At 33.7% G+C, this 71,593-nt stretch overlaps 5 protein-coding genes across 9 annotated transcripts in view; 3 read left to right on the forward strand and 2 right to left on the reverse strand.

Annotated features, from left to right (window-relative positions):
• The first annotated feature begins 1,799 nt into the window (after nt 1-1,799).
• Nucleotides 1,800-4,278, forward strand: LOC107906304 (phenylalanine N-monooxygenase CYP79D16). Its single transcript, XM_016833267.2, has 2 exons — nt 1,800-2,856; nt 3,453-4,278. Exons 1-2 carry the CDS (start codon nt 1,849-1,851, stop codon nt 4,095-4,097), a joined length of 1,653 nt encoding a protein of 550 aa, XP_016688756.1. The 5' UTR covers nt 1,800-1,848; the 3' UTR covers nt 4,098-4,278.
• Nucleotides 4,279-11,638: 7,360 nt separating this feature from the next.
• Nucleotides 11,639-23,197, forward strand: LOC107906306 (methionine S-methyltransferase). 2 transcript variants are annotated; one of them, XM_016833268.2, is made up of 12 exons: nt 11,639-12,251; nt 14,604-14,797; nt 14,928-15,134; nt 15,234-15,329; nt 15,857-16,045; nt 16,116-16,304; nt 16,401-16,637; nt 17,976-18,110; nt 18,936-19,253; nt 19,419-19,598; nt 21,131-22,090; nt 22,459-23,197. In XM_016833268.2, exons 1-12 carry the CDS (start codon nt 12,038-12,040, stop codon nt 22,780-22,782), a joined length of 3,243 nt encoding a protein of 1,080 aa, XP_016688757.1. In that variant the 5' UTR covers nt 11,639-12,037; the 3' UTR covers nt 22,783-23,197. The 2 variants fall into 2 exon arrangements, with proteins under 2 accessions (XP_016688757.1, XP_016688758.1); XM_016833269.2 differs by lacking the exon at nt 11,639-12,251 and adding an exon at nt 13,859-14,208.
• A 910-nt stretch (nt 23,198-24,107) lies between these two features.
• Nucleotides 24,108-33,737, forward strand: LOC107906307 (squamous cell carcinoma antigen recognized by T-cells 3). Of its 2 annotated transcripts, XM_016833270.2 has the most exons (14): nt 24,108-24,487; nt 24,589-24,993; nt 25,090-25,365; nt 25,581-25,715; nt 25,829-25,954; nt 26,575-26,619; nt 26,714-26,818; nt 27,035-27,177; nt 27,269-27,392; nt 28,998-29,072; nt 30,156-30,521; nt 30,645-30,737; nt 31,714-31,864; nt 33,104-33,737. In XM_016833270.2, the coding sequence occupies exons 1-14, from the start codon at nt 24,278-24,280 to the stop codon at nt 33,343-33,345; spliced, it is 2,496 nt and encodes an 831-aa protein (XP_016688759.2). In that variant the 5' UTR covers nt 24,108-24,277; the 3' UTR covers nt 33,346-33,737. The 2 variants fall into 2 exon arrangements, with proteins under 2 accessions (XP_016688759.2, XP_016688760.2); XM_016833271.2 differs by lacking the exons at nt 30,156-30,521; nt 30,645-30,737.
• A 1,226-nt stretch (nt 33,738-34,963) lies between these two features.
• On the reverse strand, nt 34,964-47,703 carry LOC107906308 (potassium channel SKOR). Of its 2 annotated transcripts, XM_041093576.1 has the most exons (15): nt 47,543-47,692; nt 47,389-47,435; nt 46,948-47,239; nt 43,828-44,052; nt 43,243-43,306; nt 42,234-42,573; nt 41,196-41,491; nt 40,293-40,373; nt 39,888-39,986; nt 39,271-39,492; nt 38,901-39,089; nt 37,275-37,350; nt 36,876-37,170; nt 36,116-36,237; nt 34,964-35,510 (listed from the first exon to the last, which is right to left on the reverse strand). In XM_041093576.1, the coding sequence occupies exons 3-15, from the start codon at nt 47,187-47,189 to the stop codon at nt 35,269-35,271; spliced, it is 2,493 nt and encodes an 830-aa protein (XP_040949510.1). In that variant the 5' UTR covers nt 47,190-47,239; nt 47,389-47,435; nt 47,543-47,692; the 3' UTR covers nt 34,964-35,268. The 2 variants fall into 2 exon arrangements, 1 of the variants encoding a protein (XP_040949510.1); XR_005913860.1 differs by lacking the exons at nt 34,964-35,510; nt 36,116-36,237; nt 36,876-37,170 and adding an exon at nt 37,435-37,624 and having other exon boundaries at nt 37,283-37,350; nt 47,389-47,703.
• A 23,868-nt stretch (nt 47,704-71,571) lies between these two features.
• The window catches only part of LOC107906309 (CLP protease regulatory subunit CLPX2, mitochondrial), a 7,940-nt gene continuing 7,918 nt past the window's right edge, over nt 71,572-71,593 (reverse strand). For both annotated transcript variants that reach the window (XM_016833274.2, XM_016833273.2), the window contains one exon: nt 71,572-71,593. This exon is cut by the window's right edge and continues 258 nt beyond it. The gene's annotated coding sequence lies outside the window, so the exon portion shown is untranslated.

Below are 71,593 nucleotides of genomic sequence, written 5' to 3' on the forward strand. Positions count from 1 at the left end.
GCTAAATTGCGCGACAAAGTCTTCATTACAAGCATATTCCTTAAGATGCCAAAAACAGCAATTGAACGTTACGTTACTCCAGTTCTTTTTGTTGTCTCAAAAATGCCCCAGACCAAATATACAAAAAAAAAAAAAGGAAAGAAAGAAAGAAAGTTTATGCGCAGGAAACTAGGAAACAGAAGAGAGAAGAAAAGTCGAGTTGGTAAAATCAATAAGAAAATTCTAGAGAAAAATAAATAAGATTTTTATTTGCTGCATTGTTAATGAATAAATGTATCTACTAATAATGAATTATATTAGAATAATTAAGCAAATTATTTCCCAATATTACTAAAAGTAAATGTAATAATTTTTAAGTAAATACGATTCATTCATATACATTGATAATCTCAAAAACGTATATTTACTTGCTGTCAACTAAAACTATTTTAAGTTATAAAAAAAAGGATATTAATACATTTTAACTCACTCAGAAGTATACAAATTAAAGGCAGGTAAGGTGATAATATGAAAATTAATTTCTACAGCTTGGCTTGACAGAAGTTAGTAAGGAATTAATTATGATTTTTTTCTTCGTCCAAGAATTAGTTATGAATATCTGAATAGGTAATAATTAATAAATAGAGTAGTATGAACGCAAGGAAACACAAAAACTGATGAGGCTGTATTACCTGTATATATTTATGTATTTATAGCATTACCATATATATTTCTACATTCAATTTATCAATTAGATTTCAACTCAACTATGAAATTACTAAATACGTATTTCTTTAGAAAATAAAAAATATATTACAATGGAGATTATTTTTGTTTTTTCATATGTTTATATTAATTATATAAAATCTAGCTAGACATAATGAGATTTTAATCTAAGATAATACGATTTTTAATATCTCAATTCCACCATTTTAACTAAAGCTTAAAGCTTTGTTTTTTTTAATAAATATATTTATTACATAGATTTTTTAACTCACATCTAAGTTGATATTACTAGTCAATTTCACACACATTCAATTAGTAAAATTATTTGAATTTTTTTTAAGAAAATAATAAAATGTTTAAATCAAACAACTAAAAATCAAATATTTAAGAATTAAAACTTAGGATTGGTGAGAGTTTAATCATTTGTATCTTACCATTCTACCTATAATTTAATTGTAATATTCAAATTTCTTTTAACCATAATATATATATTATAAAGGTAATAAATAGAAAGTGTGAAAACATGGAAACACTACCTTTCCAAAAAGAAAAAGAAAGAAAACAAGGAAACACACAAAAATAAACATATATATTTGAAGGACTACCATATATATATATGTATACAAACCATATATATATATGTATACAATGCATCTTTAAAAAAATACAACGCAAGGTTTTTTTGTTTTTTTACGTTTTAAAAATAAAATATTAATTGAGTTTTATTTTAATTGGTATTATGATAATTGTAACTATTAAAAGAATATGAACTCAAATATGTATTTTTTTTAATTTTAAATTGTGATGTATTAGTTAAGTGTTTGTTTTCTCAAAAAATAATTTTAGTGAATTTTTGCTATACAAAAAAAATATTTTCTTTTACTAAAAATCTTAGAAAAATTTATGGTTGGTAATAAAATACATAAAATATGTTTCAAATTTTCGAGTAAAGAACCTGCAAGAGTTTGTATGGGGCGTTACTAATGGCATCCAGTAATGTATTTTGTTCTGGAGTGACAAAACGCTTTTCATCACTCCAACTCTTGATTCCTTTTATGCCAATATTTCCCTATAAATATCGACACTCACCATCTCAATTCACCACAAGAAAAACAATAGAGAAATTCCCTTCTTAAGTTAGCCATGGATAACGCAGCTAGTGCATTCTTCACCTCTTCCTTGAGTCGTTTCATCACTGTGTCCTCAATTTCTTTCGCCACTTTTCTGAGCATCTGCTCCACCTTTGCTGTCATGGCATTCGCTTTCTATTTCCTCTTCAAGTTCCTGTCTGGAGGTAACGGGAAAACAAAGCAAGCCCCTCTCCCACCCCTCCTCCTGAAACCTTGGCCTATTGTGGGAAATCTCCCTGAGATGCTTATAAACAAGCCCACATTTAGGTGGATACATGAACTGATGAAGGGTATTACTACGGGCATTGCATGCATCCGCTTTGGAAATGTGCATGTAATTGTCATCACTTGTCCTGAAATCAGTTGTCAATTCCTGAAAAACCAGGACGCTGTTTTTGCATCGAGGCCAGTTAGCATGTCCACTGATGTCACCACTAAAGGCTACTTAACAACAGCTCTGGTGCCCTTTGGAGACCAATGGAAAAAGATGAAGAAAGTGCTGATGGGCGAATTGCTTTCCACAACCCGCCACCGGTGGCTGCATGAAAAAAGGGTTGAAGAAGCTGATAACCTTGTGCGTTACGTGTATAACCTGTGCACGTCTGCAGGCGGCCTGGTAAACGTGAGGGTGGCATCACAACAGTATTGCGGCAATGTACCAAGAAAAATGCTGTTCAACAGGAGGTACTTTGGGGAGGGTAAGGAGGATGGAGGACCTGGGTTTGAAGAAGAAGAGCATATCAGTGCTGTTTTCACCATCCTTGCGTATCTTTACTCGTTTTGCGTATCTGATTATCTTCCACGCTTGAGAGGCCTTGATCTGGATGGCCATGAGAAAGTTATGGCTGGCGCTCTTGCAGTTATGCAAAAATATCACGATCCAATAATCGATGAGAGGATTCAACAGTGGCGAAATGGTGAGAAGGAGGACGTCGACGACTTGCTTGATGTCATGATTAGTATGAAAGATGCACATGATGACCCCATTCTTACCCCGGATGAGATCAAGGCTCAAATAACTGTAAGCTAGCTTATCCCTCCTTCACATGCACCTAATTTTTTTCATTTTTAAACTTTTTATTATTATTTTAAGCTTAGTGAGTCAAATAAAACTTTATTTCATAATAAGTTCAAACTGGGCTGCACCACTCTGAACAAGTATGCAAATTGAAACAAGAACCCAACTGATATTACAAGACCTTAGTTATTATTACCACAAACAAAAATAAAAACACCTTAAAACCAGGCATGCACCAGAATTTCAGGTAGTATAAGCCACACTAAGCAAGAACGCAAGCTAGAAACAGGAACCCAGCTGATGTCACAAAAGCACAAAGACAGAAAGAAAAAAGAACCCTTGCAACTAAGCATAGATAAGTTGGACGTTTCACTCCCATCTTTTCTAGGGTGTTGACAAAAATGAAACTTTTCTTGGTCGGTGGGGTTTGCAGTTTCGATACCTTTTCGTTTTTCGATGTATGTTTTGCTTTCTGTTGTTTCGTTTTGTACTGACCTGGAAATAAATTAGGATGCATGCAAGTGGAGTAAGTAGTAGAGAAGAGATGATATATTTTTCACGCAAAATGAATTTAAGGTTGATTTGGATTACTTTTGAAGGAAATTATGATCGCAACGGTAGACAATCCGTCGAATGCGGTAGAATGGGCACTAGCTGAGATGCTGAACCAGCCGGAGATAATGGAGAAAGCTGCGGAGGAAATAGATAGGGTTGTTGGAAGGGAGAGGCTGGTCCAAGAGACTGATTTCACCAACCTCAACTATGTCAAGGCATGCGCCAGAGAAGCCTTCAGGCTCCATCCAATTGCACCCTTCAATGTCCCGCATGTCTCTGTGGCTGATACAACTGTTGCCAATTACTTCATCCCGAAAGGGAGTCATGTGCTTCTTAGCCGCACTGGTCTGGGTCGCAACCCTAAATTCTGGGATGATCCACTCAAGTTCAAGCCAGAGCGGCACCTCAAGGGGGATGGGGTCTCACTGGCTCTAACTGAGTCAGAACTGCGCTTCATCTCCTTCAGCACCGGAATGCGTGGGTGCAAGGGCGTCCTGCTGGGGACTTCCATGACTGTCATGCTATTTGCAAGGCTGCTGCAGTGTTTCACTTGGACCATCCCACCAACTAGTCAGAAACCCGTCGATCTGAGTGAGGCCAAGTACAATCTGTTTCTTGCCAATCCGCTCGTTGCTGTTGCCAAGCCCAGGCTTCCCTCCCATGTTTATGCGTTGCTCTCCCTCAACTAGTTATAGCTATAATAATAAACACCAACGCATGCCTGTTGCAATGCCTTAGCATTGCATTGCATGCTACTAGTACTATGTTTTCTCTTTTCTTTTGTGTGTGTGTTTGAAAGCAAGCTATGTTGCCTTGCATTGCAGTATATTGCATGCAACTATGTATTAGGAAGCAAGTATGTTTTAGGAAACTACTAAGTTCAGGCTCTCCCCTTTCTCCTTAATGGTTAGGTGCTTCTCATCTAAACTTTAACAAGGTTAAGGTTAGAGAGAGCTGGTAAGCAGGAGAAACTAAGGAAACAACTATGTTTTCTCTTTGCTAATATATATCAATAAATATATATATTAAGAAAAAAAGTTTGAATTGGTGCCTTACTAAATGTATTAAGAATCCCGAAAAAAATTAAAATGAAATACAATTAAATATGAATATTTGATGCTTCACCAATAGCTACACATTATCCAAAAAAATTAAAATAAAATTCACTTTTAATTTTATTTCTAATTATTTGAAATTAGCAGAGTGTATCAAATATTACCTTTTTTTATTTAAAAAAATTATTACACATGAAATTATTATATAATATCATTGAAAAAAAAACTACTCATATATTACATTATTGAATAAAATTATTTAAACATATACTAGTTCTAAGGCACATTGATGAAAAATTTTATGTAAAAGACATTTTTAAAAGTGTTAAATTAAAATTAAGTGAAGTCTTAGTTGAAACAATTGAGGTAAATGCTTAAAATTCATATGCCTCAAGTTTAAATCTTATTATTAAAAACTTTAAAATAGTTCAAGAAAATCTAAAAATGTTTGACGAAAAATAAAAAAAATAGTAAATTATTAAAAACCTCACAATATTACAAGATAGTCAAAGAGATCGTAAATTATTTAAAAACCTCAAAATGCTTTAGACAACCAAAAAGATGGTAAATTATTAAAAACTTTAAAATAAATTATTAAAAACCTCATATTATTCCAAAACAACCAAAGAGATAATAAATTATTAAAAACCTCACAATATTCTAAGAAAACCTTAAAATGTTTCAAGACAAACAAAGAGATAGTAAATTATTAAAAACCTCAAAATGTTTCAAGACAGATAAAGAGATAATAAATTATTTAAAACCTGAAAATATTTCAAGAAAACCTTAAAATGTTTCAAGACAGACAAAGATATAGTAAATTATTTAAAACCTCAAAATATTTCAAAACAAACAAAGAGATAGTAAAATATTATTCCAAGACAACCAAAGATATAGTAAATTATTAAAAACCTCAAAATGTTTCAAGAGAGACAAAGACATAGTAAATTATTAAAAAAAACCCTCAAAATATTTCAAGAAAACCTTAAAATGTTTCGAACCTAACAAAGAGATAGTAAATTATTTAAAATCTTAAAATGTTTCAAGACAAACAAATTAGAGAGAGTAAATTATTAAAAACCTTAAAATGTCTCAAGACAATCAAAGAGATAGAGATAGTAAATTATTAAAAATCTTAGAATGTTTTAAGACAATAAAGAGATAATAATTTATTCTAGAATAACTAAAACCTCAAAATGCTTTTGAAAAGGACAGCGTCGTCGTCTTCTATATATACTTACGATAGTCGCTGCCTATATAATTTCTATTTCAAATGCGTTTCCATAGATGGTCAAAATTACCACCAAGCTGATTGGCCTTTTTAAGAAACCACAGCAATTAATTACAAGGTTAAAGCATCAACCATTTCAAAAACAATTAGAGAAAAAATTATAAAAGCAAAAGCCAATGCCACAACCGAATCATCACAATGTTATTTTTAAGACAACAGCCAAAAAAACCTATTCCCGCTTGACCTTTCTTCCTTGCAAATATTCCAATGCACTTGTAGTACTATAATTTCTTTTAAAGCATCGCAAACAGATACTGCGATTTGGAAAATTTTGTAATTATTTAAGTTTAATAAATCAAAAAACTTTTGTATATAATTTAATAATCAATTTAACCCCTTAATCCAAAACAGCACCTAATTGAGCTTTTAATAGAATAATTTTTATTACTTTTTTTAAATATTTTTATAATTTTTGAAATTTTTATTTTTTTATAAATTTTATAAAATTATAAAATTCTATTTTTTATTAAATAATTTCTAGTATTTTTATTATTTTATTATATTTATAATTTTTTTTAAAAACCCTATGTTTTTTAAATTCTAAAAAGATTATGATTTTAATTTCTTTTAGAATGCTTATGTTTTTTCGGGAAATAATTTTGTCACTTGGCACAACATAAAGTTAACAACTGAAATTAATTTTTGGAGAGCTTAATTAATTACTTATATTCAATTAATAACTCAATTAAGTGTGTTGTTTTCGACTGAGGATTCAATTAATTATTAAAATATTTTACAATATTTTATATATTTAGCTAATTACTTCTTTAGACCGACTCTAATAACTTTTTTGTTTTGGGTACTGGATCAAGCTTTCATTAGTAAGGGAATACAAATGTAGCCAACCTCGCCCATCTTAATACTTGTTTGGAGATATATTGTACCAACTCCCTCTCTTCATTGACAATCTTAAAATTACCAAGTCTCCCAATATCATTTATTAGTGGTGTGAACTTCCAGTTGATATCAGTATTCTAGTGTTGAAAGATTTAGGTGAAAAACTTTACATCATTCTTGAAAATGCTTAGAGTAAGAATTGAGGTTGCTCGGATCAGAAATATAAATGCTTGTTGCAGATCTTCAAGATCAAATTGTCCTGGCGAAGGAAAACAGCACTTCCTTATTATTATTTTTTTTGGTAACAACTTCCTTATTTTGATCATCAATACACAGTCTATACCTATTCCCGCTTTACCTTGCTTCCTTGCAAATATTCCAATGCACTTGTAGTCTATGCTATCATTGACAACTAATCTTGTTTCATTCCACACAATAAGATTATTCATTGTGCCCATTTTTTGAGCATCTGGATTGAAAGCTTCTTGCCAATTGTTGCTTAGGACTCTAGCTCTTCCTTTGAAAACAACATTCATTTCTTTGTATCCCATATGCTCCAAAGAATGCTAATAAAATCATATTTATCAGTACTAGTGTTGTGTTCAGTTGGAAGAGGTTCCAATCTCCTTTCTGTTAAGTTCATGCTAAGAATAAAATGTCTAACATCATGATTACCAAGCTCATGTGTTCTTATGCTAAAAATATGAATATTGATATATTATCATAATTTTTTTATGAAAAATATTAGTTTGAAGATCCTTAACGAAAACATGTAAACACGTGTAGCGTGAAGATGAAATTAATTTTCCACAGCCAGGAAGGAGGAAAATAAAGTAACTCAGACACAGTAGTGTTGGATGCTCATAAGACAAAAATGGTCAAGTGAAATGACGTGGATTACAATTAGGGATTGGGAATGGGCCTGTGGGCTTATGTTATAAGCTGCATGCATTAAGTAAATGAAGTAGAGACTAGTGTCACGGGCCGCAGTTCAAAGCCCGTGACCATCGCACCAAATGCATCCAATGGAGGTCTATTGCTTAAATAGGGATCATTTGGCCTACGAGAACTGGCCCGATTAAAGAGCTATTGGACAAGCCTGTCAGATTGAAGCCTGGTTGGCCCGATAATAAAGAGATGGCAACTTAGGCTAATATGGTAACTAATATTAGAAGATAGAGGGAATCATATCTTGTAAAGATTAGATTAGATTTGATAATGCTTATCTTGTAAATCCCTAAAATTAAGGGATATGGTTAAATCTCATCCGTCGATGTAAATGTATCTTGACCGTCGGTTTTGGGGGAGCTCAACTATAAATAGAGAGCCTCCCCTCATTTGTACTCACTCCATTCACTGTTTTATTATTCTTTGTGAATAAGAGAAATAGAGAGCATTTACTCAAACACTTTGCGAGCGTTCTTTCTGTTGTTCTTTGTTGTTCTTCTTTTGGCATAAATCGCTTCCGCTCTTCATTTGAAGCCTTTGAGGAGTTCTAAAAGAATCCCCACTTGAGTTAAGGCTGACTTGGGCGAGTTTGGATGAACGGATCGCCTAAGGCTGCACGGATTGCGAGACGAAAGGTCTAGCCCCGTGACAAGTGGTATCCGAGCAAGGTTTGAACCAAGTAATATCCAAGTTGTTGGTTCAAAGGCACTGTTGGGATGTCGAGAGAAGAATTCAAACAAAGGTTGGCGAGAAAGTCTTTAAGAGAGATGTTGTCGGCTGTTGAGAAACGCGTGGGTAAACTTGAGGAGCCCATGGAGGATACAAAAGAGTCGGGCAATGCGCTTGGGGAAAGTATTGATGACTTGAGGGAGCAGTCCAGGGACTTTGTGACCATGTGTCTCACTTCCCAAAGGGATAGCGTGCAAGAGTTGCTAGATTTCCAAATGAAGAAGTTGACAGAGAGAAACGATGCTCTCGTGGCCATGATGATGGCTTTGAAGGAGGAAACAATGGCCACGACGAGGGCTTTGAGCACAAGGATAGAGAAGCTCGATGGAGAGTTAACCTTGTGTCGAGCAGCCGTGGGGAATGGAGTAGCAAATGCAGCACTCAGTAACGAGGATGTCCCGAAGCCGAAAGAGTTTGTGGGGACAAGGTCTGCATGCGACGTGGACAATTTCTTGTGGATGATGGAAAACTACTTCCCTGCCAAAGGCATCATGGATGATGCGGTTAAGGTAAACACTGCTTCAATGTTTCTTACTGACATTGCGCTTTTATGGTGGCGAGGCAGGACCACAGATAAAAGGCAATGTGAGATTGAGATGTGGCAAGAGTTCCAATGCGAATTGAAGGGATAGTTTTACCTAGAATTTGCCGAGGAAAAAGCTCAGACAAAGTTGCAAGGGATAACGCAACGGGGCACAGTGAGGGAGTATGTTCGAGAGTTCAAGGAACTCATGCTCCAAGTTTCAGAGGTGATCGAAAGAGAGGCATTGCTTGCTTTTCAGAACGGATTGAAGCCGTAGGTTAGACAGGAGGTGGAACAAAGAGGTGTCCAAAAGTTGTCGGAAGCCATGACGGTAGTTGAGTCCGTGGTCAAGCTTGGTCTAGGGAAAGACAAGCTTGGGTCTTCCAAGTCCGAGGAAAGGGGTGTATGTGAAATGGATCACAAGGAAGATTTTGTTGATGGCAATGGTAACGACGACAATGGTGGTAATGGAAAACCACGAGTTGGGAAGAAGAAACCCAAGAGGAAGAGGGACAAGCTGAAATGCTTTCTTTGCGACGGTCCACACATGTTAAAGAAATGTTCGAAGAAATCTGCGCTTAAGGAGAAGCCGGTGGGTAAGGCCTTGGTACTTGGTTCGAGCGCAAGGGGTGTCGAAGCTAAGAAGGCCAAAAGTGAGAAAAAGCCAGTGGAGTACTTCTTGTGTCATGATCCGCATAGGTTGCGGAAGTGTCCGAAGAAGTCTGTCATCGAGGGGAACAATGGAGTAGACAAGGAGCCCAAAAAGCTTGGTTTGAGCAAGGGAAAAGCCGAAGCCAAGAGGGCAAAGAAGAGCAAAAAGAAGCGAGTAAAGTGTTTCTTGTGCCGTGGTTTGCATGAGTTGCAGAACTGTCCAAAGCAAACCGGAGTCAAAAGAAAGGCAACGTCTGAGCTTGGTGAGTCATCGGAGGGGCTTCTACCCAAGGAAGATGTGAGTTTGTTACCAAACTTAGAGGAAAGAGTTGCGATGAAAACAGTAAAGCTGGAACTAATGAGACTCAAGTTGAGTGAAGCGTCGGAGTTGGCCGAGTCATCGACAAGGCTTCCACCTATGGGAGAGGTGAGTGGTGCATCGGACTTTAAGGAAAGAGAAGTGATGCATGTGAGACAGTTGACCAGAGTAAATGTGAAGGTACATTCTGAACACTGTGATAGTGTTTTGCATTCTAACTTGTTGACTTGGCGAGAACGTAGGGGCCCTTTCGAAGTTCTTGAGCAAAGAGGTCGAGAGACTGTGGGCAAAGCGAAGCCAAATATGGTGAATCAAGAGGATTCTGTTCGAGAAAAGTTAGAATATGGACAAGAGAGTGACATAACTTCTTGTCATCGAGATGTACAAACGAGTAGGACGGTTCGAGTGAAGAAGCGACATAAGCCGAAGCAAAAGTCTCGAAGGAAGGGAAAGGCTAAGGCATCGAGACGAGACCGAGGCGAATCAAGTCAGTGCCATTCGGAAGTCGCAACGAGGACGTTGCGAGAATGGGTGGAGGAGAATGTCACGGGCCGCAGTTCAAAGCTCGTGACCATCGCACCAATTACATCCAATAGAGGTCTATTGCTTAGATGGGGATCATTTGGCCTACGAGAACTGGCCCAATTAAAGAGCTATTGGACAAGCCTGTCAGATTGAAGCCTGGTTGGCCCGATAATAAAGAGATGGCAACTTAGGCTAATATGGTAACTAATATTAGAAGATAGAGGGAATCATATCTTGTAAAGATTAGATTAGATTTGATAATGCTTATCTTGTAAATCCCTAAAATTAAGGGATATGGTTAAATCTCATCCGTCGATGTAAATGTATCTTGACCGTCGGTTTTGGGGGAGCTCAACTATAAATAGAGAGCCTCCCCCTCATTTGTACTCACTCCATTCACTGTTTCATTATTCTTTGTGAATAAGAGAAATAGAGAGCATTTACTCAAACACTTTGCGAGCGTTCTTTCTGTTGTTCTTTGTTGTTCTTCTTTTGGCATAAATCGCTTCCGCTCTTCATTTGGTGCCTTGGAGGAGTTCTAAAAGAATCCTCACTTAAGTTAAGGCTGACTTGGGCGAGTTTGGACGAACGGATCGCCTAAGGCTGCACGGATTGCGAGACAAAAGGTCTAGCCCCGTGACACTAGTAGCAGAATTAAATTGGATTAGATATTTTTCTTTTCCACGAGTAATTAGATTAGATTATAAATAAGTTGAAATACGGTAAAAATATCATGAATATTTTTGTATTAAGAGTTGGATTGTATTTTGTCTCATTCTTCTGTTATAAATTTTATCCATTTTTATCGTTCAATGTTGGTGTAGTTGACGGAGTAATTAAATAGTGACACAGGCATGCTGTGATAATATTTTAAAAGAATATAAAAAAACCTAAAAATAAATAATTTTTATAATTATTTAAAAACCATATCTAGGATGAACTTAAACAACCATTTGTGAAAATTGAGGTCTAGATTTATTCTTTATCAATCAAAATCATATAAAATTGATGAAAAACATTAATGTTGTGATTAATTGTACTTGAATACTCACTTAAAAATTGATACGAATTAAAATTATTCTATTTTTTTAGAGAGATCAATTTACTTACGAGTTATTATTCAGTATACTGATAGTGTATTTTTTTATTTCACAAATAACCTTAAACAATTGTTACGCGTCTTTTTTTAAATATTTATTTTTTAATATTTTACTATATACTCCTAAAACCCTTGTCAAGTCTAATAACCCAAACAAATATTAATGTTTTAATTATTAAGATTGAGATCCCCGCACCAATCCCTTTAAACTTCATTAGAAAAATTAAGAGCAATAGTGGGGATAAAATTGCAAACTGAAATGCATTGCCCAAACAAGAAAATAGTACAACAAAAAAGTTCCATCTTGCATACATTTTTGCATCCAAAGCTGAAGGCCCAAATTGGAACTCTTAGAAAACATAATTATTGCTTTGACCAAAAAAGAAAACAAATTATTGCCGCATGGAAATAAAATAAAAATAAATTAATAGCCAATAGTCAAAAAAATAATTTAATAAAAACATAAAAAAAACGTTGAAGTGTAGACGGGTGAAGGATCAAAAGTTGGAGACCTCGACCAAAATAGTAAAGTCCAACCTGTAGCGAAGTAAAATCGGGAAAACTAAACAGCAAAAAAGTATATATTTGCTCTCTTAAACTGGTAAAAAAAGAAAAGAAAAGAGAAGAGAAGAACCAGAAAGTGTGCGTGAACATGGCGGTGGAGGAGTTTTTGAAGCAGTGCCAGCAATCGGGTGATGCTGCATACGCTGCCTTCCGATCGCTTCTGGAGAGGCTTGAGGATCCGAAGACGCGCGTCGACTCCCGGGTCTTCCTTTCGGATCTTTATTCCAAGGTCGGATCATCAGATGATTGCTTCAGCAAGTACCATTTCCGGATCCAGGACATTCAGTTGGACCAATATGAAGGTAGGTGTTCAATGCCACTGTGCCTTTGCCCTTAAATTTCATTTTTTATTCCTTAGGAATTATTCCTGCTTTGTTTTCGATTTCAAAGTGTTTAGTTCAAAGAAAGTGGAAGAATACGAAAAGAAAAAATATATTTTTTGGGGATTATTCTTTTTCTTGGTTTTACAAACATGTTTTATTTTTCTCATACTCAAGGTAATATTTTATTTTGGTGCATTAACGATAGATATGCAACTTAACAGTATAATTACTTAAAAAATTAAATATAAATTAAGAGGATGCGATAAGCACAGCTATCAAAAGCCAAAAGAACCCGTACTTTTTGGTTCTAAAATATTTATGCTTTTTCAGTCTTTCTTTTGAATGGTTTTTACTTTATCGTCTATCCAGAGAACCAATCAAGATCGCTTGAATTTTCAGATTAAGAAAACTGATAACTAATTTTGGTTTTTGTCGTTTAATTCGGATCACAATTGCTTCTTCCTGTTTGGTCCTTTACTTTTAGTTCGGCCCTCAGCCTTATCCCTAGACTCTCTTGGTCCACAAGCTGAATTTGATTAGTTTTGGGCTCTTGACTTAGGTAAAATTAGAGGTCAGTTTTTTATATGGGTCATTGGATAAGATTTTTTAGCATAAACTCGATTAAAATATTATATTATAAAATAATATTATATTAATTATATATATTAAATAATATATTTTTATGAATTTGAAATAATTTAAATTAAATTCGAAATGACTTTGAAGTATAATTTATTTTTTAAAATCAACTTAATAAACACATAACTGAAACATAAATAACTTATTTGAATGTTAAGACTTTTAATTACTATTTTTGAAAATGATTAAATGGTATGTTTTATGTAGGTGGCAAGTGTCCGAAAACTTGAAAATAAAAAAGAAGCATGATGTAATTATAATAGTGTTTTTAAATGGAGTTATTGTAATAGTGATAAAATTTAATTAATCGGTTGTAAGTTAAATCTCATATCTTTATTTTTAATCAAACTGTTGGATTTGACAAATTAATAAACTTGTTGTATTTTTTCGTTAATAAGTTTGTTATATTTTTACAATAGTAATCTTTTAAATAAATAATAAAATGCTTTAATAATGATAATCTTATATTAATATTTAAAATAAATTATATATTTTAATTACTATGGGTATACTTATAATTATTTTACAATATACTTTTATCGTTATGCATATTTATTTAATAAACAATAACTTTAAAAGCATTATTTTTAATTAAAAAGTATAATTCATTTTCATGAAATTTAGAATAAAGTATATAACATACACCTGTTCATAATGATTCATGTATTTTGTCATAATAATTGGTATGTAATGTTATAATAATATATTATCATGTAATTTAGGCCAAATTATAGGGTAACTGGGTTTTTTTCCCTGTTCGAATCAGTTCAGGTTTGGTTTAGTTCGGGTTTAGGCTCAATCATTTTGAGCACAAATTGTTTATTAGTTTAGATTGTTAATGTTTTATGAAGTTAAATTCAAGTAAATTAGGTAGAGGTTTTAGATTTGAGTCAAAATTAATAAGTCCCACTATAATAACATAGAAGCATTCTTTGAGATGAAAGCCTCGTTTCAGAAAGATTTTCTGCTAAATCACATGAAATATACTTTGCAAAATACAGATGAGATTGTAATGCTAGCCCACCAAAGGGTTCCTTAACCAGTATAGTGTTTTCAAGCCGTCAATGTCCAATACCAAACACATAATTGTGGCATAATTCTTTTGTCCCTTATATTGGCATATAGCATTGAAGCCAAAGCAATAGATTTTGAATTATTCCAATGTCTATCACAATCTTCAAGATCGATTTGTAGATGCTTGCTTCACGAACCTTAAAGTATCTTCATCTCGCTTCTTTTTTTTCTTTTCCTTTAACTAGAGTATCCCAATTATCCTGTAGGGTCGAAAGTATTGAAGGTAAAGTTCTTTCAACAAGTATACTTCTCCAAATTCGAACTTGTGTTCTCATCCTTTTCTAATTACATATAAATATATGGCCATAGGATGCGTTAATGAGTTTGGATTGCTTGTCCTGAACCATATTCCTTCAACATCTTAACATTTTTCTTTTATCAACATCTGAAATATTGATTTTTATAGTTTGATTGGATCTCTACTGTTTATCTCACGCCAATTTATTTCAAATGAAAGATGGGTGCGAACACGTGTCCATGCATTGAATCCCATTGTATTAGCAGTTATTCCTCCTCTATCTATTTTCCTTTTTATACAATAGAAGCATTTATAGCCTGTAATATGCTTGTCATACGTCATGAGTTCTGTTGCTTTAACATATTTTGCACTATGCGTAGGCTATCCGGGAAGGAAAAAACTGACAATGATGGTGATTCCGAGCATTTTTGTACCAGAAGACTGGTCATTTACCTTTTATGAAGGACTCAATAGGCATCCAGATTCCATTTTCAAGGACAAGATAGTTGCCGAGCTTGGCTGTGGAAACGGATGGATATCTATAGCCATTGCTGAGAAATGGTTGCCTGAAAAGGTTTTAATTTGTAGTTTTTCTCCCTAGTGGCACAAACATAGAATGTTCCTCATGTTCTATATGCATGGAGAATTAGTTGTTCAATCCTTTCAAGTACCTACCAATATGTGCCTGAATTCATCTTCTGCAGGTCTATGGACTTGATATAAATCCACGAGCAGTGAAGGTTTCTTGGATAAACTTGTACATGAACGCTTTTGATGAGAAAGGCCAACCAATTTATGACGTAGAAAAGAAAACCTTACTTGATAGGGTGGAGTTTCATGAATCTGACCTGCTATCTTATTGTAGGGAACGTGATATTCAACTTGAACGGATTGTTGGATGCATACCTCAGGTAGTGTGACAGTTGATAACTGGTATAGCTGTGTAGTAAATAATGAAGTTGCATAAAATCCTGATTCCGCAATACTTCTATCGTTTTTTCTCCTTGCAGATTCTTAATCCAAACCCAGAGGCAATGTCAAAACTAATCACTGAAAATGCAAGCGAGGAATTTCTACACGCCTTGAGTAATTATTGTGCACTTCAGGTTGAATGTTTCTTTATTGGTTCCATGTTACACAGTATGTTAGAAAAGTAATAAGGTGCTACAAGCTCACATTTCTGACTATTTACTCTGGCTTAGTTGTATTCATGGATAAGGTTCCTTGGGACAGTTAATTATAACCAAGACACAAACATTGGCTGGTCCTTTTTGAAAGAAATATGTTTTTTATTCCATATTGGACCTTTTTCAAGATCAGCTTGGCTCAACTCTGGACGCCTAGGCACATTATAATTTATTAGGTTGCATAAAAGTTTAGAAACTTTTCTGTAGAGAAACATTTTGGAACTTTGAATTCTCTCTCTTTATTAACTTCATGCAATCTAGTTATCAGTCATATGTATTTTAACTTCTTTCAAGTCTTGGATTCTTCCTTTATATAATATGCTAAGGCAACAAGATTGCTGTCAAATTTGTGAATATCATGTGCACATTCATTCTTATAAAAAAAGACAAAGAAATTTAAAAATCCTCTCTCTGAATGCATCAACTTTAATTTCATTCCCATGTAGGGATTTGTTGAGGATCAATTTGGCTTAGGTCTGATTGCCAGAGCAGTTGAGGAAGGAATAGCTGTCATTAAACCCACAGGAATTATGATCTTCAATATGGGAGGCCGTCCGGGACAAGGCGTCTGTAAACGCCTGTTTGAAAGACGTGGTTTCCGTGTTACCAGGCTTTGGCAAACCAAAGTTCTTCAGGCAAGTAAATCCTTTAAAGTTGTAACCATTTCTTCAACCGGGTGTACTCAACTGAAAGATCTTGTTGCAGGCTGGGGACACAGATATTTCAGCTTTAGTAGAAATTGAGAAGAATAGTCCACACCGTTTTGAGTTCTTTATGGGGCTTTCAGGAGATGAGCCTATTTGTGCTCGAACAGCATGGGCCTATGGAAAGGCTGGTGGCCGTATCTCTCATGGATTATCAGTTTACAGTTGTCAACTTCGTCAACCAAACCAGGTGGGCATTTCATAATGATTTTGGCTTGTAGTTAGTGGATATCTTTTCCCTGCTTGGGGAAGAATAAAATGGCTGATCATTCTTTTAAACTGACAGGTCAAAGTAATATTTGAATTTCTTAAAAGTGGCTTCCAAGAGATCAGTAGCTCTTTAGATTTATCTTTTGAAGATGATTTAGTTGCAGATGAGAAGATTCCATTCCTGGCTTATCTTGCCAGTATTTTGAAAGAGAATTCGTACTTCCCATATGAGCTACCAGCTGGATGTAAAAGATTTCGCAATCTAATTGCTGGGTTTATGAAAACGTACCACCATATTCCGCTTACTTCTGATGTAAGAAAACATTCTTGACTTTCCCCCCACCCCCCTCTTTTCCCCTCTCAAATGACGTGATAAATCAGTTTGCCTGCTGCTAAATATTCATTATCTGCTGGAGTTTTGTTTTTCTCTTCTGTAAATCAAGAGCTTGTGAATTTCTGTTGTACCAAGTGATTTTGATGTGAATTGAATAAAGGATGGTTGGTAGAGGAAATAAGGATAGGCTAAGGTATCATTATAAAAATGTCGAAAACTCGTGCAATATCTACATGGTTTCAGTTTTTAATATGATATAAGCATAATGATCTAGTAGGCTGATTGCTCCATGTATTTTCATTTTCTTATAGAAGGCACCTTGATTTTTGGAGATAGTTCGACATGCATTCTTCTTGTATTATTATACAATACACTGAATTTGCCTTTTGACTTCTGTTGAGTGTCATTAGGTTTAACTCTTTAAGGTATGGAGGAGAAGAAAGAAAATTCTGTGTTGAATATTTGTTATAAATGAAAAGTGCAAAGGCTGTTACGGGAAATTAATTTACATGCCATTTGGTGCTTCAGAGCTAGCCTTTCTACTTTGAAAATAAAGGAATATCAAAATATTTATCTTTCGAATATGTGCTCGTGCATTATACAACTATAATTAAATAAAGCCCATCCTTTTAAGAGATTTTCAATATCCTTAAGTCATATTCTGCTGTATGATATAAGCAAACCTTTGCAGGTTATGCTTATAATGGTTGATTGGGCATATTGGAAACTAATGTAATATAATTAAATAAAGTCCATCCTTTTAAGAGATTTTCAATATCCTTAAGTCATATTCTGCTGTATGATATAAGCAAACCTTTGCAGGTTATGCTTATAATGGTTGATTGGGCATATTGGAAACTAATGTAATATACCTCTTTCTTCAAGGGTCTCCTTTGTAGTTTCTGGTTTTTGAGCTTAGCTTTATGACCTTGATCAATAAAATGGCATTGAAGGTGACCTTATGGCTTTTCCATTTCATTACTACTTAATACCAATTCTGATTAATGCCTTTTGGGTTTCATCTTCTATTCTTAATGCTGTCCAGTTAGGTGGCTTGAAACTTTTGTAGTAATACTGAGTGTAAGAATTTTTTGGTAACATCTTCTATTTTGATGCTAAGATTTAAATTCCTTGACCATTGCAAGTGATGATACATCATATAGCTGCAGTCTTGTCCTATCTTCATAATTCAAAGTAGTTTGCACCTCGGTACAATGTTTTTGCATTTTAAAGTATTCCACATGCAATGCTGTTTAGCATATCTGAGTACCTTATCTATTTTCTGCACTTCTGACATTATCTTCAATAATATGCAAGAATGTTGTCATCTTTCCTTCGAGGACTGTGGCAATTGAGAATGCTCTTCGGCTGTTCTCCCCCCGTCTTGCCATTGTTGATGAGCATCTGACCCGAAACTTACCCAGGAAATGGTTAACATCTTTGGCTGTTGAGGTATGTTTTATTTGTGATTTTGCATGTACATCAGTCAAGCTAGTTTTGAGTTACCTGAACTTAGCTGCACTATTCAGACTCTACTTGTTTTCTGTTGATCTGTGCTCAATCTCATGCCACTTAGATCTTGAGTTGATCTTTGTTTGAGCATTTTAATACTCTACACCAAATGAAATTCCAAAAAATTTAATATTATATACGTACAGATAAGATATAGTATTAGTTTCTTTACTGGATTTATTTGAGTTTTGAATTTAAGTTCAAACAGGAGAAGTCCACCTTCAAGCTCCTTGTCTAGGTAGATAATTGAGTTTAATTGAGTTGAGCCAAGTAGCTTGATTATTTTGTTGTGCCAAGCTTGAGTACAAAATGTAGACCTAACAAAATACAAAATGTAGACCTAACAAAACTTGAACTTTAAGCTTTTTAGTTGGGCCAACCTTGAGCTTGTGCTTGTCAGCCATTGACTCACCTTAGCTTCATTAACCTCAATTACCGATGCACTTTAATCTAAGTAAGTCGCTCAAAAGTGGACATTCAATTTGAAATAAGAGGGATTTCTTTTTGTTAGATAATTAGAGGGAATGTTACTGATAGGCAAAAGGAACAAAGGAGAAAAAAGAGGAAATAAGGAGAGAAATAGAAGAATTACGGGAGAAACCAGAAAGAACCAATAGACAGAAGATCCCAATATTGAGTCTTAAATAGTCATCATCCAAGACTTAGTCAAAACTGAAGTAACATGATTATCATAAACTTGAATCCTAAATTAAATCCTGACTCTTCATCAATGTCATTGCTGAGTTTTATATGTCCATGTTGCAGACTGCAGAAACTGGCTTGTCTGAGGATGTTCTTACCGTCATTGATGCACCGCGCCAGTCAGATTTGATGGTAGAGCTGATAAAAAAGCTGAAGCCACAGGTTGTGGTTACCGGGATAGCTCATTTTGAGTCGGTTACTAGTTCAGCTTTTGTGCAATTATTAGATGCCACCAGAGAAATTGGGTCTCGTCTTTTCTTAGACATATCTGACCACTTTGATTTATCGAGCCTTCCAGTTACCAATGGGGTACTCAAATATCTATCAGGAACTCCTCTGCCCTCACATGCAGCGATCCTTTGTGGCTTGGTAAAAAATCAGGTAAATTTTTAAGGCAACTTGGTCAACCTATCAAATGGTGTTTTCTATTTACAAGGGCTAATTCAATGGTCTTCTATTAATTTGACTTTCAGTCTCTTTAATTTCCTTTTAGTTTGTTTATGATTTGACAAATTCTCATATGTTGCTGCACAAACCTTTTCACAGGTCTATTCAGATTTAGAAGTTGCCTTTGTGATATCAGAAGATGAGGCTATCTTAAAAGCCTTGTCAAAAACTGTCGAAGTACTTGAAGGGAATACTTCATTGATTAGCCAATACTACTATGGACATCTGTTTCACGAGCTTCTAGCCTTTCAACTGACAGACAGGCATTCACATTTACAGGTTGGCACATTAACTCTCAAGTATATAGAATAGAAATCACCATTCTTCCATTGGCAACACTTACTTTACCAGTGAAATTATAGATCCATTTCATATTGACATAAAAAACAAGTAGGAGTCGTTTTTCTCTTGATAATAAGTAAAGGCTATAAGGTTTTGGAGGAGATGAAGAAGAGAGTTGTGTTTTATTCATTGATGATTGGCTGAATTTATACGAGAATGAAACTGAACATGATAATAACTATTATTCAAATAACAAACCACAACTGAAATGCTAACGAATAGAAAAACAAACTGACTAGGTGTGGAAGATTCTAAAGTATCACTAATACGCCCCCTTTAAGTTTGGGATTGTGGAAAAACATCTAACTTGGGAAGTTGATGAACTAAGGCAGGTTTGAGTAAGGCCTTCGTGAGTGTGTCAGCCAGTTGATCGGCTACATGAATGTGGTTGACCTCAAAAGTTTTGCGTTCAACATGGTCCTAAACACTGTGAAAATTGATTTTCATGTGCTTCATCTTGCTATGCAAAACAAAATGTCAACATTAATATGTGGTTTTAAGATCGTCATAGAAAATTTAAGGAGTACAAGAGAGATGAGCCTGGAGTTCTTGCAAAAGGAGCAACACCCAAAGTGTTTTAGCAGCGGTGACAATGACCAGCTTTAGTTGAGGATCTGGCTATAGTTGGCTGTTTTTTTATGACCAGCTAATGGGATTATGTCTGAAGAAGAGAATGTAGCCATAATATGCGGTGTTTTTCAAGTATTTGAGGACCCGTTTGACCGATTTTATCATCTATTCTAAAACTAATTACAAAAATCTAGTGAAGCAAATCCAAAATATAACAGAATGAAAAATTCAAAATCTAACCATCACAGTATAACACCAGTTGATCTATGTTTTCTTAGAGGTGCACTTGTCCAATGTTAAATATTTCCTCTTCTTCTAGATATCATTCAAGTTCCTATATAGGCCCTGTTTGGCAATTGGCTTATAGTTGATTGCTGATTGCAGTGGCGGGTTTGACCAACTAATTCTATTAACTGTTTATTTAAAAGTGTAGTAAAACTTAGTTGATAGTTGAAAGTTGATATGTATAGGACAAATAAGGGCATGACATATTTTATTGTTAAGTATTTATTTATAAATTAATTAGTGAATATTTTTGAAAATTTAAATAAATAAATTTCTTAAGTTCCTTATTTGCAAATTTCTTAAGTTGCATAAGAAATCATCTTACACAAGTACATAAATTAATTAAGACAATAGAGGCTACTGATATCTTGGCAGTAATTTTTGAGAGTTTTTTGTTTTGAAATTTTTAACTCAACAAGTTCTTGCAAATTTCATTCACCAAACACTACAATTAGAGGGTTTGACTACCAATCCTCCATTTATATCCAAATCAACTAAAAAATACCCAAATCTCTGTTCAACAAACACACTCGTAATAAAATTTTACCATGCCTAGTTATTTGTGAATCTAAGATTTCTTCCCATATGAGGAGTTTTTTTCTACTTTCTTACAGAGATCTGAAAAGTCCAAATCAGTTGAGGTGATCGGTTTCTCTACTTCAGCAATCTCAGTCCTTAATAATGCTGAATTGTCCATTTCTGGTGACGAGAACTCTCTTATACATATGGATGTCGATCAATGGTTCTTGCCAACGCCTTCTCCAGTTAAGGCTGCTATCTTTGAAAGTTTTGCACGACAAAATATGGGGGAGTTTGAAATTGATGTCACTCACAGTATACAGCAATTTGTTAGGAGCAACTATGGGTTCCCAATTGATAGCAACACAGCTTTTATATATTCAGACTGCTTGCAAGCTCTTTTTAGTAAACTGGTCCTTTGCTGCGTTCATGAAGGTGGAACTCTGTGCTTTCCAGCTGGTTCAAATGGTAATCATGTTTCTGCTGCCAAATTTTTGAAAGCGAACATTGTAAGCATCCCTACAAATTCTGAAGAAGGATTTAAGCTGACAGAGAAAACACTCAACAAAACACTGGAGACTGTGAAAAACCCATGGGTATATATCTCTGGTCCAACAATCAACCCAACCGGTTTGATTTATAGCAACAAAGAGATGGAGAACATTTTAACTGCATGTGCAAAATTCGGGGCAAGAGTGGTAATAGATACTTCATTCTCAGGACTGGAATTTGACTTTGATGGTTGGGGTGGATGGAATTTGGAGGGATTTCTGCGGAAACTATCTTCCTCTGGCAACCCTGCTTTCTGTGTTTCTTTACTTGGAGGACTGTCTCTGAAACTGCTTAGTGGAGCAGTCGAATTTGGGTTTGTGGCTCTAAACCAACCATTTTTAATTGACACATTTCATAGCTATCCAGGCTTAAGCAAACCTCATAGCACAGAGAAATATGCAATCAAGAAGTTGCTGGCTCTGAGAGAGCAGAAAGGAGGCATGTTGGATATTGTCAAGGAACAAATTAGAAATTTGGAAGTCAGAACTAAGCGTTTGAAAGAGGTAACATCTTCTTCCCCTTCCATCCTGATGCGTTCACTCATACTGTCTACTACATTTAACTTGGCATCTCTTATCAAGGCGTGAAAGATATATTATTTTGCTTTATTGAAGTGTAAAACTATATCTAAAGCAGCATTGATTGATATCTTATCCCAATGCAATTTTAGAAAAAACAGGAACTTGATCTCTATCAATTACTAAACTGTGTTTTGACAGCAATTACACTCAGCTTCTTCCAAATCAAGTTATTCCATGCCTGGCATAGTCTTATTTATTGTCCTTGAAGGGATTGTTTTGAATATTTCAAAGCGGCAACTTTTTCCTCAAATTTCGCAGTTAATTTTTCCTTGTTTTTATTCTTCTAACAGGCCCTTGAAAAATGTGGATGGCATGTGCTTCAACCCTGTGCTGGTGTTTCAATGATGGCAAAGCCCCCTTTCCTCGACAAGACTGTGAAGCTGAGCCATTCACTTAAAGACACTAATAGTGGTGAAAAGGATGCTGCCTATGAAGTTATGCTCAATGATGCAAACATCAGGGAAGCCATTGCCAAGACCACAGGCTTGTGCATCAACAGTGGCTCATGGACTGGAATTCCTGGCTACTGCCGCTTCACTGTTGCCTTGGAAGAGAGTGAATTTGAGCTAGCATTGGCTTGCTTAGACAAATTTAAAAGCATAATTGGTAACTGAATTTTGATATCATTACCTACCTTCTAGTTCATCACTTTCACAACAAAGCCATAATGGAAAAAAACCCATTCCTTACCATAGGAACATTCTTCATAAAGCTGTAGTTACAGCAAGCTGTTAAAAAGACGGGTGTTTAAAGAAAGTTGTTCCTCCTAGAAGTTGATTCTTATTTGCTCTGGCTATTGCTTTATAGCCATAATGAAAAAATCATTCCTTACCATGGAAACATTCTTCATAAAGCTGTAGTTACAGCAAACTGTTAAAAGACAGGTGTTCAAAGAAAGTTGTTGTTTCCACAAGTTGATTCTTATTAGCTTTGGCTACTGCTTTATAAAAGCTATGGTTTCTTATTTCTTCCTTTCCATGTGAACAATTTCCAAGCATACAATAATCAAATCATTTTCTTTTTGTTTCAGTTCATTCGATCACTACTTCTTTACATTCTTTTTCCTTGTCTTTTGCACAGATCATGCACGATGGCATTGATGATGTCCCTTTTTACTTTAATATGCAAAAATTTGATAGTTAAAAAACATCTGAAGTCTGATTAACGAAATAAAGTACAAGAAAAGGGCAGGAGCCTTTTGCAACTGCCAAGCTTGCAGAATTCCAGGTGACGAAGTTGAAGAATTTGGCACTTCATTTTTTGCTGCAACAAGGTACCAACTAGACAGGGCCTAGTTCTAGTTATAATACACCATATATCTGGAACCATTGAGAGATAGGCAACCTAAGGTAAACTGGCACAGTGTGGTTATCTCTTGGATGGCTACTTTGGACAGATTACCAACTAAAAGCAAAGTGCGTTATAGAATATTCAGTGAACGCCTGTTTTGCAGCGAGGAGACCAGAGATTTTTTTTTTTGGGTGTAGAAGCTCAAAGCTCATATGAGGGAAATCCTTTCAGTATGCAATTTTAATATAAATGTAAAAAGTATATAAAAATTATATTTTAAAAAAATAAAAAAATGTAAAAAAAAGTTAAATCTAAAAAAGTAAAATTATAAAAATATTTAAAACTATAAAAATTTAAAAGAAATAAAGAAAAATATGAATAAAATTTTGATTTTTTTCATTTAACATATCTAACAAATTTATAAATTTATTGTGCTATTAATGAAAATTTCAATTTTAAAAATAAAGATACCTATAATATTATTTGATTCCTTGATTGAGTTAATTGAATAACAAGTATTTCACGAAATGATTTTTTTTTTTTGCAAAGATAATATTATCACGATAATATTTGAACATGGTAACTTTTAAAAATAATTTTCTTAATGAATATATATTTTTAAAGATAAATAAATATTTTCTTTTGGCAGGAGAATAAAAAATAACATTTCACAGCGTTTTCATAAGGGGGAAAGAGAACACATTCCAGCGTTCGCTTGAAGACCATGTTGATTAATCGTGTGTTATTATTTCAGTCTTATAAAAAGGGTCTAAATTAAAGGAGAAGAGGAAAAAAAAACACAGGAAAAAAGAGAGGAAAATGGAGGAGTTTGAGAAACGACAAGTTTCCATGGAAGAAGACACTGAAATGGAGGAGAGCGATGCTGTTGGAAACCCTAAAGCCAGTCAGAAATCCGGCAGCGATTCGGAGTCAAGCGATTCAGAAGAGGAAGCAGATCAGAATGAACAGCTCTTAGCCCTAGAATACGAGCTCTCCACCAATCCTTCCAACTACGATGCACATGTTCAGGTAAACAGTATTCCTCCTTCTCCTTAGTGAAAGTAAACGTAAACGTATTTTCCTACTACTACTAATGCTACTATTTCCTGTTATTTGATTTGATTTCACAGTACATAAAGCTTTTGAGGAGAAGTGCTGAAATAGAGAAACTAAGAGAAGCAAGGGAAAACATGAATACGTTGTTTCCATTGAGTCCTGAAATGTGGATGGAATGGGCCAAAGACGAAGCTTCTCTTTCTAATGAGTCCAATTTCGAGTCAGTCGAGAAGCTTTACGAGAGAGGCATCTCTGAGTATCTGTCTATCCCCCTTTGGTGTGAGTACCTAAATTATGTGCAAGAACATGATCCAAAAGTGCGTGATTGTTTAGCTGATGGAATTTCAAAGGCAAGAAATCTGTTTGAGCGAGCTGTTACTGCCGCTGCTCTTCATGTTTCTCAAGGATCTCAAATATGGGATGCATATATCCAATACGAGGAAGCTATTTTACTAACTATTGACCAATCTGACATCCAGGTCTCAGCATGATACCTTTTTCTTTACACTCAAATACAGTTTCTCATAAAGAATTTGTTTTTGAGTTGGACTGCTAATCATCCGTTCCTTGTTCAGGCTAAAGAGAAACAGGTCCAGCGCATACGGAGTATATTCCATCGATACTTGTCTATTCCCCTTGCTAGCTTGAAGTCTACTCTTCTAGCCTACAAGGCATGGGAGGTGGAGCAAGGAAATTCCCTTGATGCTGAACCTGGCGATGTTTTAGGGGTTTCTTCCCATGTTGCTTCGGGTTACCAGAAGGCAGAGGAGATGTACAATGCTCGTGCACATCATGAAGAACAGATTACTAGACAGGATATATCTGAGTCTGAAAGGTTTCAACATTACATGGTATACATATCATACTCTAAAATCTCTTTCGTGTGGAAATTCTTTTATTTAATTCTGACTTTGAAGTCAAATTTGGTTTCTTCATGTATTCTTTAAGGCACTGTCTCTTGTTTCTTATGAGACTGAAATATTGTTCTTGCCTCTTTACGCTATTGAAGTGTTGGCTTTAGCATCATTCCGCCTGGTTAAATTGATTAATAATTCATTTGTTGCAGAGCTACTTGGATTTTGAAAAATCTTTTGGTGATCCAGCCCGAGTTCAAATTCTGTATGAACGTGCCATAACTGACTTTCCTGTATCAAATGATCTCTGGCTTCACTATACTCACTATCTTGATAAAACCTTGAAGGTTCTTGGTTTTACTTTCTCTTATTCAATTAACCATTAAAGTTCTTTCTTTTACTTGTTATAACTTCTAATTGGGTTTGCCATACTAGAAATTATTCTTGCTTTTCCTTTTAGGTGGGAAATGTTGTGAAGGATGTTTATTCCAGGGCTACAAGAAACTGTCCCTGGGTTGGAGAACTTTGGGTTCGCTATTTGCTGTGTCTGGAGCGTGGCCTTGCTTTTGAGAAAGAGATATCTGCTGTATGTTGTGTTTTTCAGAGATTAGTAACTCTTGTCTCTGTCTGGACTACATTATAATGTATCAAATAGTTGTTCAAAGTCTGATCTTCAGTCATCATTGTAGGATAACATATAGCTTCTGCATATAATACCTGAACTTTGGCTTGGAGCTCTAGGAAGTTCTTAAACATCAGTTGACCAGGGAAAAAATGCGTATATATATTTTGTTTCTGCTAGTCAAGCATTGCACTAAGGTTTACTATGAGCTCAAAAGAAGAACATAAAAGTGTGGAGAAAATTTATCCAGGCCTATAGAAACATCGGTTCAATTTCAAAATCCCCTATGCCACCTTTTGAACATGCTTTGGTCTCAATGTTTCCATCATGTTGTAATATGATCTTATTTCCACATCAAAATAAACTGAATGCTATCACATTTTCATGGTAGATTTAGAGCAGTTCAATTTTGGTAGTTTGCTTTGGAACTATTAGAAGTTCTATAATCGCCTATTATAGTTTCAAGATTTTTGAAAAGGAAATTTCCTTGACATGTTTGTAATGAGTAATGTGTAAAATACTTTTATTGTTTTATGATTCTATTTAAGGTCATTTAATTGATTTTTTCCTTAAATTTATTTCAGGCCTTTGAGAAGTCCCTTAAATGCACATTTTCAACCCTTGAGGAGGTATGGATTTTTTTTTTTTAAATTGTATCTATTTTAGACTTCATTTGATACTGTTCATGTGTTGAATAGTTTTAACCTCTTTTGTTTGTTCTAGTACCTCGATTTGTTCCTCACCCGAGTAGATGGCTTGAGACGTAGAATTTCATCAGCTAGTGGAGATGGTGTGTTGAACTATTCAATGATTAGGGAATCTTTTCAGGTTTGAATGCATACTTTTTCATCTCCATATTTAAAATAACTTTCATAGTTAAGCAAGTGTGATTGAAGGTTATCAAGCACATTGAAGTATAGTCCTTGTTTTGAGTCATTTTAATTGTATGTAAAAGCATTTTGGAATTCATGGTCTTCTTTATGTATGGGCTAGCAATATGTCCCTTTTGTATGTTTGAGTTTGACACTGAAGTCTCTCTTCCAGCAAGCAGCAGATTACTTATCACCACACATGAAGAACACTGATGGTTTACTGCATTTGCATGCCTATTGGGCCCGTTTAGAGCTGAAATTGGGCAACGATTTAATTGCAGCTCGTGGTGTTTGGGAGAGCTTGCTTAAAACTTGGTTTGACTTTTCAAAGCTTGCATGCATTATTGTATTGTTATTTTAAATATCTGATGTTTCAGAGGTTTCACGAATGTATCCATCTGTGCAGTGGTTCAATGTTGGAAGCATGGAAAAGTTATATAGCAATGGAAATTGAATTAGATCATATAAATGAAGCCAGGGCCATATATAAGAGATGCTACAGCAAAAGATTTAGTGGAACGGGTTCAGAGGTACATTTTCCATGTTTAATGTAAATATAATTTGTATGACTTGATTATGTTCAAATGTTTGCTCAGTCTTCAGTTCAGTGGGTTGTTAAAATAATAAATTGATGTATTTTCTATCTGTATGGCAAATATTTATGTTTCCTTTTTTGCTTTTTTCCCTTCTTTTTACTTTTCTTACTGTTGACTACAAGGCAGAATGTGAGAATATAAGAAACATGAATTTGGAACAGCATTGAAGTTTAGATCATATATAGTTTTTCCTGCTTATTGATTAGTTTAACTTGTTTCTTTTGGGAAAAGGTTTTAAGGTGCTCACAGTAACGTGGTAACTTAGAACATCTCTGGGGAATGATGCCTATTTAAGTTTTTTCCCTGGGGCTAGAAAATTAAGAGGTTTTAGGGTTCATGGAGATTAAATCTTCAAAGGGCCAGAATTAAAGGGAAAGGTCAATGGAAGTTTTGTGCAGCAGGTGAATTAGAAGAAAGAACTTTTTTTTTTAATTCATGTGCTTATGCTTTGAACAGTTACTGAGAACATTGTAGAAAGAGAGGGGAAAGGTGAAGGACGAAATGTGCTTCTGGCCTTCATTCTTAATAATGAGTATCCGCATTTCTTATAATTTCATTGATAAATTCTTAATAAAGTATAAAGGCTCTTCCTAGACCTCTAGTAGTATGATTTTTAGTTGGCAACTTTCTAGAGTGATTTCTGGAAGAATACAAGCTAGATAAAAATTATGCCCAGGTTACAGGATGTATAAAATTATTTCCAGTTTGCATAAAATGGCCAGAAACTATGAACTGAAGTCCTAAATTGCCAGTAATGAAAATCCATATATGAAAAGTAATTTTCTTCATTTGTTGTATCACTTTTAATCATAAACTATAATGGACTATATATATCACTGTTTACTTCTATGCCCAATATGAAGTTGCACCCTAGGAGCCCACAGTAGTTTTATCTATTTGAATGTATAGCAGAATGTGTCAATGCTCATGGAAACCAGAAAACACTACGAATCAGATGTAACGGATGACAGCAGATATCATTCCCTTTTTTCCTTTTCTATCATATGGAAGTCAAAATTTTCTCAATTTTAACATTGAGTGTTCTATCTCTAGTTGATGGTATGATGTGGAACTGATACTATACTAGACTTGTTTATGCATGCGCATCTGTATATGCCTTACTGTGCATGTGAGCTTCTATATGTGCATGTGTGTGTACGGGTACAAATGTTATGAGATAGAGCTATAATTTATTTTATGGCCATAGATCTAATATTCTTCTGTGATATGGTTCATTTTTTTAAGTTTTACTCTTCTTGTCGCTGCCGTCTTTTTTAAGATTAATTGATTTTTTTTCTCTCAACTGATATAGCCAACAACCTGTCTTGGTCCTTTTTTCATAATTTTATAGTTAGTTACTACAGTGACTATGATAACTTAGAATGGTTTACTTATATTTTTAAGATGAATAATAATATCTTTTGGGATTGTAATTTGTGTTGGCTCTTTTATGCCGTACTCCAGAATTTTCTTCTACTGCATTATAAATATCCTTTAAATTAGATGATATATTCCTGCCTAAAAAACAGAATCATTCAGGACATCTGCCATTCTTGGTTGCGCTTTGAGAGGGAATTTGGAACACTGGAAGACCTCAACCATGCTGTGCAAAAGGTACTGAATTTTACTTTTTTTTTCCAGTTCTGCAGCTCATGTTGTTTTGCTTCAGATAATTAACACATTTCCTTTTACAAGTATGGAACTCCACTTCCTTGTAGATGGGTTTAAATTCAATTCAATAAATAATTATATACTAAGTAGTAAAATACATTCTGGAAGTTGTAAGGAATTTAAGAATTTTATATTTTGGCTAGCTATCTTTTTTATTAACATCAAAGTTTCTTAGGAAGGGTAGGCAGTTTAGTCAACAAAGAAGCAAGTGTTGTATTACTTCATCTTCGAAAAAAGAATAAGTACTGTGGAGTAAAAATTGAAATCTTAAATCACCTGCTTTCTCCATCAACTGCCCTACCTGCACCACTTCGTTAGGTGATTATTCTGTCTACTTTCTAAGTCCATTATCCTGATTAATCCACGTGTATAACATTTTTTTATTGCATTCGCTACTCATTGGCTAGGTGGAGATTTGCCATTAGGTGTGAAAAGGATGATAGATCTGATCTAATTTTATTATGCTACCTTTAGTAGTAACATGCTGCAAATCTTGGTTCCATTAAAAATTCTCTACTATTTAGTCTTGAACAACAGTATTTTATTTACTTACTGAGTTTCAGGGTGAAGTTTGAGAACATATTTTATCCCTATTAAACAAAGGTGTACTGTGCCTTTTAGGTGTTTTCTTATTTAGTGAAAAGTTACTAGACTGGATTCTGTGTTTTCAGTACTTTCTTTCCCTCATTAATGTGATGCCATTAACTATTTATGTTTCCTTGATAGTTGTTGGTCACAGATAGTCAGTTTGTAAGTGACTTATGCTTGTGAAGCTTAATGATTTGTTGATCCAAATCTAAGTATTAAAGTACCCTTTCTGCTGCCCTTGGGAAACTACCTTTCATGAGTCTGAAACATCATTTTAGTACATTTTTTAACATCCTCTTGTACTTGCTGTATGCTTAGAAAATTCACAATATTGTAATGTCTGGTTATGTTAAAAACAAAGTGTCATCTGGTTGATGAATAGCCCTGTCTGCCTTTATCAAAGTCAGAATTACTCTTGTTTTCCATACCATCTCTCAGGTTACTCCTCGTCTTGAGGAGCTGCAATTATTTAGGTTACAACAGGAATCTAAATCTTTCACTGGAGCAATAGATCAAAGAGAGCAGACCCTTAAGAACACATCTCGTGAGAGGAGGAAATCAGGTTCAAGTGCAATTGATGAGCAGCCTCCAGCTAAGTGGCAAAAATATACTTCTCAAAATAAGAAATTGCACAAGAAAGAGAACACACAAGGGCTGAACTTAGCTGAAGCAAATGATGGGGAAGAGAAAGAAGGCAAGGTTGAGAAAAAGGTAAATGAGAGGCAGATGAAAGACACTAAGAATACTACATCAAGATTATATAAAGATCAGTGCACTGCATTTGTATCAAATCTTAACATTACGGTAAGTAGGACCCTTAATTTGCTGCTCTTCTACTTTTTATTCAAATAAATGGATAGACTTGCTCTTTTCTGATATTGTTTACTGTTGGATGTATGGATGACAAGTTTATGTTTTTGGGAGCAGGCAAAAGACGAAGATCTCCATCAATTCTTCAGTGATGTTGGTGGGGTCACCGCAATTCGAATTCTGCATGACAAGTTCACTGGAAAATCAAGGGTCTCCCCCCCCCCCTTGAGAATGTGTACTTGCACACACATGCACATGCTTTGTTTTTTTGTTTTTGTACTGCACATGTTACAAAAGACATGGGAAACTAGCTGCATACGTTGCTTACTAGAAGTCAGTCTGGTGCTTAGGCTGAATTTCTATATCACAATCTTTCTTGAGTAGTATAAATTATGTCCTGTACAGTTTAAGGTCCTTTATGAGTGAGTTTTACTGTCTCTGTTGGTAGACTAGTCTATGGCACGCCCATTTTGTGGTGACATGAAACAATTAACAAAAATATTGTTAGATAAATGTTTAAAAGAACATGAGAACCAAAGTTTTTTGAAAACATAAATTACTTGTTAAAGAAAGAAAAGTAGGAATGCAACTGTCGTACAGTGTTGAAATAGAGAAAAATAGTAAAGTTGTAAGTTTAAGAGAAGAGTAGATTTGAACCATATTTTCTAAGAAAGTGAAAGACTATTATATCCTAAACAACTTGTGTTTTATTAACTGGAGGTTTTTTTTTTGCCTTTTTTTCAACTGAGTTGGTGTTACTGGCCTAGTTAAAGCAACTTGGTCAGGGGTTTTATTTAGTATAGCGATAACTTTCCCTAGGAGGAATATTGTGTTTAAACAATCTCAGGCTTTCGTAGTATTTTGCATGCATCATTCTATGATAAAGAATGTCATTTCCTACTGTTTGTGTTTAGTTCTTGCATTCACAGCTGATATGCTCCACCAAGCTGTCTCAAGCATTCAGCAATATTAATTAAAGTCTAATGGTTTATTGTGGGATGATTAATAGACTATGATTCTCTATGAATATTATCAGTTATATGTCTATGGTGGTACTTTCATAGTCTAGAAAATTAAAATTTTTCAATGTTTTAATCTTTTTCGATGTGTTTTACATAGTTTTAGAGCTAATTTTCAGTCGTATGCTCATGTAGTGATGCTCTATACCTTTTATTGAATTTTGAAGGGACTGGCATATGTGGATTTTAAGGATGATGAACACCTTGCTGCAGCTGTAGCGAAGAATAAGCAAATGTTTCTTGGAAAGAAGTTGAGTGTTGCACGGTCAAATCCAAAGCAGGGCAAGAGAGAATCCCTTGCTCATACTGCACCTGGTGGTAAGCTGAAGGGATATAATTTTACTCTCTCCTTTCTCTCCTTAAGACTTTTATTTCCATTTGCATATACATCTCAAGCTATTGGTACAGATGCTTAATTTATTAAATGCATCGCAAACCTTTTCAATGTGCAATGTGTTGTTTGCATGAATATTTGAATTCAAAATTGATAATATTCATTCCTGAAGGCTAGTATGCCTGCAAAACATTGGAAATAAAATTCCTGCTAAACAAAATTGGCTGAGTGAAAATATTTTTTGCCTGAGGTTTGATAATTCCTGTCCTCTAATTTTGTCATATTAGAAAAGCCTCCTAGAAGTGCATAAAATGCCAGTTGACCATAAGCCTAACAGTTGTTAAGGTAATTTGATATCTTTCTGGAAGGGCTTATCTTGGTATTTTAATTTATGAGAAACTTGAGAGGGCTTATCTTGGTAACGTGATATCTTTCTGCAAGGGCTTATCTTGGTAAAAATCATAGAATAGATATCTGAAGTTATGTTTCTATTTTCTTTTTGAAACTTACCTTTAGATCTCCATCCCTTAAAAAAATAGAAAATCCCTTAAGTGGCGTGGGGTGGAGATCTAAAGGTATGTTTCTTCTTCTTCTTTTTAATTCTTTTGTGGCCCCATTGTTAAAATTTTCTTGCCATATCTAATTGACAACCCTTTCAAAGTATTCAAAAATGAAGATTTTCACTTGTGCAGTTAGGGCTAGTTCTTCCATCTTTAAAAGTTTAGAGCTTAATTTGAGTCTTCCTACATTTTAAGGGTATATATGTTCAAACCATGTACTTTAATCAGACTGTTGTGGAAAAGTATGTCCGACCTCTTTTGTATATGCTGGTTCTTTCTTGTATTATGCTGTAGTATCAAGTCCAATGCCTTGAATTAAGGCAGATGGTGCATTTTTAGCGAGGTGTTTTCTTTTTATTTGTATCACATTTACATTTATTTCTCTTCCTTCATCTAGATCTTAAATTACTGTGTCTGAGACATATTCAGACATAAAAGTATGGGCTATGGTTCTCCAAATATATGTAAAAACTCAGCAGAGCTTAATCATACCTGTATCTGACACTAACCCTCCAGTCTGGATAACGTATGTCACCCTTCGCTTTTGTTTAATCCTAGTTTTACAGTAATAAAAGTTTGCTTCTTTTGTGTGTGGTTTGCTGTATCCCCCTTAGCTTGCTTGGTTAGTCTCAGATTCTAATGTTTTCTAAGCTGAAATTGCAGAAGAAGCTAGTAATCAAAGTGGAGGCCACGGGAGATCTGTATCTAAAGAATCTGGTGAAGATTCAAAGGGATCTAGAGGTCGTAAGCGCGTTGAGAACATCCAGTTCAAAGGGAAGAACACATTTGCAGTGCCAAGAAATGTTAAACCACTTGGATGGACTAACAAACCTGGAACCCGGGAAGAGGAAGATGAGAAGCCAAAATCAAATGATGAGTTCAGAAAAATGTTTATGAAAACCTGAGGTTCACTCTCAAGTTTCTGGTTAAGATCAATGCTCAGAATGAATGTTATCTTAGTACAAATTTTACTAGCAACACACCAATTTTTGTGATAAATTAGTTGTGGGCTTTTAGTAACCTATTAGGTCAAGGCTGCTAGACCTTTTTTTTTCCTTTTTTGGATCATAGCTAGACTGGCATGTAAATTGCTAGAATTAAATTTGGTTCTCAAGGTTATCGATGTCTTTAAGGCTCAGCCCATCCTTAGTAACGGCTATACATAGGTCTTTTCCTTTATGTTTACACATTTTGTTGAAGATCGTCTACTGTCTTGGAAACATTTTGCAGCTGGGTTTAGGGTGGGCTTTTAAAATAGGTTTTTCATCGACTTCAATGACACAAACAGATTAAACTACTGCTCTTGTCTTTGATTTAGTAGCATTGAATGTTTATATGAAAAATTCCGTAGGGGGCAGTTATGTTTGTTCTGTGTAAATTCGCGGTGATTTACTCCTATCAAGCTATGTGATTCCATGGGGGGCAGTTTTGTTTGTTCTGTGTAAATTCACGGTCATATGCTATTTCATCAAGATAATAAGGTTGCAGAAGTTATTCTCACAATTCTTTTCAACATGACAAGAGAAAGCATGTTGAAATTGTTGACATTTGTGCCTATAGTCCTGGAATTTAGTTTTTCTACTTTTTAGATTCTAAAATTCAGGTTTAACTATTAACATATTAATTTTTTTTGGTTAAATTTGTTGTGACATTTTGAAATTAAAAAAAAAAGAAGAGAAATTACTCACTTGGTAGTTATGTAATTAATTTGAATTTAACAAAAAAAAATTATTGAATATTAACGGTTGGATTTGAATTTTAAATTTTGAAAAAGAGGAATTAAATTTTAAATTTTTGAAAATACAAGCATTGTAGGCACATTTTAACCTTTCATAAAAGAGAAACACTTAAGACTAGGCAATTTTGCTTCGTATATGTTTTCATGAAACGGTCAACTAGGTGATGTACTAGAAGGATTATCTAGTGCCATTTTCAAAAAATCTATTAACAAGCCTCAAATGCAAAAGAACTTCGCATCAGGTGGACGATTGAAATTTTGCTATAATAAGGTTGTAATTAGAAAAGAAAAGTCGGCGTTGTAATTATTTAGATTTTTTTACGTAGCAGATCCCGATTTAGTTTCCTAGTTTCTCCTTTCTAAGTCAATAGTGGTTACTCTATATACCCTATTGTATTCCAACTTGAATAAAAGTGATTTTCCCTTCTCTTCAAACCTGTCAAAATCGCTTCAGTAAAAACTACAACACCCTTTATCCACGCGGTTCTGATAGCCAAACTTGCCTTCTGCCTTGCAGTCCAGATGCTTTTTTTTTTTAAATTTATAAATACAACCAAAATTACAACTAAATTTTATTTCAAAGTAAACTCAGACCACCATTGATTGGGATTCCAAGCTGTTGCCATAGTCCTGTCCTTTTTTTTGGGTATAAAATAATAGTAGTCGAATTCCTTCGCTATTTAGAACCACCAAACCAGTCGCATGCTAATGTTAAGAATCAATGCAGAGATGCAACCTTTTTATTTTTGGTATAAAAGAACAGAAATTCGGGATAGGAGAAGATATAAGAAAGAACTCAGATTTATTGGATGTCACCTCCTAAAAGGGTGACCAACTAGAGACGTAACACCTTTACTAACAGCTAAATCATTTACAAGGGGAGACTGGACGTGGTACAAAAACAAAACGGTGACATTGTTTGTAGCTAAATCACAATCGCCAACTTTACAAGAGAACAGTGGTTAAGGCTCCTTGTTTGGCACCATAGTGACTAAAGTTACCCTATTGATATAATCCCCCCCCCCTTCCCCCAAATTTGTAAGGAAATAGGAAAGAAAAAAAACTAAATCAAATGACCATATTTGACCAGCTAATGCGTTCCACCGATCAAATACAGCTTTTCTCCATCATTTATCATGTCCACATCAAGAATTTTACCTCCATTTTCAGTTAACATACAAGAAGCACCTGCTAAGTCTAGCTGCTCGGCGGCAGTTGTAACAAGCGCTTCCATTGTGTGAGGGATCCATAATACAATTCCATGTCTCCTCTGATCTTTAGCATCCCAGGGGTGGAAAGGAAAAACCGTACATTTTTTTGGGTGTATTTTATCTGGATTTAGCAACAGAAAATTCTGTCATTAGTGCACAACCAGAGATTAAACTGTAAACTTTGTAGAGGATAAATTTTAAAAAATAAAAAATAAAAAATCAATTGCATATTAGAGCCAAATTCTGAACGTTGAACAGAAAAAAATCAAGCTTTTACCACTGAAGAAACTAATAGGTAAACATAGACGCGGACGATGAAAGCAAAGGTAGAAGCATATGTTATGAAAAGATGGTAATAGAGGTGGAAGTAGAATCATCTCATCCCTGATTTATTTTTCCTCTAAGTTTGATAGTATTTCCATTTGATAAATTAATTTATTACTCTTAATGGAACTGAACCTGGCACTTAGTAGAACCCTGTGGGAACTTCAGTGTCCTTTAATTCAGTTTGATTTCTAGTCAAAATGTTAAACCATGTGGGACAATTCTCAATCACTTGTTTACTTTATACCAGCCAATAAGTGGTCTGAAAAGAAAATATAGTCTCGGTTTTACCAACTTTCTGTCAAAACACAAGAATTCACTGTTGTAAGCAAGCTATGATCAGTAAATGACGGGGTTATGTGAAATGCAAATTAGAATGTGGTTACACAGGTTCAGCAATACCTGTAAATTCTTTTGAGCAATGAGGGAGTTCTGATAACTGAGTAGATTTTGCATCTTCCAGTAACTTGATCAAATTCTTGTTGCCACAGATCCGGGCTTCATCAAGTGGAGTGTTTCCCCATCTGCACAGAAAGGCATAATTGTTGGAAAAACTCGACATACTGAACTAATGCAAATGTCTATGATGTATGTCAGTACCCTCTAAAGACCTAGAAGGAAAATAAGAATCAGAGTAAATAGAAAATAACAGTGAAAAATAACATTTCAGTTAACCTATAAAAGCAAATACAGCAGAAATACCAGAAAACAGACAACTCCACTAAAATAAAGCAATCAGAAATACATCCAAGATTTGTGGCTGACAAAATAGCTGCATACTGCATAGTCAAACCATCTAGTGATTACTTTATAGAAAATTATGCTTGCACTTGGAATTTCATCTCACTTCTGAAGTATTCATACGTAAATATTATAAACAACAACAAATTGACAAAGGAAAGAAAAAACTCGGAAAAATAAGGGATGATAATTTATAAGCAAATATAGACAATCGAATAAAAAATGCAATAAAAGCCATGTACTATAACGTCCGAAAAGAATGTATACGCTGCAAGGAAGCTAAAGTGGTGACATATTTAACTATTAATCCAAATCCAGATAGAAAGCAGACAGCATAGCTAGAAACAAATAACCTCAGATGAATAAGCTAAACATTGATCAAATTCATAAAAACCAAGTGAAATCAATGTCCCAAAGGTACCTGTCTTTGGAAAAAACACTAGCCCCAGCCTCTATCAAAAGCTTTGCCATTATATATAAGCCCTCAGAGGCAGCTACATGAAGGGGGGTTCGATGGTCGTAATCTCTAGAGTTAGGATCAACTCCATTAGACAAAAGCCTTCTCAAAAAGTCTGAGTCCCCCTTTGCCACTGCCGTACACAGATAACTACCAGCATCATCTATGTTTAAGGAAGCTCCTTCTTTAATTAGTAAAGCAGCAAGATTGTCGTGTCCATTTTTTATTGCTTCTAGCAAGGGTGTATTTCCGAACTTATCTATAGAAAAATTTAATTCATTATCACAACAGAAGACCAAATAATAAAGACAAGAGTTTAATTAACCGAAGTAGCATTTTAAAATATTTATAAAAGATAATTACCTTTAAGATTGATATCTACTGGGTGTCGAATAAGGAAACTTGTAATATCTTCATATCCTTTCGATGCAGCAAGATGCTATTCAAAACAAACAATTGGTTTTAGATAAGACCTTTATTTCTGCCATTCATTTGTAGTGTGGCTAAAGAGCTATAAAATTACCAAGGAAAAAATAGCTGTCTATACTTATTTGCAGCACGCTTTTTGTCTAAACAATTTGAAAGATGCTGCACTTATATGCAAGACAAAATAGCTGACTAAGCTAGAAGGCTCCAGTGGTATATTCATAGGCTCCCTAATCCTGATGAGGTTCTTCATCATAATTTTGTATTCCATGGCTAAATATCTATGCCTGTTATAGAGAATCAAGCAACTTGAATGAAAGTTAGCTTTTACTGCTGTTTTGTCTTGAAGGAAAGCGGAAACAAGACATACATGTAAGCAAAAAGAGAATTTATAAGACTCCATTTGCTTATATACAACTCTTCAAAGCATAAAGTAGGTGAACTATATAGTTTACCACCATATTTAGGAAGTAGTATTAATTTTCCGATGGTTTATAATCCTCTATACTCACTTTTCCTTGCTTACTTGGCAGTCTATCTCATATGTCACAGGCTCACATATCCTAAAAAGATCCCTCAGAATTCCTCCATAAATTATACCTAGAGAGCTATTTAAATCCTTGTGTCATAAAAATTAATCTACAGCTTGTGTTTTAAGGCATGCTTTTGTCATAGTGAATGATGGATACAGTCATTCTTATGAGCTAAAAGAGAACACCCGTAGGACATGACTTGTGCACGAGCAAATTTTAAGAGTATATAATAAGGAACCCATGCAATTCAACTTAACGTTGAGACTAATTGCACAATATATCAGCTAAAATTTGTGCTCACCAGCTTATTGCAAATCCTATACATGAGGTTCTTATATCTCATTCTCACCTTATGATAGCCATATTTAGGCATTGCACATATGTCTGATAATGACTAGGTAAAACACCCTGCACTTGGGACCAGCAACCATTGAATTTAAGAGCAATGCTGCAACTCTTTATACATAATAGAGCAACTTGTCTTTGATGGATAACTTAGACCAACCACAATTTAAGGAGTTGAAAGGTTGAACCAAATGTAACTAACGGTTCTGGAGTTTTATAAGGCAAATTTGAACCAGAAACCATCTCAAGGATGTGGAGAAAAAAATCAATGGACGTGAATATTTCTAAACAAGGGAACTCCTTTTAGCAATCTTCAAAATAAGTAAAACACAAAATACTGAAATTTAAGCCGTAAATTTGGAGTTTTATATTGCAAAGAAACGTACTTCTCTGATGCTTTTACAGTTTTACCATGTCTTCCATTTGTTTTTATATTCATTACTTGTACAAGTACAGGATTTTCTTTAAAAGTTAAAGAATGATAAAAAAGAATAAAGTAAAGCATCAAATAAAGTGCAAAAACCTATAGGTATGGTGACCACACGTACTAGATTTTTTAATTTGGCTATCACAATCATGACTTAGACCATAGAATGAACAATCATCACAATCATGACTTAGACCACATGTATTAGAACAGACATTTGAAGATCAACCTAAAAGCTTCAGTTCAAGTCATACTTACCAAGGGAGATCTTCCATCATAATCGGTTTTGTTAGGATCAGCTCCTGCTCGTATCAAACTTTTGAGCTGATAAAAATCTCCATTATATGCAGCACAATTCACCCTCAAAGCTAGCTCAGCTTCTTGTCTTCCGATGTGAAATGAGATGTCCGATTCCAGTTGCTTAACTCGGAGATTGGATTCTTTTCCCTGAAAATTGAAGTAAAATGCCAGTCCGAAATTGTGTTAGTCAACTCTTGTCAGATTTATATTCAAATGACTTGCTGATCAAACGATAAAACCCAGTCTGCATATAGATTTCTCCGATAAAGCCAATAATGGGAGCTGAAACACGGTAAAAAACAATAGAGATATGAGGAAACAGGACTACCTCCAAAAGGTTGTTCAAAACTTTCCTTCCATCATAGAAATATATCTCGAGGATATTTGAAAATGATTGCTTATCCAATCGCAGAAGCCTACATAATTCACAGACCCGAACTGTATAAGGCTGAGGGATGTTGCAGAGAATAGAAATTTCTCCAAATGAACTATTGGGTTCCAGAAGCGAAACAGTCTCTTCTGATCCATCTTCCCCTATAGCAATCCCCTCCTGTACAAAGGTACTGTGGGTTAAGCATCATTTAATCAATTTATAAGAACATTGAGATCAGATTTCAATAAAAGTCTACGGGCTGCATGTAGAAAAGGTAAAACAAGGTATTGAGCAAAGAAAATTACAATGGCGGGCATGAAGAAGCATATTTATAACATTCTGTGGCATGGAAAATATTTGAAAGCCAATTAAAGCAGCTAAATACCAAGTGAAAAGAGCAGAATCTTCAGGTTAAGAAATACATAATATGGTTCACGCTTCCAGGAAATTTTTTTAGAAAAAATTTATTAGGAGATGCCTAGGAAAAGGTACACGTAAGGAAATAAAACAAAAGCATGTAACCAATGAAATGTATTTTAAGGACCACGCAATAAAAGCATAACAAATCATACCAGCACACCATGACAGACAAAATAAAGTTGATCCACAACATTTCCCTGTTCCATTATTACTTCTCCTGGGAGAAAAAATTCTTCATGGAGTCTAATAACCTGCAAGATCAAAATAATCAAGTCTTAACTTTATAACTAAGAGTATTTCTTTCCGTTCCTCTTTTCCTTCTTTTTTATGTAATTGTGAAGGCGGAATGTAGATACAGCAACAGACAGAACAAACATTTGATGGCTTTTTTTTTTGTGATATAAAAAGATTATCAACTGCAAGAGACCATTACTTTGAAAAAAATGATATCATACTGCTCCAAATAATCATTTGGAACAGCAGTCCGGAAGAGCATTATTTCAGAAATTTTTCTTTTTAATCAACTTGCCTTCCATTATTTGAGAACAGAAACTTACAATCTGATTAATAAACTCTGAAGAGCATTCCTTGAAAAGAGATGCATTTTCAATGTATGGCAGATATAAAGATTGGGAAATCTGCAAGACCAGAAACGGAATAGAAACCATTTAAGGAAAATAATAAAGAGTAAATATATTGAATACTAGCGAAAATACCATGAAGAAAAGATCCAGAAAGATAGATATGATTGTTATCTTTCATGAGTTGAAAAGAAATTATTCTAGTCACTATAAATGACAGTCTATTCTCGTAGCAATATTTCACCCACAACTGAGGAACAAAGGCTTTGCAACAGTTTAATTTGTGATCAACAGATCTATGGATTGATCTAATAGTTGAAAAACCAATATCAATATAGAAGAGCAAGATAATTAATTTTGCATTGAAACAAGTTATTAATCTAATTTATTAGTATAAAAAAAAGGTTTAACAAGAACAAAATTGAGGTAGGTGCTTCCATTGAGATCTGATATACGATAAATACCACATCTTAATAAAGAGATGGTTTTGTGTCAGCTTACATCCTTACAAATTATTGAGAAGAGATATTAGAGAAAGGCTTCAATATATTTATGATTCCTTTATATTGATGTGAAGGATCTTATATTGATCTCGTTAAAGGAGCTCAACACACATATCAAAGGTAGTGAGGACAGATTTTGCTGTAGAGCTCTTTCAAACACTTTCTCGACACTGGTTATCCAATATTGGAATTTCGCTGCATAAGAGAGGACATTTTACCTCTCTTTAGTAGCTGGTTATCCAATATTGGAATTTCAGAATTTATATCATTTACACTGATTTTCCCCCTTATTTTGTTTCCGCTGAAATTAGTTTCTGTGCTAGCAGGAACAATAAAAAAAACAGCAGATTGCAATTGCATATTATTTATATGTTACCTTAGCTCTGATAGAGATGGGAATATCCTGAAGAACGGCAGCCTCAGTGTATGTACTTTCGTACTGTAAACGCAAGTGGCCTTTGATCTGATTACGGAGATCCCTTTCAAGTTTATTTCTGTTCATATACTTAATAACATCTGCCATTTTATCTCTGAACTTCTCTGTCTTGGATCCTTTTACGATTAACGCTGTCATGTTACCAATGAGATAGGCACCAAGAACCATGTCAAAGGAGACATATATCATTATGAATATCATTTCCCTCATATTGACTGCATGTATGTCTCCATAACCTGTCACAGAATAGCAGATTAATGAAGAATGAATTTTAGACCAACTGAAAAAAAATATGCTGCAACCGTTATAGTATATAGATTATGAACATTAGCAATTTTAGGTGAACATAAATAAACACAGTTTATGGGAAGTTCATTCGCAATTAGAAGTCACATATATATTTCTGTATAAGAATATCAACAACAATGCATATCACCATAAACATGATGAAGCGACAACCATAGGATATCAATCCTCCAGCAATGTCAATTAAATCAATATAAAAGTAAATCCCTTGTGTCTGCAACGTAACCTACCTATACCAATCAAAGCTAAAGAAAAGTCCTAAACTTCTTTAATTTCCTTCTGAAGTATTTTCTTTTTCTTTGAACGGTTTTCCCACAGAATTGAAGTGTCCCAGAGAATAAAAGAAATAAAATTGCTCCTAATAAACCTAGCAGCAAATCTATCTTTCCTCCACTTTCAGATAATTCTAATAATATGATTCCAAAGAGAAACAATTTTCTTTCTTACCTTGATCTTGATCATCACATATTTAATTTCAAAATGCATACTCTTTCCACGCTATTTGATTAACTGAGAACTTTGAGGTCCCAGGTGTTCTGGTTTATTAGTTGGATAGTTCAGTTCAGTTAGTCATTCAATGATTTATGGATGTTCAACAACATTTACACTTTCAACATAGATAAAATCAGTTCAGTAATATGCAGGATAAAGTAAATTAAATGGGTTACTTACCAACTGTAGCCATTGTGACAATAGCAAAATACATTGAAGTTGTGTACCGCTTCCACAAATCAATTTCTCTGAAGCTAGAATAACTATAATCTCCCAACTTTAAGCTTCCAATCCATGTGTACCCCTCTTTTTCACGAGGCAGTGTGGTAGCCAAATAGTAAAAGATACAAGCGGCTGTATGTGTGCAATAGAGTTCAGCAAAAATAAGTTTTATAATCCTTGTAAAAAGATAATTAATCCGTATATCCTTCTCCATCTTTCTGAAGAAATCCGTGACTTTGTGAACCCGGTATAACCTAATCCACAAGAGATACCTCACTTCTTCTTTTCTTCCAGAAGCCTGCTTGAAAGAAATTTCTCAAAATGGCGACAAAAACAAATATTCAGCTTGAAGTAATCATGAAACCCTCACAGTTTCCATCATATCGCCATTTCATTTCCTGAAAAGATCTCATGCACGGTATGTTTTAAGCTATCCAAGAGGAATAGTTTTAAGGGAACAATGCCATGAACTCTTTCAAAACTTTTGCAAGGCATACATGTTGAAAACTTTATCACCACACATATAGAATACTAGAATTTATTTGTGGAAAGTTATGTGTCTAATATGCTGCACATGGATAAAACAAATTTTAGAAATATACAAAGAAAAACCAGAAGGCTGTAAAAGAGAGGGAGCTTGTAGGGTGTCTTGAGGGCCAAGTATCAGGATCAGAACCTTTTTATAGCTCAAATGTAATTTCAGAATTAATACAACAGCTTTCCTAATTTTACCATTATCTTCACGATGAAAATATAATCAGAATAAACATTTTATTTCTCCTTTAACACAAACTTTTTTTAAAAATATACGCAGAAAAATGTTGATAGCACATACATGCCCAATTTCATATGCAAAGAAATGCAAGACCCCACAAGTTCTTCATTATTGAACGAGATGTTACGAAATCGTCAAACTAAAGGAAAAAAACCAGAGGAAATGAGGCATGGTGGAGGAAGAAAGCAATACCTTGTAGATTATATCCCAAGGCATACAACCAAGTAAATCAATGAGAAAACTAGATTTCAAGTACCTGCAATGACACAATAGGGAATACAACCAGCACAAGGCTCACTAGCAAATCATCAGAGTGATTGAAGGATTGCAAGTGTGAAAATAAATAAATAACTAATAACACGATGAATAGAGGCAGTGCCCACCACATTAGTGCTAGAATTTAATACATCTTTGTGAAGTAATAATTGGGATCCACTAGCTTGGATGTAGCCATACAATATAAACTTACAGCATAATAAAGCAGCTTTAAATGATATTATTTCCTACAAGTAGAAGTAGAATCTACTTTTTGAAATGAGCAAAAGAATTCTGACTTATCCTGTTTTTACTGGTAATTTTTGTTGATCACTTGTTGCTAAAATGTAGAAGCGAGTGGTGAGAAAAGTAAGATCATACTTTAAAAATTACTTTTCCGAAATCTCAAGCAGATAGTTAAAATGAAAGACGGATTTAAATTATAGACATTAGATGATGATGGGAAAACATAAGAAAAGAGAAGCTCTTATTTTTTAAGAGCATAAGAAAATAGTAACTAACCGAATAGCAATAGAAGTGCGCTTATAGACCATTCTGTAGGTCTGGGGGTCTCTATAGGCAAGGAAGAAATGCAAAATAATGTCGAGAAGGAAAGCTATTTGTCCTGCAATGTCTAGTACAAAAAGATTTTCTGGCAATCCCCTGAAGAATCCAAACTCGAAAGGAGTAAAGAAGGAAGAGTACAACGCCCATATTAGTATGAACTTGGTCCATGCTCGATACCACCTGCATTATTATACATATTATAACATCCATCTTGTGTCACTCAGCAGTTAAAACAATCGTAAAGGCAAAACACAAAGAAAACGACGAATACCCTTTTGGTGAGGAAACAAATTTAATAATGAGACTTTAAGGTGTAAGGAGAAAATTGAGAATGAGTTAGAGTGGGCAGAAAAATATAAAAAGTAAATTCTGGGATGTTAAAAGGTTTTAGAATCAAACCGATAATTGAATTCAATTAATCTAATGCCTTCCTTCATACCAATCATCTTGATTATAATAAAATTTAATATTTTCAAAATTATTTAATATTTTTAAATTTTTATAACGATAAAATAATATAACTTTTATTTTTTTAACTCTTACAAATAGAAAAGTGAAATAAAAAATGTTTTTCATCTTCTATATTAAGTATGATACGAAAATTATTTTATTTTCTCTTTCATCTCGTCTGTTATCTCTCTATTTTTATATCACTTAATCAAGCAAAACTTCAAACTAGCTATCTATAAAATAGCTATTTATACCATCTGGTCGATTAATCTGTTTCATTTTTATTTATCACTTTCACTTATTAACTTCCATTTTTCCTTTCTGGTTCACACTCATCTATCTATCTGGTAATGTCATCTTTATGGTATTACTGGTATACCTGTTTTAAATGTTGCTTATAACAAATCAATATGCATGGGGAAAAAAATTTATACTTGCGAGAAAATAGGGTGTTTTCATATATTTATTTATTTATTATATAATTATTCAAAATATTACTTGCGAGAAAAAATTTTAAACTTCCGATCTAATCTTAAATTACTTTTTAATATTTATTTATTATATGAAATTAATATTACTTATTAATATTACTTTTTACTTTTTAATCTTAAAATTTTAAGTGATGGGATTTTAATTTTTCATTAATGATTATCTAACGTGAGCTAACAATGAATATTATAATAATCCTTTTAAGAATAATTTAATCTATTAATTTAAGGAAAGATTAATCTAAACTCTAACTGTCCAATTTTTAAAATATTGAGAAGCATAATTGATATTTTATACTCCAATCACCAATATATAAAGAATCGAACCTAAGATTTTGATTAGATGTTTAATTTTTTAGTTCAACCATTCTCATTAAATTACAAATAAATTTTGGAAAAAAATTTAACTGTTGAATCCAATTTTCTGTCGATTTTTTTTATTGGTTTAGCATCACCCTAATTCTTATATATTTGTTGGACCGAACATGTTATCGATTCTTATTCGACTGATCAATTGTTAGATCAATGGAAAAAAAATAGATTCATAAGTGATACAGAATTCATAATTGATATATAGAGTGAAGACCCAAAAATGTATTTAATTTGTCGGCAATAGCAGGTAGCACTTTGCAATTGCCATGTGATCCGACTGTGAAGCAAGCAACATTATAACTCATAATATAAAGCACCACTTGTGAAAATTGTACTTATCAAGTTAATTTCTTTCGGACTACATTCATATAAAAAAATTTAAAATATTAATATAATTAGTTGTGATATTTTTTTTAAAATTAAGTTAAAGAATTTATGCAAGGAAAATTGATTATATTATTTATATATTTTTAAATCTGTATATATAACTTTTCATTTTTAGAAAGGGTTAATATTCTATTAGTAAAAAAGATTAATTTCATAAGTAGAATTTAATACATAATTCGTGTTTGTTTTATTTTATTTTTAATTTTTTTAAAACACATGAGGATATTTTACTTTACTTAACCGTGGACGAAATATTTCCCTCTTAATAAATCAAATTTAACTACTGCTTTTACATTATACTGTTTTAGGGTTAGCGTCACAGTCAAACCGTGAGGCGTGGTAGTTAACTTCGGTCGACTGTGACAAAAGTTAAAGTGTTATTTAAGTTAAATAGAAAGCCCCCCTCAAATCCAGCAAAATGTCCTGGTAAGGAAAACTAATAAAAAAAGGACCTACCAAAACATTTGAGCCGTCGATTCATGTTAATTTTAAAAGTCAAAGCAAGTGACCACGACAGCTTGGACAACTGTGACACAGCGATTAAACCCAACTACGTTACGCCACGCGTAAGACAAAGGCCGGAATGACGGCTGCTCTCTCCTGACGACACAAAATTTTACAACTGTACCGTTGTTTTGTTTTCTTTTATTTATGCTACGTCTTTTAATAAACTAAAATCAGAAAAATGATATCACAATCTAAACTATATATCGTTGAGTAATTATTTGGTTAATGAAAATTTTCAAAATTTGTCCAATATATTTTTTTAATACAATTTAATCTATTTACAAAGTTAAAAATTTACACCATCATTATATCAAATAATTATTTTATATAATTTAATTTTTAAAGAATAATGTTTTTTTTTCAGTTAATGAAATTGCATTAACTTCATTAACTCAATAGAAAAGTGATAAAATTTAAATTATAAAATAAAATAAATATATTTATATAATTTTTTTAAATTCCACAACTACTCATAATATACCAAATATTTTCCTTATAGAATTAATCGATAATTTTATTAGAAAACAATAAAAATCACTTTTATCTATTTTTTTTCTCATTTTAAAAGCTATTGTTTACTAACTTTATTTAATTTTGTCACTTTTCTTCCATCCTAACTTTTTTTTTAACTTGCCTCACCATATCTTTTTTTTCTCAATCAAGAAAATCGATTTATTATAACTTCATAAGAAATTACTTACATTAAAATAATTAACTCGGAGATTAATGTCTTTCAATTTTTTATATTATAACTTCTTAAGAAATTACTGGATTTGTTTTGAAAAATTCAAACCCATTATTTTTATTCTTATTTAGTTTCAAATTATTCATTCTTGTAATAATAATTGTAGATGAAGGGATGGACGGTTACCTGTTATCGGGATGAATAGGGCCATCGGAGAGGTCTTTGATCCCATTGAGTACAGACTGCCGACTTAAATTTATCCGAGCACGAGCGGCGACCAATCCAAGCTCATTAGCTATCAGATTAAATCTGCTTCCTCTCGACGATTTGTTTCCTTCTCTGAAGTCCTCAACCTCGTACTCTTCCTCATTCGCCATCGTAGCGCACCTCTCATCTCTTACTCTTCTACTCCTCCCAATGTCTCCCATAGCCGCCGCGCCAGCCACCGATCCAACAGGTTCAATGCCTTTGCCGTAATCTATCCACACCATTGTTACTTTCTTCATTAGTTGAATTATCACGCCGTTGCATCACAATTCGAATTCCATAAAAAATCATACTAAACAACAACCACCAACAACAAAATCATTCTACCGAAAGTACAAACTAAAAGTTAGGAGGACTAACCGTAGACGTTGGCTTTTGCTCGGTTAGATGAAAAACGAGAAAACGGCCTGTTGATCTCGAAGTTGGAATATTTAAATGGATTATTATACCAGCAACTCCCTAACTTAAGAGCAGATTCATATAGATTACTATTTCAGAGACTCCTCAAACTTACCAACAGATTTCTGTTTTGCTTTGTTTTTGGTGTAAAAATAGAGAGAATTGGAACAGCTTTTCAGTTTTGGGAAAAAATGAAGAGTTTGTTGGATTTGATTGTGTTGGTAGTAAGGGTTTTGTGCAAAGAGGGCAAGATACTGGTCACCAGAATTTATACGCAAAAGCTGTCGCTTTTTCCCTTTTTTCTTTTTCAAAAAAGTTTTCCTCCTTTTACCATAGCCATAAATAACACTGAAATAATTTTAAAATGGTTACTATTGTAGTAATACAAATACATGGCTGACGTGTTCGCGCGAGTTTAGGCGCCCAATTTATTTATTTATCATCTTACGATGCGTTTATCTGGTAGCTGCGGAAGGATAAGGGCTTCAAAATTTTCTTACGTGTTAGATTCAAATATTAGATTAAAAAATATTTTTAATAAATATCATATAAAAATCATTATTTGTTTTTTATTTACTTGAAATTTTATTTTAAAAAATATTTATTAAAAGACTTTAAAATTACCATGAATATTCAAAAATCATAAAACACAATTCATTTTGTCAAATTAAGTCAAAAAAAATCAAAATCCCTAATTATATATAAAAATTAAGAACCAAACCGAAATATTATTGACTGTTCAAAGAATTTAAAAAGACCTATCAAATCAAACTCACACCTAATAAATATCAAGAATTAAATTTTTTGATATTCATAAAGGTCTCTTCTAATAATGTGTGTAATTTTTTAAATTTTAATCTAATGAATTTTTTACTTAAAAGTGCAATATATTTTACCAATCCATCTCATATTTATATTTATAGTTTGTTAGTTTAATCAATTCAGTTAAGTTTAATTGTAATTTTAATTTTTTTTTTAAACTTTAAAAGGTCAATAAGATTACATTTGTAGACTCTTTTCTTTAAAAAAATTTTTGAGACTCTTAATTCTTAATAGTTAAACCAATGCCAAATAAATAAATAACAAGTAGTAGCGGTGTGTGTACCGCTAAATATATATACTGAAAGCCAAACACATGTTTACAATTCAAGTGAAATTGATAGTTAACCAATATAAAATATGAACACATATCTCGTAACTTATAAAAAGGAAGGATAAGCATCATTCCATTGACTATGATTTGTAAGATTATGATTGTCTTATTATATAAACCATAAAACATTAATCAGCACTTTGACCTGAAATCCACAGTTTTTTTTTCTTTCAATGAAATTTTCCTAAATAGAAAATCTTACAAAGGAAAGAAAACCAAAGCAGTGAAAAATTTTCCAGAAGAAAAGGTAAATTGGGGCTTGGAAAAGCAGAAATGGAGGCGTAGTGTAGTGGTGAAGTTGGGATTAGTTGATTGAGAAGGGTGGTAAGGACGAGGTGAGTTCAATTTATTGAGGTAGGAGTTGCTTTGGTAGTTTCGATGAAGATATTGAAAAATTCATTCATTTTTCTTTTAATTTTCTCTTTTTGCCTTTCTGAATTGGATTGAGTTTCTCAATCTAAGTATTGATTCAAATGACTTTTCCAATTTATCTTCAAGTAAATAAAAATTTTAGTATATATTTTATTTTTTTAATTAAAATTAAAATTTTAAATTCCTTAATTTTAGATTAAGTTATCTACACCAGTGAAGAATTTATATAATTAATTCATAAAACTTTGATATTTAAATTATTAAAAATCAAATATTTTGGATTCAAATTTCATCATTTAAATTTTTATTTTATCAATTAATTGTTTTATAAAAATATTAAACGATTATTGAAGGGTAAGAACCCTAAATATGAATATAAATTAAAAACCATATTATTAAATCAAATATAAATTTTAAATTTTTTATTACATTTAATAATTAAACATAAAAATAATGAAAAGCATTCAAATTCAACCGGCTGGAGAAGTGGAGATTCAAATTCTTAACACTATTTGGGTTTCAGAAAAAAGCCTTCTCTGCGAAACAAATAGAAAAAAAGGTAAATGTAAATTATTTTCTTTATGGGATATGCGTTAAGCAATTATATAAGTTTAGAAAATAATATTTTTATAGTAAATACAATATTTATTTATTTTTCAATTATAATTACCTCTACTATTTCAATTTATTCAACTAAATAATTAACCTATCTCAAACTAAGGGTTTACTTTGCATTGATTCTTAAACCAACTTTTAAATCTAACTAAAAACTCAAAATTATAGTTTTTAGCCTTGCAAAGCTAAATTATAAATTTGCCATTCATTTATATTATTTATAATTTATAAATATGATTTATATATTTAAATTAAAATTTTCAAATTAATTGTTTTAAGTTATATAACTTATAAGGTAGTAAAAATAATTTAGTTATATTATAACAATAAAGTTAAAAAAGGTGTTTGGAGATTTTTGGATATGAAAATATTGAGAGAGTTGCTATAAAGCATTTGTAAAAAGATAAATTAACGATTGTTAATGGATATTCCTGTCTATATATCTCCCGTAGGATCACATTTGACATTTTCTTTTCAATTTAGCTATAAATCTATTATCGAATTGATGTTGGATGAAACTAAAGTTGAGCTTATTGCGAAACGGATTTACCAAACAATTGTCTTTAGGTTTTACTGTAGTAATATAACAAGTTCATCCTTTTACAACCTTATCGTGCTTGCCTAATATTATTGTAAATTCACACAATTTTCTCTAAATCCATTGTAGGCAGGATTTGAAACAATTAGACTTCTAAAACATTTTTTGTCTAAATTTCGAAATGATATTTTAAATCAAATTAAATTGATTTTTGGATATGTTAATTACTAATATTCATGCCTGCTTAATTTTAAAGTTAAATAAATACGAAAATAATCATGTGGTAGCTATAACTGAGAAATTGCAATGACAATGGCAATGGCAATGGATAGAGGTGCTTAATATATTAAATATCATCAGTACAAATGGAATTGTACCCCAAAGAAATATACAAATGGAGGAAGTAATGAGAATCCTCATCCTGTGACTCCTTGTCATTGAAATCTTTAAAAGGATGACATTGACAGCACACACAAAATTAACGTAATATAAAAAAGTGAAATGAAATTTAAGGAGCAAATTAATTCGAGTGTCAGCCAAACCATGCTAAGCTAATACTGTTGGGTGCGAGATAATATTTAAATAAAATTCTTTCACTGGAAGAGCTTCTAGACAAAAATCACTCCATTTCTTCAAATACCCATTGGTACATTTTATATTATTATCATTACTAGTCTGTAAGTACTAGTTTTGGTTTCAAATATCAGCAGCCAATTGACTTCTGCAAATGCATTAATGGCTCAAAAGTCGATTGCCTGTAGCCGCTGATATACTGTGCAAAACTGTGGTTAGATGGGGATAGGTATATATACATATAAGGATCCAAGATACTACTTCGGGACGATTTTTTTTTAACGCAAAAAAAATATTTTTATCAAACAAATCAATTTAATGTTTTTAAAAAAATAGAACGGTTTAATTGTAAAAATATTAAAAGATTGTATAAATCAACGTCCATTCTTATCATTATATTAATGAGATGTTAGAATCCCACTTGGAGGAATCAATTGATATGACTCAAACTTAATGTAAGTTTGATGGACTTCCTCTTGTTAATTTGGAGAGTAATCTCAAATAGATTTTCGAAGTTTCAAATCACGTTATAAAGAAGAAAGCATCAAACTCCTTTGTTTTGATTCTCGACATCTTACAAGGACGTTCAGGAACTTGAGAAGGCCCGATTTCTCGTTCAAGAGCTTCAGAAGACTCAATATCTCGTTCAAGATCTTGGGATTGAGAAAACTTGATATCTCATTCAGAAGTTTAGAAAGATCGATGTAGAAGCCCAGATTTGCCGGGCCTAGTGCCAAAAATAAAACAAAATAAATAAAATACCCAGGCCCAAAATTAGGAAAACCCTAACCCACCAAACTTAAACAAAAATTTCAGATCAGAGGAAACCCTAGCCTCCAAGCGCCGCGTGTGTGCCGCCCCACCTTCTCGTCTGCCACGCCTCCGGCCCATGCCTCCACTCACGCGTTTCTGCCACCACTGTCGGCCACGGACACCTGCAAAACGAAGCACACGCAACAGAAAAAGGCCGAATAGGAAAAGAAAATGAAACAGATATGAAGAGTTTGTAATCTATAAAAGCCACAAGCAATTTCTTGTAAAAAAAGGGAAAAAGAAGATAGCAATAAAATATAGATCTTGAATCAAAGAAGGTGATTATTTCGTTTTTTTTTTTGTGCGTTTTAGATCTAATTTTTTTTTATATTATTTTTCCGTTTTTATTTACGAAAATAAAAAATAAAAGGGAAGAGAAGAAACTCACCTAGGGTCGCATGCAAGGTCCGTCGCCGGAACCGCCTTGGTCGGTGAAATCGGGACCGAAGGGAGGCCGTGGGGGTTTCTTTTCTTTCGACCTTCGAGCCCAGAGGCTTCGGCCTTCAAATGGCCTTTAAATCGGGTTAAAAACCGGACTTTTGCGTTGCTCCGATCACCGATGACGGCGGAGTCACGGCGGCGCTACGGTGGCCTTCGGCCGGAACCCTTGGACCGGAGAAGGGGAGTTTGAGAGGATTTGAGAAACCCTCAAAGTTTTTTTTTTAATAACTGGGCTGATGTTCTGTTTTTTTTTGTTTTAATTAGGCTATTTATATGGGTATCTATACGGCGTCGTTTTGGGCTTAAGTGACGATAGCCAAAACGACGTCGTTTCGCGTTTGACCCAAAGACCCGACCCGATTAAGCAGAGGATCCGCGCGTCTTCAAGGCCGAATGGGTTATTTGCGCTGCGGATCCTTCAGTTTTATTGTCTGTCTTCAATGCAGTCCTTTTACCCTTTTTAGCATTTTTAATTTGACCCCATATTCTTTGCACTTGTCTCAGTTTAGTCCTGCGCAAAACGACACGCTTAAGGAATGGGGATATTTCCCAATCAGTCCCTCATTCTTTAAGCGCATCCTATTTTGGTCCCTTGTGACCTTCTTGATTTATTTGCAATTAAAGCCTCAAATTTTAATTTCATTCCAACCTCATCCTCGGTTTATTTAATTTATTTATTTGTAGAAAATGTTCTTTATCGTTACTTATTTTTAAGTTTTTACAGTCATTATTTATTTGAAGTTATTTACATTAAATTTATTTTCTTATATATATATATCATTTTTTATAACTTATGTATGAACATCTTTCAAGTTTTTTTATGTACGCATATATGTATATTTTCCAAACTATTTTATTGGTTCTATTTTAAATATACTATTTATTTTCAATTGTTTCTTTTATTATTTATTTATTGTCTAATTTTATATATATTCTATTTATTTGGAACGTTATTATTTGTTTTGAAATGCCTTCACAAATCATTCATTTTGAGCCGTTATTTTCTTAAATTAGTTTATATATTGTTTTGTTTTGTTCGTTTAGGTCATTGATATTTGTATTAGATATGTTGTGTGTTCATTGCCGTTGTGCGTACTATAATTTGCTTATTCGTATCCTTGTATATTTGTCATGCATGGATGTACCATTTTATTCGTAAATTGTTATGCCATGTTCCGTTATCATTCAATTTCATTTCATCACTTCGAAGTTACGCTCAATTTTGTACACTCCAATAATAAATCATTGTATTTTGCCCTAAATAAAACAAATGCATCTCGTTCGAGTATTGTACTCGCAATTATTCAAAAGGGAAGGTTTTAAATTAAGGCAATATTTCGCGTTTGGAAAATTCGAGAAAACGTGCCCTAACGTGCTGGGTTTCGATTTCTCGTTCGACCAAATGGCCAAATACCCTTTTAAACTTTCAATAATAATGGCAATATTCAATATTTAGAAAATTCGAGAAAATCGTGCCCTAACTCACTGAGCTTCGATTTTTCTCGCGTCGATTCTAAATAACTGAATATCCTTTTTTTAAAAAATTAAAATGCATGCGGTTTAAATACAAAATAAAAGGCAAGCTTACTCTCAAAAATACGAGGTGTCATGTCCTAACTTACTGGATGTGACATCTTGTTAATTCGAGATAAGAAGACATTCTTTATTCTGATTTATTCGAGTCATTTTTAAAATAACACAATATAAAGAGGGATCGTATTTTTAAATTCTTTTCGAGTTTTCAATCTTCGACAATAAGACACTAATTAATCAACTAGGTACCAATTTTGGGCGTATCGAGGGTGCTAATCCTTCCTCGTGCGTAACCGACTCCCGAACCCATTTTTCTGAATTTCGTAGACCAAAATCGTTGTTTTGATAAAAATTAAATTGTTTATTAAAAATAACCACTTTTCGAGGTGACCCGATCACACCTCATCAAAAAGGATTGGTGGCGACTCCCATTCCCATTTTCATCAAAAAATGGTGTCAACAGCTTGGCGACTCCACTGGGGAAAATAAGAGAGTCAAGCCACGTGTTGATTATTTCTTGTCTTTTTGTTGAAAGTGGAAAATTCGATTTAAATTTACGATCCTCTCATTGCATCTCTTTTGTTTTGAGTTATATTTTTTTTGTGTTCTGTATTTTATTTTATACCTCTGCACATTGCATTGCATGACCGCTGGTCATACCTTTTTAAGTGGGAGTGAGAAACTACGCCTTCGTGAGGTTTTCACCTCCGCATGGGATAGTGAATCGCTTCCGGGATACATCCGTACCTATGTCTTCGTGAGATTTTCATCTCCGCATGGCCATAGGGAAATGTATTCCCCTGAACTGAACTCGGTCCATATGAGCCTATAATGGGTGAGGATCGAGGAATCTGCTGGTTCAGGTACCCTTACTTTAGAACCAAACCCCATGTAGTGAACCTTAGGAGCCCACCCTAGGTAGAACCACTTCGAACCCCTAGTATTCACCCAAATAGGTGTTCTATTTATTCTTGCTTGCTTTTGCTTTGTACTAACATGTTTTCTTTTTGTTATGATTGCATTGCATTTTCATCATAAAAAGAGGTGTTGATTCACGTTCAATTGCTAAATAGAGAGCTTGTCATAAGAAAATGGGTTTCTTGATAAAGTGGATGACGATACGGTTGTCCTAATACGGTCCGAGAAGATATAACAAAAGAAGGATGATAGTTCAGTAGAGGACTATACGACTTTGCCTCGTTGCCTGAAGACTCAAGATGATAAAGATTATTCGAGAACCGCTAAAATTTTTAAAGAGAAGCCAACGAGCATCACAAGGATGAATGAGTAACGAGTCGCGGCCCAGATGAAGAAAAAAAAGATAGAAGGGATGTCCCTTTTGAAGAGTTCGGGAGATTTATCTTAACGCTCGAATGAAGAAGAGGATCGAATGTCCCCGCCTATGACGGCAAAGCCGTATATATATCTGCTTTATGTAAATAGATTTGTTTTCTATTCCAGTTGTTCTAATAGAATTGAACCAAGAATCAACGTTTCTTTTGGCATTCATTTCATGCATTTGCATTACATTGCATCATATGCATTAGACTTTCACGAAGTGACCCTAACTAGGTAAAATTATTTCAGTTACCCTAGAAACCAACAAAAATCTAATCAAATATCACTACGGTACTCGTCGCCAAACGAAAGCAATGGATCAAAGGTTGGAAAGATTGGAACAGTTGCAACGAGAGATGCAAGATCAGATGCACGAACGACTAGAAAAAATCCAGCAAGACATGTTAGAATCCCAGAACACTGTGATGAACCAATTAAAGCAGTTATTGACTGGAAGGAATGACAAAGGAAAAGGCCCTTTAGTTGATGCTGGGGATGATCACGATGACCCTGCCTATCCTCCAGGTTTCACCCCAACTAACATCCAAGCGCAACCAGAGGTGTACCCGCAGAGGGCACCTGTTACCATTAGATCCCAATACCAGGTCGGTGCCCCGACATCGATGAACTTTCCAATAGGCTCGGGTTCTAATCCCGGTGATAATCCTACCAACCCCGTGTTTCCTGATCTCGATAACATGGCAGAGATGGAGAAAGCGAAAACAGACTTGTCAAAACAACTTGAGGACCGATGTAGATGGCTAGAGGAGAAATTTAGAGCCATGGAGAACACCGACTACTATTGTAGAGTCGACGCCAAGGACTTGAGTTTGGTACCTGATCTAGTACTCCCTCCCAAATTCAAAATGCCGGAGTTTGAAAAGTACAACGGGACTAGTTGTCCTGAAGCTCATATAACTATGTTCTGTCGAAGAATGACAGGATACATCAACAATGATCAACTGTTGATCCACTGCTTCCAGGACAATCTGATCGGGTCTGCAGCTAAGTGGTACAACCAGTTAAGTCGCGTCAACATCCATTCATGGAAGGACTTAGCACAGGCTTTCATAAAGCAGTACAACCATGTGACAGATATGACACCCGATAGAATCACATTGCAGAACATGGAAAAGAAGCAAAGTGAGAGCTTTAGGCAATATGCCCAAAGATGGAGAGAGGTCGCGACACAGGTCCAGCCACCTCTTTTAGAGAAAGAAACCACGATGCTTTTCATCAACACTCTGAAAGCACCGTTCATTAACCACATGTTAGGAAGTGCTACCATAAGCTTTTCAGATGTAGTGATGTCTAGTGAAATGATTGAAAATGCAGTAAGAAGTGGGAAGATAGATGCGGAAGAAGGCATCAAGAGATCAACCCCAAAGAACAAAGACAATGAGGTGAACAACACGAGTACATATAGCAAGAGTTATTCAAAACCAATTACGGTGAATCAGCCAAGAAAAATGGTCGCTAACCAACAAGGCTCATTGAGACAAGAACCTAGAGTGAAACCAGGTACTGAGAAGCTCCAGTTCACGCCAATTCCGATGTCATATGAAGAGCTATATCAAAATTTATTCAATGCGCATGTTGTTTCCCCTTCCTATTCAAAACCCCCACAACCTCCATATCCAAAGTGGTATGATGCGAACACACAATGTGACTACCATGCAGGAATTACAGGGCACTCAATAGAGAATTGCATCACCTTCAAAAAACTAGTTGAAAAACTCATCAACATGGGTATTGTCAAGTTGGGTGACTCATCTACTGCAGAAAATCTGCTACCCAATCATGATTGACAATAAGGTGAATACGATGTATGAAGAGATATTGGGAAGTGTTCACATCAATGACATGCATGAAGACACAACTGAAGAGGGAACTTTGTTAGATGTCTGCCCTCATAAACTTGGAAGTGTTCTAAATAAATCAGACTGTAAAAGAAGTCTCTGTAGTATTTAGAGCCTACTTAGAGTAATATTCAGAACAAACTTGTTGCTTTTAGCCTGAAGCAATATGAATTTTTTTGTGAAATAGGCTCATGTCTGAACGTCGTTATTTTAATGAAATGCATCTTTGCGATCATTTTTGAGCTAATATTCTTTCATTCTTTATGAATAATTATTTTTAATCTTTCATTCTTTCTCCAAAATCATTCATTCATTCATAATTATACTGTCAAGATAATTATTCTTAAATTCATACATTCTTTGTATATTCTTTTGCACCAACAATAGGTCCCTGAATATCAACGACATGAATGACACTGCTACAGACTCAGAATCTCCTTTTGAGCGAGACATGTGTTTAGAGGAATCTCATGACTTCGAAGATGACATAGATTGTGGCCTATCTCCGTACTTATTGAGGAGGGTAGAACAAGGTGAAAACAAATTCCACCTTACGAAAAATCAATGGAGTCCATGTGAGGCATGAAGGTTATTAGGTCGATCTCGCCAAAAAAAGGTCTGGCGGTCATCAGTTTATCTTCACGGGAAGAAGCTGCTTCATATGCCAATGTCACGAAGTCGACAGCAAATTTTTTGAAAAATCACGAAAAGTCGAAAAGAATCATATTTGACAATGCACTAAATTTGAACAAGAGCAAAATATAAGAAGTTTGCAGTCTGTTCAAGATTAACACCATATCGCCAAAAAAAAACTCTCTCAGGGCAACGCCCTCTTTTTGGGCTTATCGCGGTTTCACCTATTGAGGTCGAGATTTCCTTCTCTTTGAGTTTTTAGATCCAATCCTGGTTAGAGAGGAATGTTCAAAATATCTATCATGGTCAAATGTACCAAAAGCAAATGGTATGAGTTCACCAAAACAAGGTTTGCTCCAGAGAATTCCACAAGGGGGACCCGATATCAAAGAAGATCCTTTCCATACAAAAGGGACTTCAGAAGAAAGTGGATGCCAAGCCAGAAGGACCTTATGTGGAGGGCTTTATCTGGGAGAGTGTCGGTATGACCAAGATAGATGGCAAGAACTTGCCTAATCTTAAGAATTTTGATTCAAGGAACAAATACTTCACTTAAAAAAAAGGAAAATTAATGAAAAGAAGAAAAGAAAAATGAGTGAAAAAAGGAGAGGCCAAGGTGAAAACCCACAAAGGGCGCCTTGAGACCAGAGGGGCTTGAGTTGAAAACCCAAAAAGGGCGACTCAAATTTTGGATCAAATTGGGGCATGAGGCGATCAGAGCAGCTCAAATTTTGATCAAATCGGGGCATGTAATGATCTTGCTATACCTGATTCAACAGGAAAGGGTAGGTAGCATCTTGGGGCATCGACAAAGTCTTGTAGATCTCCTAAACACATGTCAAACACAGAATGGTCTTTCAAAGAGTTGGTACAGAGAAGTTCAAGCTACGATATCTGGGGCATCTTGTCCTCATACTTTTTTTTTCTTGGAATACTTCATTCTTTTTCAAGATACGTGTTCCCAATTAATTCCCCTTTTATTCTTGCTATCCTTGATAGTTTATCCATTTTGAGCTATGCTCTCAAATCAATTCTATTTTATCTATCGTTATGATCTTTTGCAAGCATGTTGCATTGGAATAATGATTAATGGACTAATAAAATTTTCACGAAGGAAGTTTTGCATATTACTCTGAAAAGTTTCTAAATAATATAGGAGCCTGAAGCAGGACAATTGTTTAAAACACTCCAAATTTAAAGGTTGGAAATTTGGGAAGGAATAGTCTAAATTTAGACTTTCTCTTTGGATTTTTGTTGTCAAATGCGTTGATTGACAAGATGCCATGTTGGTGACAAAGCTTGAATAAACAAGAAAGTGATGATCTTCAGGCAATAGGAAGAGGTTACCTCGGGAAGGAGAGCCCTTGTTTGCGCATGAGTCTTTGGTACGACACCTTGGGAACGATGTAAGGGACCAGAAGGATTTAAATCTTATACCCTTGAATTACGATAGGAGAAGATTGAAAAAAGCCATATCTTTCTACCCTTGGGTTACAGTAGGAGATTGATGGTACAAATTTTATGTCACAATGGATTGAACTACGATGTTCACAGTGGGGGCAATCAGATTACGTGTTTCTTTGGAAATGCCGGCTGGTCAAGAAGGCGTTGCGACACGTTAGTGATAAAGCCTTAATAAGCTTTTGAGCGATGATAACCTAAGCATTAAGGAATTATTTTCATGACATTCTGCATTCATTCAAATACCATTCACACATGTCTAGTTAGGAGCATTTGATTCATTTTGATCATGCCATCCTAATCATTAGGCATAATTAGGTTCATTATACAGGTCATGTTCCCTAGAGAACAGATCAGTAAAAATTGAAGATAAACCTTGCCTCTCTCGGTCGTAGCAGAGCTGGTTGAAGTTATCAGATCTTGCCTTTCTGCATTGACAGCGAAGCAGATCGAAGACAAACCTTGCCACTCTCGTTTGTAGTAGAGCTGGTTGAAGATAGCAGATCTTGCCTTCCTGCATTGACAGCGAAGCAGATCGAAGACAAACCTTGCCACTCTCGTTTGTAGTAGAGCTGGTTGAAGATAGCAGATCTTGCCTTCCTGCACTGACAGCGAAGCAGATCGAAGACAAACCTTGCCTCTCTCGTTTGTAGCAGAGCTGGTTGAAGATATCAGATCTTGCTTTCCTGTATTTGGCAGCGAAGCAGATCGAAGATGGCAGATTTTACCTCCCTGACAATAGTGGAGTACATTGAAGCCGATAACTCTATCTCCCTGTATCTGGCAGTGGAATAGATTGAAGATTGCAGATCTTGCCTTCCTGTATTTGGCAGCGAAGCAGATCGAAGATGGCAGATTTTACCTCCCTGTGACTACAGTGGAGTAGATTGAAGCCGATAACTCTATCTCCCTGTATTTGGCAGTGGAATAGATTAAAGATTGCAGATCTTGTCTTCCCATATTGGTGGCGAAGTAGATCGTAGAAAGCAGATCTTATCTTCATGTATTGGCGTGAAGTAGATCGAAGATATCAGATCCTATCTTCCTATATTGGTAGGAAGTGGATCGAAGATGCAGATCTTGTCTTCCCATATTGGTGGCGAAGTAGGTCGAAGAAAGCAGATCTTGTCTTCCCATATTGGTGGCGAAGTAGATCGAAGAAAGCAGATCTTGTCTTCATGTATTGGCGTGAAGTAGATTGAAGATATCAGATCCTATCTTCCTATATTGGTAGGAAGTGGATCGAAGATGCAGATCTTGTCTTCCCATATTGGTGGCGAAGAAGATCGAAGAAAGCAGATCTTGTCTTCCCATATTGGTGGCGAAGTAGATCGAAGAAAGCAGATCTTGTCTTCATGTATTGGCGTGAAGTAGATCGAAGATATCAGATCCTATCTTCCTATATTGGTAGGAAGTGGATCGAAGATGCAGATCTTGTCTTCCCATATTGGTGGCGAAGTAGGTCGAAGAAAGCAGATCTTGTCTTCCCATATTGGTGGCGAAGTAGATCGAAGAAAGCAGATCTTGTCTTCATGTATTGGCGTGAAGTAGATCAAAGATATCAGATCCTATCTTCCTATATTGGTAGGAAGTGGATCGAAGATGCAGATCTTGTCTTCCCATATTGGTGGCGAAGTAGATCGAAGAAAGCAGATCTTGTCTTCCCATATTGGTGGCGAAGTAGATCGAAGAAAGCAGATCTTGTCTTCAGGCATTAGCGTGAAGTAGATCGAAGATGCCGATCTTGTCTTCCCATACTGGTGGCGAAGTAGATCGAAGATAGCAGATCATGCCTTCCTATATTGGTAGGAAGTGGATTGAGAAACAGACTCTATCTCCCTGTATTTGGCAGTGGAATAGATTGAGGATCGAAAATGGCAGATTTTACCTCCCTGACTACAGTGGAGTACATTGAAGCCGATAACTCTATCTCCTTGCATTCAACAGTGGAATATAGTGAAGATTACAGATCTTATTCCCCTAAGCAGTAGCGGAATAGATCACATCCAGTCTTATCTCCCTAAGCAATAGTGGAGCAGACGAAAGAAACAAAAATTTCATCCCCATGGAGTTGTAGCAGAATGGATTGAAGTCATGTTTCTCTGGGGCGCAGTGAAGTGGATTGCAGCAACAAGACACAGCAGAATAGAATGAAGCTATTTGAAGAAAATGACCCAAAGAAGTCAAGACTAGGTGGGACTAGGCAAATTTGGTCTTTCTCAGTCTTTGCTCTGTTCTCGTTACACGAAAACGAGCAAAGAGGGGCAACTGTAGAAGCCCAAATTTGCCGGGCCTAGTGCCAAAAATAAAACAAAATAAATAAAATACCCAGGCCCAAAATTAGGAAAACCCTAACCCACCAAACTTAAACAAAAATTTCAGATCAGAGGAAACCCTAGCCTCCAAGCGCCGCGTGTGTGCCACCCCACCTTCTCGTCTGCCACGCCTCCGGCCCATGCCTCCACTCACGCGTTTCTGCCACCACTGTCGGCCACGGACACCTGTAAAACGAAGCACACGCAACAGAAAAAGGCCGAATAGGAAAAGAAAATGAAACAGATATGAAGAGTTTGTAATCTATAAAAGCCACAAGCAATTTCTTGTAAAAAAGGGAAAAAGAAGATAGCAATAAAATATAGATCTTGAATCAAAGAAGGTGATTATTTCGTTTTTTTTTGTGTGCGTTTTAGATCTAATTTTTTTTATATTATTTTTCCGTTTTTATTTACGAAAATAAAAATAAAAGGGAAGAGAAGAAACTCACCTAGGGTCGCATGCAAGGTCCGTCGCCGGAACCGCCTTGGTCGGTGAAATCGGGATCGAAGGGAGGCCGTGGGGGTTTCTTTTCTTTCGGCCTTCGAGCCCAGAGGCTTCGGCCTTCAAATGGCCTTTAAATCGGGTTAAAAACCGGACTTTTGCGTTGCTCCGATCACCGATGACGGCGGAGTCACGGCGGCGCTACGGTGGCCTTCGGCCGGAACCCTTGGACCGGAGAAGGGGAGTTTGAGAGGATTTGAGAAACCCTCAAAGTTTTTTTTTAATAACTGGGCTGATGTTCTGTTTTTTTTGTTTTAATTAGGCTATTTATATGGGTATCTATACGGCGTCGTTTTGGGCTTAAGTGACGATAGCCAAAACGACGTCGTTTCGCGTTTGACCCAAAGACCCGACCCGATTAAGCAGAGGATCCGCGCGTCCTCAAGGCCGAATGGGTTATTTGCGCTGCGGATCCTTCAATTTTATTGTCTGTCTTCAATGCAGTCCTTTTACCCTTTTTAGCATTTTTAATTTGACCCCATATTCTTTGCACTTGTCTCAGTTTAGTCCTGCGCAAAACGGCGCGCTTAAGGAATGGGGATATTTCCCAATCAGTCCCTCATTCTTTAAGCGCATCCTATTTTGGTCCCTTGTGACCTTCTTGATTTATTTGCAATTAAAGCCTCAAATTTTAATTTCATTCCAACCTCATCCTCGGTTTATTTAATTTATTTATTTGTAGAAAATGTTCTTTATCGTTACTTATTTTTAAGTTTTTACAGTCATTATTTATTTGAAGTTATTTACATTAAATTTATTTTCTTATATATATATATATCATTTTTATAACTTATGTATGAACATCTTTCAAGTTTTTTTATGTACGCATATATGTATATTTTCCAAACTATTTTATTGGTTCTATTTTAAATATACTATTTATTTTCAATTGTTTCTTTTATTATTTATTTATTGTCTAATTTTATATATATTCTATTTATTTGGAACGTTATTATTTGTTTTGAAATGCCTTCACAAATCATTCATTTTGAGCCGTTATTTTCTTAAATTAGTTTATATATTGTTTTGTTTTGTTCGTTTAGGTCATTGATATTTGTATTAGATATGTTGTGTGTTCATTGCCGTTGTGCGTACTATAATTTGCTTATTCGTATCCTTGTATATTTGTCATGCATGGATGTACCATTTTATTCGTAAATTGTTATGCCATGTTCCGTTATCATTCAATTTCATTTCATCACTTCGAAGTTACGCTCAATTTTGTACACTCCAATAATAAATCATTGTATTTTGCCCTAAATAAAACAAATGCATCTCGTTCGAGTATTGTACTCGCAATTATTCAAAAGGGGAAGGTTTTAAATTAAGGCAATATTTCGCGTTTGGAAAATTCGAGAAAACGTGCCCTAACGTGCTGGGTTTCGATTTCTCGTTCGACCAAATGGCCAAATACCCTTTTAAACTTTCAATAATAATGGCAATATTCAATATTTAGAAAATTCGAGAAATCGTGCCCTAACTCACTGAGCTTCGATTTTTCTCGCGTCGATTCTAAATAACTGAATATCCTTTTTTAAAAAATTAAAATGCATGCGGTTTAAATACAAAATAAAAGGCAAGCTTACTCTCAAAAATACGAGGTGTCATGTCCTAACTTACTGGATGTGACATCTTGTTAATTCGAGATAAGAAGACATTCTTTATTCTGATTTATTCGAGTCATTTTTAAAATAACACAATATAAAGAGGGATCGTATTTTAAATTCTTTTCGAGTTTTCAATCTTCGACAATAAGACACTAATTAATCAACTAGGTACCAATTTTGGGCGTATCGAGGGTGCTAATCCTTCCTCGTGCGTAACCGACTCCCGAACCCATTTTTCTGAATTTCGTAGACCAAAATCGTTGTTTTGATAAAAATTAAATTGTTTATTAAAAATAACCACTTTTCGAGGTGACCCGATCACACCTCATCAAAAAGGATTGGTGGCGACTCCCATTCCCATTTTCATCAAAAAATGGTGTCAACAATCGATATCGCATTTAGGAGTTTGGGATTGAGAAGGCTTAATATCTCGTTCAGGAGATTGGGAAGATACGATATTTGATTTTTCTCCACTAATAACAAAATGTTGAGGAATTGATTGATCATTATTACTTTCTGGCACTCTTTTATTGAAAAACAAATTCAATCTTGTTGTTGACCATAATTTAATCAAAAAACTTAAAAACTGTAATAATATATTAAACAACATAGTAGGAAAAAAATTTAAGTCAAATAAATAAAGAATATAATTTATGCAAAAATATTTATTGAGAAGTCTTTTGCGTAAGGAGCCGAGAAGAAGATAAATTGTAATTTTTTTTACTCTGAGCTCTCAGTCCCAACATCAAACTCTTTTCTTTTTCTCTCGACAATATCGACACCTTACCAGAGGAAGATAATCCCTTAGCAAAATATACAAATTAGAATACAAGAAAGTCACTAACCTAATATGTATGTGTATGAGTTAAATCAATTAATTATGGAATTTGACTTTAAAGTCCATATTAAGCCTCTAAAATTAGCCTTTTAAAGCACACCATATATTTTGATTATTATTAAAGTTATATAATTAAAAACTGAAATATAAAGTATAACTTTATGTCTTAAGAGGCGATTTATATGAAATACAATTTAGTCAATGGATGGATCTTATACAATGTAGATATTAAATCTAAAATACATAATAATTTTATCTAAAAATTCCAAAACAGCGACCACCCGCGCCCTGGATCATCTCTGTATATACATCAATACACGAGCACAGCTGCATGCATGATCATACCATTAGGTAAATCACTCTGTCAAAATTTAAGAATATATATATTCAATGCAGGTAGAGTCAAGTTTTCTAAAAGTCAACAGAATCTGCAGCTATAGCCAAATTTCACAAAGCTGCGGACCTGGATGCGGATATCTTTTTTTCTTTTTGTACTGTGGACAATTTATTTAATTAACATTTAAACAAGTAAATTAATAAATGAATAATATGATTATCTTTAAATTATGGTAAAAATGAAACTGTTAATAAAATATTATATTTTTAATACCGTTAATATTTGGTACATTAGTAGTGTATTTTTTTTATTCCATAAACAATCTTCAAATTTTAATATGTTTCTTTTTATATTTTACTATATCTATATAAGACATTTGTCAACTTTAAACTCTGATTACAGAGTTTAAAATTTTACTATACCAAAGAATTTCCCTTTTTAATAGTTTAAGTAAAAAGATAAAAACTTTAATTGATTTTTCTAAATCAATATGGTAGAAAAAATTATGTGAAAATATATATTAAAATAATCATAACTTGTAAAAAGTATTACATTTTAATAATTTCCTAACTCAATGAGTTAAAAATATTAAAAACGGGGTTAGTTGATAAATGGAATCTTAAAATTTTTGTTGCGATTTATTATCATATAAGTCACTAACCGTAATTAAATTTAAGGTTAAAATATGATGTGAGTTTCTATATTGATAATTTTGAGATTTAATTCTTATATATTTAAAATATTAGAAATGAATTCTTACAACTATTTTAATTTAAAATTTTCAATCTAATCATTGAAATTGTAAGTCTATTTTTTTATTATAATTTGTCAATTTGACATATTGATTAAGTTGACCTCATATAACATATTATATGATTGATGAAAAATAAACAAATTAACACATTTTAATAGAAACTATTAATAATGATATACCTATTAAACTATAATTTTTAAATTAAAAAAAAAGTAAAAGAATTGAATTATTAACTTTCAATGTATTAATAACATATTTTAACCTAAATTTAACCTTGCATTATTTTCAATTTTGTTTTGAAGTTAATGCTAATGAATTAATGATCGGTCACTTGGAGCAAGTTATGGATAGTAAAATTCAAGCTATTGGAAAAACTCACATCAATCACATTTATAATATTCAGATAGATTATTATGAAAAATTATTAGATATTTGTAACTTTTTAATATAAATGAAAAAAGAAAAGAAAAAAGCGTTTTACAATGGTTATTTATGTAAATATTGCCTCCTCATTTAGTTTTATACAGTAAGAAACAAGCACTCCTAATGTAATGTAGGTTGCAAAATTCAGTTGATCGTTTAGCTTTATTTATTTACAGCCCCCTTTCATTAGTCATCTTGTTATGTGTTCGGACTTTGAAATATGTTTCAACTAATATGGCTACTTCATCTTTATTACCTTGGACGTCACGCTTATTGCACTACATGGTCCTCCTCTTATCCTATTCTATACCACTACTAACATGTTGGGAGTTTATTACCTTGATATTGCTTATGGATTAGTTTCTTACCTTTATTCCGTCTCTCACTTACATGATTAATCTTTATCACTTGTACATGGTCTTTACAAATACATAAACATTTGGATCACTTTGAAACAAGGTTGAAAATATTCAAATCTTGAAAAATTATTACCATTTTAATCTTTTAAATAATTTAGATCATTGTAGATTTAAAATTAGATTTGTTATATATAAATATCACTAGACGACTTCTACTCAACACAATCATCTCGCAAAGAGAAACGATTAATAAAGAAGAATCTAACGAATCTTAAGCAACTTATTGAAAAGATCAACACTAATTTTTTTGTTATTTCTCAATACCGACTCCTCAAAAGAAGGTGCTACCCTACTAATTACATCAAGTTAACTCGAACACTCTTTAGCCTGACTAACACTTTTCTCCTAAGATCTAAGCGGTAATCTTTTATTCAATGGATTCACAAGAGGCCCCTAAACTCTGTATAAAAGTCTCTCTCCTCTACCAAAACAAGGTCGATAATTTATTACTACAAAATTTTGTGCATACTTCTCTAGACATTCGAAAATCTTTTAATGATAACATTAAAATGTGACAGGAGAAAAGTTAGAAAATTTATTTTGGGATAAGAAACAAATAAAAATTTATGAAGACCAAAGTATAGTTTTACCATTATATTAACTTGTGATATTCAAAAAATTAAATGAGCTATATAAAAAATTTTCATTTTAAGGAAACCAAAACCACCGCTTACTTCCTTTCTCTACTCTTACCGTGTGAACCACAATCAAACTTTCAAAAAAAAACTTTTCTTTCATCAACAAATTTAAACACTTTATATTATTAGTTTTATCTAATTAAATCGATTTAGATAAAATTTAAAATTTAGAGGTTTTTAATCAGATTTGCTCTTATATATATATATATGATAACCGACCCTTTCAATCTTTCAGTGGTCTACTCGAGATGATGTCAATTCTTCTCCTCGTGCACGAATTAAATAATGCTAACTTTCTCATCACCAACCTTGATATATAATTCAAACTGGATTACAACTTACAGTTAAACTATTAACGATGAACGATTATCTAAGCAAAGCACTAGGTAGTCATAAATCACTATTTCAATCCTAATTGTCAGTATCACTTGCAATTAATGCAAGTGACTCAGGTTCAGTAGTGGTGAGTTTGTCTTTGGTCTTCTTTTTTTTCCCTTACATATAGCTTCAGTGGTTTAATTAGTGGGTTCTCCACTGAGATCAGTGTTTTAGGGTTAATTAGGTTTATGGAAGATTAATTAGTGGCTAGGAATTGGGATTTGAGAAATTGGAAAGTGAGTTTTCTTTTTGATTACTCATTCATCATATTATCTATTTGAAAATAAGACACTATGCTTATACGTTGTTTTTTATATATAGTATGTGTGGCAGAGTAGAATAGAATGGTATTGTTTATAATTGGATTTAGGTATACAGGGACTGCTCTGTAACTAATATTGTGGTAGGTTGTCCAAAGGCAACGTTAATAATTTAATGAAAAAATATTTTAAGTTTGAAGCCACTGCAGAATGCCAATAGCAATTTTTTATACATTAAGAATTTATTTTATATAACATTTTAATACACTACTATCGCATCTATATTATTTTTATATTATGTTGTATTAATTTAATTTATATCATATAATCATATTTTATCCGTAGTTGGCTGAGATGGGGTTGTAGAAGCCACAGGCTAAATTGCATTAAGACCTCAAAGCAAAAACATCAAGCGGCCACTTGGGTACTTTCCACACTTTGCTTTACAACCCTTTACCATATTACATTTAGTATAAATATAAATCCAAATAATTATAAGTATTAAACTATTATAAATTGACAGATTGAATAATCACAATATAAAATTATCATATTACAAAGACTAAAATAATTTTTATTCATTTATTGAGTCTTGAATACGAGGTAAGAAGTAGGGTTGGACGTGTTTTGCCCATCCAAATCCACAATTTTATATATTATAATGTGATTCACAATTTTAGAATTAAAAAGAAACTATATTACAATCCGTCGAGCCACTGCCTACAATACTTTCTTATATATATATATATATATATATTCCAACATTTCCAGTTATATAAGGCCAATAGATTACTATAATACTGTGTATTGATAGATTCATGTTAGAACATTCTTCCGAAATTTATGCCGCAATCACTAGATGGATAGATTTTTATAACAAAAATTGAGCTAATTTTGTATTAGTTATTTTTTACTTTGTAATTATTTGGTATTGATGTTTTATTACAGTAATAGATAGCAAATATAGAATATTGATGTGTAAAGGAAATCAAATCATGTTTAGTACTGGAGTTTATAACTCTTTGAAGATGATAAGTGGATCACTTTAAAAACCAGATAAGGGATCATCTAAAGGGATAAATTTACTAAGACAAAGGTGTTTTCTAAGAAGATATTATTAGGTTTTATTTGCAGGATTCATTCAAAAGAAGCACGGTTAATTTTAAGGAATAGAGATTTATTCAGCCCTCCAATTTTATAAAAAAAATATTTTACTCTTCCATTTAATTTTTTTTTATCTTTTTTAACTCTTGAATTTGTATTTTTATCAAATCATTTCAAAATAGATGGAAACGCTGTTAAATTTATTGATGTGACATTTGCGTGATAGTCTACATTATGCCACATTAGCAATTAATTAAATTTTGAAAATTAAATTAAATAATTTTTAATAATTTTATTTTTAAAAATATTTTTTATAGATTTTTTTAAATTTTTTAATTTTAAAAAAATTAATTGCCAACTTGGCATCCACATGACAATTTACGTATATGCCACATCAACAAAGTTAACAAACGTTAACTTTTCTATCTATTTTGGGGTGATTTAAAAAATAACGTAAATTTAAAGACTAAAAGGGAAAAAAATAAAAGACTAAAATAAAATTTTATAAAACTGGAGGTCCAAATAAACCATTATACCTAATTTAAACTATTTGAAGACTGCAAATAAATAGACTTGGAAGAGGTTAATTTTGGTGGGATTCTTTTGGCTACAGATAAGTGAAAACCTTATTAGTGAGTCAACTATGTTATCTCATTAATGCTGGTTTGTAAACATGGATTTTAATTATTACATAAATGACAAGGAAAAAATTGCATATATTATAAATAAATTAGTTTAAATATAATTTATAATATTCTAAAAATATTTTAAAATTTTCAAATTTATTACCAAGTTTGTTTCTATTAAATCCATAGATTTGAGAAATGATCATGAATGTTATATTTTTAAATAATTTATTATTTAATTTACACTATTTTTATGAATTTAAAAAATATCAAGAATATTACATTTCTAAATAATTTACTACTTAATTTATACTGTTTTTGAAATCCAAATATAAATTCTAAAATCATACTTAAAAGTATTTAAAAATAAATAGAAATAAGCTTAATTCAATTAAGTAGAATATTTTTTTATGGAAAAATAAGTAGCATTGAAAGTATAAATACACTCTCAATATATCAAAATTTAAATATAAATGATAATGATAAGTTTGAAACTTGTTAAAAAATAACTTGAATGGATTATCACCAAGTCAATACTTTAAAAAGAAAAGTAAAATAAAATTTAAAGAAGAAGAATAGAGGTTTGAATGCAATATTGCAATGCTTAGTGCTTAGATTAGAGTGCACCCAATCGTAGCAAAAGTTTGAAACCAAAACTAATTGGGCTAAGCACTTTAGTATATATATATTTATTATTATTATTTATTCATTGATAAGTAATAAGCAGTTTGTTTATTCTAATGTATACGGCCACTATACATTAAAAAAGAAAGAGCGGAGTGAAACAAGGAAGATAAGCATTGTTAATTACTCACCTTAAACCTTAAGGTGATGGCTTTTTTAAACAAATGTACTATCATGACTATGACAAAGTAATGACTCATTCGCTAACATGAGATATATTGATAAAACTCTTAAATAATACTTAATTAAGTATATTTAGAGTTTGATTTCGCTACATTTATTGAATATTAAATTATTTTCGGACCGATGAATTTAATTAAATAAAATCATTTACCGCATGTTATATTTGTTTCGATGGTTGACCTCAGTAAACATGGAAGGAAGAGTTTGTTCAATCTGTTCGCTATTGGAATGTATGGTTCCTATCCCGCTATTATAAAGTCTAATAATTGCTTCTGAAGTTGATAAACGGAATGGTGTGTCTATTTGGTTAAATATGCTTTATCATGTGGAATTGGTGAGGAAGTTGGAAGTTGACGCCCCTAACGTTCAGTTGCAATCGCCGTTGGTTCTTATTTTTTGGTTGATGAATGTTCAATAATTTACTTCCTTCCTACGCATACTCATATTTTTCATCGTGGTATTCAGAAATATGTTTTGTGTAGGTTGTCATTAAGATGTCAAAAAATGATTTTCTTTTCCTTTTTTTTTTGGCAGTGTCTCTGATATCTTTTGTAACAATGACTGATGTTTTGACAAACTTAATGCTAGCTTCTTACAGGAAGATTGCTGTGAATTTTGTTTCGCATAGTTACACGAACTCTTTTACAATTTATATTCTCATGGGTAAATTACATCCAAGGTCATTAAATTATTAGTAAATTTATATTTTAATCACTCAACTTTAAAAAATTACAAAATAGTTACTGGACTATTCAAAAATTTGTATTTAAGTTACTGAATTATTCAAAAGTTTTTATTGAAATCACTAAACTATTAACTTTTTTTTTAATATTAACTTTTTTTAAGTCTGGCTAGCAAGGTCTAAGCAACGATTCAACGACCAAAAGTTGGGTCAGTACGTATTGACAAGTAGAAAAACATACCTAAGATTCAAATCAATCTGACGGTTAGTGTTAAAAATCGGATAAGAAAGTTACTTGGATTTTGATTTGTAGATTCGTGAAGTTCAAAGTTATTTCATTACAAAAAATTAAATTGTAGGATAGAAGGGAAAGGAAACTTTCGATTGGTGTAGGCGGTGTGAACGGATAAGGGCATACGACATCAATCTTAACAGTTCAGTAACTTAAATAAAAACTTTAAAATAATATAGTGACAATTCCGTAACTTTTTTGAAGTTAGAATGATGAAAATGTGAAATTTATTAATAGTTTTAACACCGCCTGGAGTGTAGAAAGGTTTGGCACATAAGTTTTTTTACCATGCAAATAGAGATGTTTATCTTTCTTAGGTTATGATCTTGTGCAGGAATTTTCTTGAAGAGTTGACAGCTTCTTCCCAACTATATGTTAGCTGGCGCTGTTTCCACGGCAACAAGGCGGTACAAGCCTCAGTCGGGTATAGTGAAATTAAATTTTGATGTGGGCGTTGATTGGTTGACCAGGAAAAAGCTGGTTTTGGGGGCAATGGGGGGACAGCTCACTATTTAACTAGTGATAAGAATATTTCTACTTGGTGGCATCATCCACTGATTTGTGAAGGATGAGAATAATTTTACTTGGTGACGATCCACCGATTTGTATAGTCAATGGAATTGAAAGGGCAAATTGTTTAATGAATGATCTACAGAATCACTTCTTTTACCAAGGCATTCTTTTTACATAAAATTTTTACTGACAAGCGTGATTACAGAGTATATTCGTTTTCTAGATTCCTATTCAGTCAGTAGTGAAAGAATCTGCACACATAAAAAACAAGTACCAATAAAT

The sequence above is a fragment of the Gossypium hirsutum genome, chromosome D05 (assembly GCF_007990345.1).
Source record: "Gossypium hirsutum isolate 1008001.06 chromosome D05, Gossypium_hirsutum_v2.1, whole genome shotgun sequence".
In the NCBI taxonomy this organism is placed as follows: domain Eukaryota; kingdom Viridiplantae; phylum Streptophyta; class Magnoliopsida; order Malvales; family Malvaceae; genus Gossypium; species Gossypium hirsutum.

What these genes read in the sequence shown, in the direction of transcription:
- LOC107906304 (XM_016833267.2), top strand. Translation starts at nt 1,849, where the DNA reads ATGGATAACGCAGCTAGTGCATTCTTCACCTCTTCCTTGAGTCGTTTC. An exon ending in AGATCAAGGCTCAAATAACT is followed by an intron (nt 2,857 to 3,452) that starts GTAAGCTAGCTT and finishes TTACTTTTGAAG; the next exon opens with GAAATTATGATCGCAACGGT.
- LOC107906306 (XM_016833268.2), top strand. Translation starts at nt 12,038, where the DNA reads ATGGCGGTGGAGGAGTTTTTGAAGCAGTGCCAGCAATCGGGTGATGCT. An exon ending in AACTTCGTCAACCAAACCAG is followed by an intron (nt 16,305 to 16,400) that starts GTGGGCATTTCA and finishes TTAAACTGACAG; the next exon opens with GTCAAAGTAATATTTGAATT. An exon ending in GAACTAAGCGTTTGAAAGAG is followed by an intron (nt 22,091 to 22,458) that starts GTAACATCTTCT and finishes TTCTTCTAACAG; the next exon opens with GCCCTTGAAAAATGTGGATG.
- LOC107906307 (XM_016833270.2), top strand. Translation starts at nt 24,278, where the DNA reads ATGGAGGAGTTTGAGAAACGACAAGTTTCCATGGAAGAAGACACTGAA. An exon ending in GAGAGCTTGCTTAAAACTTG is followed by an intron (nt 27,178 to 27,268) that starts GTTTGACTTTTC and finishes CCATCTGTGCAG; the next exon opens with TGGTTCAATGTTGGAAGCAT. An exon ending in TCAACCATGCTGTGCAAAAG is followed by an intron (nt 29,073 to 30,155) that starts GTACTGAATTTT and finishes ACCATCTCTCAG; the next exon opens with GTTACTCCTCGTCTTGAGGA.
- LOC107906308 (XM_041093576.1), bottom strand. Translation starts at nt 47,189, where the DNA reads ATGGGAGACATTGGGAGGAGTAGAAGAGTAAGAGATGAGAGGTGCGCT. An exon ending in CTTGGGATATAATCTACAAG is followed by an intron (nt 42,574 to 43,242) that starts GTATTGCTTTCT and finishes TCTTTCAAGCAG; the next exon opens with GCTTCTGGAAGAAAAGAAGA. An exon ending in TTTTGAACAACCTTTTGGAG is followed by an intron (nt 39,090 to 39,270) that starts GTAGTCCTGTTT and finishes TTCAATTTTCAG; the next exon opens with GGAAAAGAATCCAATCTCCG.